A 72,089-nucleotide genomic window follows, 5' to 3' on the forward strand; every position below is an offset into this window, starting at 1 on the left:
GTTAGAACAAAGTATCAGGAAGGTGGCAGAAATATATCTGTCTTACATCACTTTTTAAATAATTCCATTGAAGGGACCTCTATCACTTTGCTCCTTCAATTCTTCACTTGCCATAGGAGATTACCGTGTTGGATTTCACACCGTAACACCAGATTGCTGTTTTTTTTTGCTCACATTTGCCATGTTTTCATTCCCATGACCCAATCTACTCCTAAATTGCCATATTTAATTATTGGCTCTTATTTCTGTATTTTACAAATGGTCGCTCACCTACAATAGGTTGAATAGACTGGGACCACGAGTAGGTCACGGAAGTCCCTAAATACAATCTCTACGTTCCCGTCAATGCTCTCCTGTAGTGTAGAGTGCCTCCTCTCGATGAGCCAGATACCAAGACAAGATAAAACACAGACAGACGCAGGGATGGCGTGATGAGAAACACAAGTGCAGCCTCGTTTAATGAAGAAGAAGATAGCCCAGATGTTTTTGGCTATTGCCATTTTTAAGGGCGCAAGCTAGATCTGAATGAATAAATACACGTATAAGTGCACATATCTAAAAATGGAAAATTTGCGTGTGAAAATGAGATAAGCAGTCAGGCTATTTTCACATCTCTCTGCGATTTTTCTCCTCCCGATGCCTTTAATGGGATGAGAAGCACAGTAATCTCTTTGTGGCTAATATTTACATTACAAATCAAATTGTCATTTTGGTAATCATGACGTTTTGTGGTCATTGTTAAGAGGAGCTTGCTGTCAATAAGTGATAATTGAGTTTTATAATGCATGTGCACCTAACACAATAGGGACTAAGACTTATTTGACCCCTAATGGACCTTTCCTTTCCTCTACGCCCTATATTCAGCTGTGGACAAGGACGTTTTGTGACCACTCTGTACATTGAGTGACAGACACATGCATATATTCTGGATGTCCCTGCTTACACACAGGTGGTTCAGCTCAATTATCTGAAACTGACACACTGGTCTTCATGCAAAGTTTTGGAGAACACCAGGTATGAGTGTAGGCCAGGAGTCTTAGAAACGAGCACCTTTGCACTGGGATTATTTCTAAATAGATACACTGAGATAGAGATATCCAATGTGATAATCCTTGGGTAACGTAGAGAGATTTATGGTAAATCTGTACTTGTTACCATAGGCCTATCATGGCCGGAATAGTCAACTGGACTGTGGAAGTTGGCCGAGCATCGGAAAATATGAATTACTAGGTTATTGTGAGCAATCCTGGCATACTTTGACTTATAAAAAAATAATAATCTTTTATGGTATTTTATCCCAACAACTCATCATATTGCTTATATACAGACATTCTAAGCACCACAACCACTACAGCCTGCTGCAGCTGTTACAGGAGTACATAACTGCCAACATTAGGAGGTACGGCATCAGGGAGGGACCCAGGAAGCGTTGGCAGTTACTCAACATTCATCATTGATGATGACCATAATGGATAGGTACGTTCCAAACCCAGGCTGAGTTGGAACAGCTGGTACATTTTGCCCCCGTTCTATATCAAACAGTTTTCATGTGATTTGACAAAAAAGCTCCAACAGATACCTGCAGCCTGGCTCTTGCCCACCACATGGCCAATTTGTAAGTTATACTTCTGGATAAAAGTTATCTACATTCAGAGACATCACGGTTGCCAGAGCCATTCCAGGATGGATCAATATGCTTTCAAGTAGTGTGTTTATTTTCTGGACTGAGAAATGTCTTGCATTGCAAATTTTAGATCCCCCAAAAAAGTGAAACTGGAATTATTTTCCTACTAGGCTGCTTTCCAGCATCACTATGGAAGCCAAAATGTGCAATCTTTTATCAATTCTCCACAACTCCGTTTTTTTTCAGTAAATAACCGTGTAGGTGTTAATATCACTCACTCACCCCCTAAAATAATTCCTGTCTGTTTCATGGAAAATCTAGTGTTTAGTTGTGTGTGGGTTGAATGGTTAGGTTTTCATTGTGTTGCTCACTCTTCTGGCTTGTAAGGAGTTAAAAGAGCTGACACTTTTGGGGTTATTGGAACGTTAGGAAGAAAGGTTCTGACCGGCAAGCTGGGATATTGGAAAGTAAAAATGAGATGTTGGATGTGACTAGCAGAGTGTGTAATGTGCCGTGTTCTAAGCAGAAGCAGTGAGACAGATTGTGGGGTGGGCGATGTGCACTTAACAAGGATAGTATCAATTTCCTATCACTATACTAAGATAGTAAAATTCTGCATATTCAGAGTGCTTTCATTTCTATCGCAGTATACTGTTACATACCCAACATATGGATCGTAAATAAAAATCAAGGCCAGACAATCACTGTTTAGCTTAAAACAGGCTGAAAAACCTCTAAACAGGTCCTGTCCTGGGGAATTCAAATTAACAAAAAATAAGATTAAATAACATAGCTGAATGGCAACATTACTGGCCTCAGGATTCCAGCCTCCCCCTAAATATAAAAAGTAAAGGTCGATACTGTGCATTGCTTGCATAGCACAGAGCACACAGAATAAATAGCCGGCAGCCATATTGCAATGTAACGGGCTCTGCCTCCCGTGACATCATCCGACACTCGAACAAATGGCCAATCCAACGCTTCTCATAGAAGAACATAGGAAATGGATACGCATGCATGACGAAATCCACATACTCATTCGTTGTAAAGAAAGCGCCTCTAGTGGCAGTCAGGAAGACAGCCACTAGAGGTGGCGTTAACCCTGCAATATAATGTTTTACATTTCTGGGTTAAAAGGACAGGTCCAGGGCTACCAGACCACTTCATTGAGATTCTACTTTGAGATGAGGTGGTCTGGGTGACTGCTGCACGTTTAATATTATTATTTCCACTTATTTCGCTACAGCACCGCTGTCAAAGTCACATCCAGTGCAGCCTTCTTATCATTTGCCTATAAATAAATTACCCTTATTGAGATTATAACCACTGAGATGCTTCAGGTTGGGATCTTAATATTTTATCTTTGCCCAGATTTCACATCATGGATACAAAGCACGCAGATACGTTTTCAAGGTGAATTTTTTTTGTCCTTTCCTCTTTACCATTCAAAGCAACACCCGAAGAGCCTTTTAGTTTTCTATTTTATTACGGCGCTGGTAGGGGTTAGAATAAATTCTGTATTCATTGTGGTGTTCTGGCCGGAACACGCAAGTCGCCGGTGATATTAAACGCAAACCAAGATTCTAATTCTTTCATAGCAATCCCTCACGCCCTCCTCAGAGAAAGGAATCTCCTGTCGCTGCACAGAGGCTAATAGTCTAGCACAGTACTTCATCTTAATGACATAGAAAATGACTCATTTTAGTTATAAATCAGCCAAATTAAGGAGGTGGTTAATTACACACTATTCCAATTTTTTAATGAGAACCATCTGAATGACTGCCAACTCGGTATGAGGAATTAGCTAGAGAACAAAAAAATATATTAATATATAATATTTACTTGTTAAAAAACCTTGTGATTCAGAATATTCGGGTTTAAAGTGAAAACGAATCTGTTGAAAATAATGTCTGGATCAGCTGATACAGGGTTTGTCTTTGTGTAGCCGGCCTTTCTCTGCATTGCAGTGTGGTTTTTCATCATTTGTTGTTTTAATGTTTATTGTTACCAGGGGTCTCTGTGTGATTCTCCGATAGATGACATAGAATCCCTGACTGCGTGTTTTTACACGACTCGTCACTCATGCTTAATCCAGAGTTTGTAAGCTATCAGAAGGTAAACTCGTTGGGTCGTTCATTGTACCATATTATGACAGTGTTTCTATAAGACATGGTGCTGCTGTATCCAGAAATACATAGAATAGTCCAAGCTTTTGTTCTCCATACAGTGAAATTATTTTTTTTTTAATTTCATGCAATCATTCTGTCTAATCATTAAAATGACAAACTGTGCGGGTGGGACCAGTCCAAAATGGAAATGGAATAGGTACTCTGTAACGGCAATAGATACTCTCGGTAACGGCAATAGATACTCTCGGTAACAGCAATAGATACTCTCTGTAACGGCAATAGTTACTCTCAGTAACGGCAATAGTTACTCTCAGTAACGGCAATAGATACTCTCAGTAACGGCAATAGATACTCTCAGTAACGGCAATAGTTACTCTCAGTAACGGCAATAGATACTCTCAGTAACGGCAATAGACACTCTCTGTAACGGCAATAGATACTCTCTGTAACGGCAATAGATACTCTCGGTAACGGCAATAGATACTCTCGGTAACGGCAATAGATACTCTCAGTAACGGCAATAGATACTCTCGGTATCGGCAATAGATACTCTCGGTAACGGCAATAGATACTCTCAGTAACGGCAATAGACACTCTCTGTAACGGCAATAGATACTCTCGGTAACGGCAATAGTTACTCTCGGTAACAACAATAGATACTCTCTGTAACGGCAATAGACACTCTCTGTAACGGCAATAGACACTCTCTGTAACGGCAATAGACACTCTCTGTAACAGCAATAGACACTCTCTGTAACAGCATTAGATACTCTCTGTAACGGCAATAGACACTCTCTGTAACGGCAATAGTTACTCTCTGTAACGGCAAAAAGTACTCCCGGTAACAGCAATCGATATTCTCTTTAACGGCAATATGTACTCTGTCACGACTGCTTGTGTGGTCCAGCACGCAGAAACTATGTAAACATATACATAAAAAAGGAAAGGAAATAAAAGGACAGAGTGTAAACCAGACCTTAGAATGGCCGGACTAATACGCTAGAGACAGAGAATGGTCAAAGGGAAAGCCGAGGTCAAGGAAGCCAGAAATACACAATACCGTTTAAACAAGCCAAGTCAGGGAAATCAGAATTTGGAATAACCAGGGAAAAGCCAAGATCAATATACCAGGAAATCAGATTCACAAAGATAAATGCACTCTCAGGAAACCAGGAACAGGAAACCACGACAGGGCAAGGTACTGGGGTGAATTAGGGATTTAAATATCCCTCTCTATGCTCTGATTGGTCAGAGGGTGACCTCTGACCCCAGAACGTGCGCGTGCGTTGACGTCGTGACGTCACGCACACGTTAGTATAATTTTGGGGGGCGGAGTTTGAGATGGACGCGACCACGTGGTCAGCGCCATCTTTGATTTGGGCACGACGCCCAGAAGACGTGGAGGAGCGGTTCCCGGCTCGCCAACGAGCCAGTAAGCGTGTGATGTCGGCGAGGCCGTGCCGGTCGGGCACGGCTGTGCCATGCGACGGCCCGGTGACCGCAACATACTCTCTGTAATGGACAAATATGCTTTTATGTCAGGTTAATGATATTTCTAATTGTACGTGATATTTAACTGTCTTAATAACATGGTTTAGCAGAAAATATGTGACATATGGTGTTGCTGACTTTTTTATTATTATTATTATTATCATTATTATTATTTATTTTTTAGTAGATGACTTGGAGATTTGTCTTTGTGTCAGCGAATTTTCCCCACCCTAAAGAAATCAATATTAAAGTAAAGTTTTTCTTCATCCGCGCTTTATATCACAATTAGAAAAATAATCATACTAAATGCACACATTTATATACACAAAGCTATTTTTATAGGTTGTAAAAAGTATGCCAATAAAAAAGCAAAAAGCATCTTTTATCCAGAGGTAACTAGATCCTATAGCAAGTGCAAAAAACTGTACATCATAATTTTCAGGACACAGATGAAATTTTTGAACTGAGAGGTCAAATGCAAATTTGCTCCACTCAATCAAAGCTTGACCTCATAAATTAAGGCCTGCTTGCCACGGCAAGTTCCCATCAATGGCTTCACTCATAAGTCAAGTGTTGGTCAGTACGCTTTAAGTCTGCCGAATGGTGTATGCACCTTAAAAAGAAATCTTGTCCGGGCTCTACCATTCAATGCGAGTTTAATGGATTGTTAAACAATTCATCATATACTGTTTCCCCAAGTAACCCATCCACCATGTGTTAGATCATTCAAGATAAGAGTCATTAAATTAATCACTGCTGTCTATAGTGATAAATTATCCACATTTGTGTTATTTCCCTAAAAAAAAATTTTTCATGTGTGGAATGTAACAAAAATAAATGGCTAAACGTTAAACTGTTCTTTGCCAAGTACAAAAAAAAAAGGGAATAAAACCAAAGAAATAACCTTTTATAGACTCCAATCAATCAATATATTTATAGATTGATTCTTTTTTACTCTCTCTCTTTGCCCTACCTTGCGATGTCTGCCCTATTCAAATCCCCGACTCAGAGCTGTGGTTACCATTCGGTTCCATTTTTGTAAAATTCTTATATAGATAATATTTCGTAATGAACACACGGCCCTCAGTGTGAGCTTGAAGAATGTTTTCTGCACTTCGTTTTACTTTGTTATTTTGAAACATTTTCAATACAATTTAGAATTCTAAAAACAATCTAAAAAAAACTTGTTGGAACCCAGTTGTCTTGATGTCTTGCCAGTAATTTGTATTATATTTCGTTGAACATGTGGTGCTAACTAAAAATAATTAACTGTAACCATAAGCCAGCCATTCCTAACCCAGGTATTTAATGTTAGTTACTATGTGTAAGTTATGCCCTCGGATCATTTCTCAACGCCCACCACCAGTCTGGGATTTAGGTATTTTCCATTTAATACCATGAAGATATAGATAAAACCTAGGCCATCGGTGTGCCTAGGTTTTATCTATATCTTCATGGTATTAAATGGAAAATACCTAAATCCCAGACTGGTGGTGGGCGTTGAGAAATGATCCGAGGGCATAACTTACACATTGTAACTAGCATGAAATACTTCAACTCATGGGTAATGCTGAGGGTGGACTTTCTGGGGCTGAAGTCCCAAATGTCGGGCCCTTTAGCTCAGAAGCTCTACAGTTGATGGAGGGGGCTGGAAGATATGTGTTTTTTTATTTTCAACCTAGGAAGGAAATTTAGTCTAAGTCAAAGAAAAGGTTTTTTTTTACTGGAAGAACAATAAGGATGTGGAATTCTCTGCCTGAAAAAGTGGTTTTATCAGAGTCCATACAGATGTTTAAACAGCAAGGGATAAATACTTGTAAAAACACAATATCCAGGGATATCATTTTTAAATAGTGGGGTAATAGCCTCTTGATCCAAGGAGATATCTGGCTGCAATTCTGGGGTCAATAACGGATTTATTCATAGTTTGTTGTACAATTGGAAATACTTAAAACTATGTTTTTTTTCCCTTCTTTGGATCAACATCAAAAAACATGTGACAAAGCCTGAACTTGGATACATGTCTCTCTTCAGCTATGTAGCTATGTAACACACAGAAAGCTTGATAGTATTGTGCTCTGCCAGGCTAGCTAGGGGGGCAGGCGGGTACCCCGCAGTTGACTGTGGGGAAGGGGTGCTGGAGAACAAAAAATTGCTGCATTCCTCTGTATAAGTCAGTTTAAGCTCAAGACCCCACGTTTCTCAAATACTGTATCAACTCTTTTTATTTTCAATGCTCTTTATTCCTTTTAGATTGTAATCTCAAAGCCCATCTTGCCAAAATACATGTATGAGAGGGCTACAAATGCATTTTATTTTGCATTTCCCCTCCAAGCCTGTTTATCTAATTATATAGTGTCTCTCACCCCTCACTGGACCATAATGGCTTATCTTTATACAACTCCCCGGTGAAAGGCCCTGTATAAGAAATGCAAAATAAACACATAAAAACGTGCTAATTGATGACTGTATAACATTGATGGCCAGCCTTGGCATCACAGATGTTTGTGAGCTTCATTTCCTGTGACTATCACTCAGCGTTAAATTGCATTTCCCAAACATCTGGAGTGTCACACTTAGCCGCCTCTGCTACAGAGTCATCAATTAGCACAATTTTTTTGTAATGTAAATTTGTATTCGTTAACATTTATAAACAATTCCTGTGGAGACATTAACGCTGGAAACGTGGTTTTGTATGCTATATTTTTGTTGTATATAGTTTGTTATAATAACAGATTCATTCAGCTACTAATAACCCAAGAATAAGATCAAATAACAGCACATTTTTAAATGTTTATTTGCCGCTCTTGTGCTGGGAACTGACCAAAGATTAGTAATTAAGCTCAATAGAGGAGTACATTTATAATCAGCACTTCAATATCTGGAATTTCGCACATAACCACCACTGCCCTATAAATGCAAAGCTCTAATAAGGGTTAAATAGTTACAAAGTAATTTTGGTTAAAAAGACCCAAACCCATCAGGTTTACCATTTCACACATCTTTGGTCATGTTACAGTGGTGTTATAACAAATGTTAAATGAACCACAAAATGTCCATTTTCATTAGCAAAATATCTCTGAAATTATATTGTCTAAAGTTTTTAAACTGTTTTCTTCATCAGATTCTGTAGCGCTGTGCAATCATCTCACATACTTTCTGGAAAAGGTTTCATTATAAGGAGAGTACAAATTCCGCTTACAATCTCCATTAATTCCGCCATCTCATGTGATATGCCAATATCAACTGCTTCTGGGAGTGAAACAGCAACTATTTGTAAGGAAAACCATGACATGCATGTTCCTGAGCTATCCTTCTATTTTTCCTTAATTGGTCACCTAATCTGTGAATAAAATCAAAATGTTGTGGCTGTTCACTGACCAATCATCTTTTTTTCCATCAATCAGCTCTTTTTTTGTGATACATGCGGAATTTGGACAACCGCCCGATCACTCCAGATTTGTTTGTTTGTGATACATGCATTTACAGAACTTCGAAGTTATGGAATTTGGACAACCCTCCCCCCCCCCCGATTGCTCAAAATATGGACAAATGGTCCAATGACTGTTTAAATTAATAATATGGACAAATGACAGTTCGATTGAAACAGAACACCCACGTCTATTATAAAACATTAGTTGCCCGGGACAAATTGGACATGCCTTGTGTATGCAATAGTGTATATATATATTCAGTGAAGGAACAGACAGTGCCTCGTTTCAGCTGTTTCAGTACAGATATCTTTATAATCACAGTAATGAGTATTATACCTGGAATGAATTGTACAGAGTATTGCTTTTAGCAAGGTAGATTTATAGCGTGCATATCTTTACTAATTGACCATTGTCACTGTACGCCCAATTCTATGAGAGTTTTATCCAAACTCCCAAACCCAACAAAATAGGCAATTCCATTGAACAAACAATAGCATTAGAAAGAGTCCTCTAATTATATTTATGTTTTGTAGTGGAAAAACAATCAGCAATAACCACCCGTAAGAGCAAAGTTTAGGACTGCAAAGTTTGAATTCTCCTGCAAGCAAACAGGAGTCTAGTGATTTAGTCAGACAATGGAATGCTTTGCTTATTCAGTAGTCCAGAGTTTCAGACACAGCAACCACTGTGGAATTCCAACTCTCAAAAAAACTGCGTGTTCTACTTTGCCAGAAAAAAATGCAGTAATGTGGACGTGTAATTTCAGCATTTTAAATTGGACTTTAGAGGGAGCAAGCTGAGGTTGCTGGGGAGAGCTTTTTGCCAGAAAATATGTCTTGACATTTAAAAAAAAAAATAATTAAGTAGCCACATTACTTAAAAAGTAACATTCTAAAAATAAAATGCCATTATTATATTATCGACATTACAATGTTTATAAAGCCTAAACATATTCTGCTTTTTAATACAAGTGAACATAATTATACAATGATAATATAAATGGTGCAGAAGACATTTAGCTCAGAAGAGCTTACACTCCAGCTATATTGTATCTGATATATGACTTCTAACATATCAGATAGTGTTTTATATTTGTATTAACTCCTGTCTTACTAATTAGCAATGTTTAGACACACTGTGAACGTTACCTATGTATAGTCTGTAGAAATGTGTGCAAAATGCATTCATACGAAAACTTACAATACACAAGCTGTAGGTACTGTATTCACATGAATGACAAATTTCCATTAATAGATATTCAAAATGTACCATATGGTTTATGGTCTATTAGCAAAACATGCAAAGTCATCTTCCAGAAGGGAATGTCATTGAGATAAACTCGAAATTGCAAAATTGTTACTGTAAGATGTGTAAATGTGTTTATACAATTATGAAATGTAACAGACTATTCGTTATTAGCTTGTCTCGAAATGACTAAGATTTCCTAGACTTGCGCGTAGTGACTAACCACCAACACTCCATACATTATCTCTTCTACTCCACCTCCCTTATGGTAAAGAGGTTTATATAAACATAGATGAAAATGACTTTTTTTTTTATTACCAGTATGTTTCCTGAGATTTTCATCAGTTACAAAACAGTCGTAACCATTGCGTGCAATCACATTGCTGGTGTAAACTGATACATGGAATAATGTATATGAAATAGGAAGGAGATACCTTAGAGGAGATAGCATTATCCAGAATAGACTATATAGCTCCCTGGTTGTATTAAATAATTTCAAGACTGCCCCTAAATTTGGAAATATAGCCAAAGGTATCATATCAAAAACATGGTATCATCTAACTTGTGGGACATTCATTCCCATGTGTGGTAAGTATAATTAGTAGACTTGCGCATTGGCGAGAAAACTCCGCTCGGCCGAACCATTTTTCCCCATGAAAAGTAGAAAATTTTTCAGGGCACCCCAATTTTGGCCAAATGTCAGCTCAACTCAGAAGAATTTTGGAACCGAGATTCCGATTAAGGAACCAAATCAGAAGAACAAAAATGGCATGAAAATGGGCAATCAATGTGCTGCAAAATATATACCTAATATAATATGATGTATCTATTTTGCAGTACACCAATTGGAGTATTTCCCTGCCATTTGGTTCACAGATCAATTGATAAAAAGTAACCATTAGAGGAAAAAACAGGAGAAGCATTGGAAAAAATCGATATTTATATATTTATCGATTATATAGTGTATTTATTAAATATAAATCTAATAAATATAGATTTTATTTTATTTTTTACTGCACCTCCTTTTGTCCACTCTATTGGTCACTTCTCACTTGATCTGTGAATAAAATCAGCATTGAGTTACTGTCTCCTGCCTATCAAGAATCCTTTTTTCCTATCAATCATTTCTTTTTCTGCCTCCATGTTCGGCATTGCGTGTTTTAGGTGGTCCGTCATTCGACTACATCTCGGCTCAGAACAGTAACCGAACAGCCCTAATTTGGCCCTAATTTGGCCGAATGACCGTTCGACCACAAACTAATAACAGTTTTCTTATTATAGGTTACTTCTTAGCAAAAAAATTGTAACAACGTCATTTTTTTTTTATTCACAGAGAAAATATGAAAATAATATAATTTGGTCTCTTTTAAATGGTAGCAGAAAAAGCTTCATATGGATGGAAGCCATTTTGTATAATTATAAAATGGCGTCAGTAAGGAGATATATATGTACTGTGCTACCAATCTGTTGCACAACATCTGTGTTTGTAGTTCTTTATGTTGAAGTACTGATACAATAGTGACCTCAATTCATTGACCTAATGGAGGAGGGGGGAAAGCGATATAGAAATTACATTTCTGAAGCCTCTTGGTTACAATTTGTAACTGGATTTTCAAAGGTTGATAGACGCAAAGTCTCTTTTTTCAAATGATGTAGTCACTGAGGGATCATAAAAAAACAACTGGAGTCTTGTAGACTTTTTAAACAATGTGTATTCCATTTATTAGGACAAAATCCTGAAAGTTTAATGCTAGTATCTCAGGTCATAATTAATTACTTGAGTTTTACAACTCCTCTCGTTTTTAACAAGACTATTTATTAAAACTTTACCATGTCGTAAAATGTGAGTAAACAGGGCTGTAAGTGGAGAGTCGTTCTGTTAATTTGTAAGTAATATCTTTTGCGAGTACTTTAAAGTATCACCCCTTCTTTTTATGTCATAAAAGACATTTTAAACGTTGTTTGGATGATAAACTAAACTCATGCATGGCGCAGTTGTGATTTATATGATTAAAATTTTATGTAACCTGTAATTCAGCATTTTATTTTAGGCAACTTAAAAATGTTGATGTTAAAATTTTACTGCAAAACAGTGGGTATCTTCGTAAATAAAGTTTCTGTCTTTAAAGATTACAGATACACTATAGAACCATTTACACTATTTATAATTTATAAAACAAAACAAAACACAAAACTTAGAACAAGTCGGTCAGCAGTGTCTTAACTCACATAAGTAATTGCAGCCTACAATGATACGATAAGCCTCAAATGATGAACCTTGGTCTGTTGCAAGTGTATATCTGACATGGGTCAATACAATGTATAAAGCAGAAGAAAGTACCGGAAAATTCCATGGATGGATGGCAATATTCACAATATTCCAAATTAGATTTTATTCATTTTAGAGTTATTAATTATGAAAATGACATGTAATGTGAATCTATCTTTGATTAATTTAATATCTTGAAATGTTCCTGCATGAATGTGTAATGATAGTAGCTGCATAGCTACCTGACTCAACATAATTCATTTTCCATCTGAAGCTAAAATTCTCAAGGAGGCTTTCAGGGTACATTTAAAAGGAGGAAATCATTCTCCAAATCTTGACAATTATTTAAAGTGACGCTCCAATAAAAGAGACCTTAGTTGCCAAAACATGAAGTGGCTTTCTACTAATCCGTGAACCCCCAAACCTAGACTTATCATATATATTGAAATAAAAACCAGATGGGAATGACCCTTCCTTCTAAACTATTATTTAAAATTTTATTCCATGCAAGCAACACAATCTGGTTCCCAAAAACTAAATACAATCACCAATAGTCATATATATCTAGCACTGACAGCACCCAAGCACCATGACTGCACCCAAGCACTACTTCAAGCACCATGACCACTCCAGTGATTTGAAGTGCTCATGGTGAGTTCAAGAGAACAAGAGTTACAGGTGTCTAATATCAATTCTGTGCATATTGGATGTCTGTCGTTAAGATATACAGCATGCTGGTGACAGGCATCCAGTGATGGGGTGCCCCTCCATCCATGCCACCCATGTCCACCCCTACATTCCTCCACGGCAGCTAGGAGCAGTGACTTCAGTGGAGGAGGACCAGTCGGAGGGGAGAATTAGGCCTCAGTGCTAAAACAGAAGTAAGTTTTTTTTTAGCTTTATTATATTTTTCCTTTTTTTTTTTAGTTTTGGGGGAAGGGATAGAAAGGGTTACTCAAAGCAAAACCAGTGTTTTCTTGAAACACTGCTTTTTGGTTGGAGTAAACCTTTAATAGATTACTAATACCTTATTTTCTTGGAATAATTCCATAAAAACCAGCTTGTTACACCATACATGGTCACTGGTCACAGATGTCAGGGTTTGACCAAATCTTGGTGATTTCAGCTTATTCCTCTGACTATAAACACATGTTCCTGGAATCCTTCCTCGTTGTGGATTCAAACAATTCGTTGATGTTGATATGAAAATTTTTGAGAAAATCAAAACACTTCTGTCATCAACAATATAAATGTGGGAGAATCTAAACGTACTTTCCCCATATTCCATTCGTACTGAAAAACACTGACAAAAAGAAAATCAAATATTGTTCAATTGCTGCTGTTTTTCTTAGTCGTTAATAGAAATACAATGACAATAACAGAATGCTATCTCTCTGTGGTTTAGACAGTGAAGTCATAAGTCATCATGGTTGAATGAAACACATCTAAGCAATGGATGAGTGACTAATGTCTTCTCTTAAGAACTCGTCATTTGATCTGAACAGAAAAATGCATGAAAAATTTAGGAAACGTACAGGTTTTTCAAAGGATTTCTTCACTCCAACAGATAAACTGATTATTATTTTCCTTGAATAAGACATGTTTTTGGCTTACGTCCAGGTACAGTAATGTGTCAGGGTTATTAAGATCGGTTACGACGTCCCATCTTTTTGATCTGAAAATGACAAACATTGAATTTTGTATTTGAAATGGGAGAATGCCCGAAAGAGTTTCAGCAGTACACCCTTGATATCATGACAATGAGTGCATGTATCAGGCCGATTGTGTTTTCTCTCTCTGGTTACATTAGTGTAAAAAAAAAAAATGAAAAATGTGTTTGTAGTTTTTTTTAAGCTAGAGAGTCGTGCAATGTCTTTATTTTTCCGACTGTTGAAAGGTTAACGCAGATCACGCGAATGACTATATAATATAAACATAAACAGAATTATGAAAATTCTTCTACTCAAATATAAATCCATAATAATGTAATGACACCCCTCAAATAAAATCTCAGAATTGTGTTTCGGTTGTTAACAGTAATTTGTTTACTATATACTTGTGCTGATCACATGCAATTAAAACTTCATAACAGGGAAAGGGTATTCAGAGTATAGAATAAAGGTAATGGTGGGTGCTCTGGGCATTTGTTGCCTCTTGAGTTAAGCACCACTGAGCTAACCAAACCAGGAAGTAACAGGTCCGTCTCTCTGATTGACAGCCAGGGGGGGTGTAACAAGGTTAATTTCTAAAAGTGCCAATTTTTATTGAAATCTGCACTTTTTGTAAAATAAAATAAAAAGAGGACACACTCTTCACAAATACAGCACTGACGCTGAGTATAAAGACTTTAAAAAAAATCTAAGGTCTTCAATGACCCCTTTGACCCCTTTTATCACCAGTTTGAATGCAGATACATGATTGTTGCTAAATGTTTTACAATGCCAGAGAAAAGGTACAGGGTTGATGCTTCAAAACCACTTCATTAAAATGAAGTGGTGTTGATGCTTAGGGTGTCTATTTAATATAGAGGTTTATGGAGGTGTATTTTCAAAATTAAAAACAATATAAAATAATAATGTGTCCGGCTTTGCTACTTTGATCTAAAATTTGCGATTTCCTTGTCCATAAACCAATAGAATTAAAAGTCAGCATTGAGAAACTAATCCCAATAGAGCGTATTGGAAGCCAGTTAGTTACAAACACACAGAGTAACAAACAGATTTTTCCTAGCAAGGTATTTACCCTCTAGAAATGACTAAACTGTCTCATACACCATGAAATTTAAACAGATGTGGGTTGCTTTTCCATAAAGTGCGTTTAATCCTCTGGTTATCCTTCTTTCCTGGTTCGATTGATATACTGATCCATCTTCTCCCAATGGTATCGATGAATGGTTGATGTAACAGCTGTGCAGATGAAAAAAAAAACTACTATATAAGACAATCGCCAACTGTGGCACTTAGAGAGAAGGCTGGATAATGTTACAATGCCATTCTGCTTGTCTAATGTGTAACATTTGGAAATCTGTACTGATCATTGTTTTTGCTGTTGTGACCGGCAGATTTTGTTTTGCTTTTTATCCTGAACCATATGGGCTGTTACGGGATAGGGCATCGAAGAGAGCTCAGGGCCAAATGTTGCTAATGATGCCCGTTCTCTGTATACGCAGGCCAATCATTTTCAGAGTTCTCTGAGGTTGTAGTGGACAGCAGATCAACTATGTCTGTATGTTGGTATATCTACTGCTCAATTAAACTAACGGAGAGCTTTAAACATGGTTTCAGATTGTAAGCTTGGTGACCTAATGGATTGATTTGTCTTTGTATTCTGAATGATGTCAAGACACTTGAAGAATATGCAAATAGGTCATAATAGACTGTGATAGAGATATAAGAATGGACAAAAGACTTAATAGCACGTCCTTTGTTACTTTACACAAGGGTCTCAGCAAGTTTTATCTCATGTATGTCATTGCAATGTTAATTTATACCTATTGTATGTCAGTCAGATTCCCCCCAACACGGAGCTCCAGAATCAAACTAGCAGACAGGTCTCTAAGTTAGAGATACAGCCACCTAGTTTATACGTTCTATCTCCGTGCTCATCTTGCTTGAGTAGTGTGCTATGAGATATGCCTGGCCGCTATCTTGCTATCAATTTGTTCAACTTCCAGAACAGAACTGGTGCCATGTTGATGTGACCCATGAGGTTGAAACTGCAATCCATTGCTGGTCTCTGTTCATTAGTTCTTTTTGGATGAAGTCTAAAATACAATGCCTGTCTGTGCTCATTTGCACGTTAAGCTTGGAACTCTGGGATAGTTGGGGAATCATACTTTCTCGAGTTTCTGTACCGGCGGAGGATTTTTCAAAGTCAATCTTGAGATAATCAGGTGATGCATAACAGTATTTTCCAATTGTTGGAAGCTATATTGTGTTTGGTCTGAACACAATCTTTTTTGTACCTTTTTTGCACTTTTGGATAAGACCCAGTCAGACCAGGTTACCCATAGTAACAGAGCAAGCATTAGTTACCTGTAAGAATGGTATGGTAGACTTAAACTACAAAAATAATCACTTTGCACTGATCTTTCGGTGTACTATACCACCTATCGCCAAGCTTAATAGTAGGTTAAAATTATTTACTGTCTTTACCAAACTTGGAATGGGAAGGGGGTGCTCTCTAGTTAGAATTATGGAGGGACACGAGGGACAATCAGCCTTTAGCACTTATATCTCAATTCAAGCAAGCTGTATTCTCTATGTGGATACTTTAGCGCAAATAACTAAGAAGGGAAAATACAGCAGTGATAACAATTTGCATTATATGAGTGGAAGTGGGAGCACACGTCATTGTCTAAAGATAAACGGGCGCTCAGCATTGTCTAATGATAAACGGGCGCTCAGCATTGTCTAATGATAAACGGGTGCTCAGCATTGTCTAAAGATAAACAGGCGTTCCGCATTGTCTAATGATAAACGGGCGCTCAGCATTGTCTAATGATAAATGGGCGCTCAGCATTGTCTAATGATAAATGGGCGCTCAGCATTGTCTAATGATAAACGGGCGCTCAGCATTGTCTAATGATAAACGGGCGCTCAGCATTGTCTAAAGATAAACGGGCGTTCCGCATTGTCTAATGATAAACGGGCGCTCAGCATTGTCTAATGATAAACGGGCGCTCAGCATTGTCTAATGATAAATGGGCGCTCAGCATTGTCTAATGATAAATGGGCGCTCAGCATTGTCTAATGATAAACTGGCACTCAGCATTGTCTAATGATAAATGGGCGCTCAGCATTGTCTAATGATAAACGGGCACTCAGCATTGTCTAAAGATAAATGGGCGCTCAGCATTGTCTAATGATATACGGGTGCTCAGCATTGTCTAAAGATAAAGATAAACGGGCGCTCAGCATTGTCTAATGATATACGGGCGCTCAGCATTGTCTAAAGATAAACGGGTGCTCAGCATTGTCTAATGATAAACGGGCGCTCAGCATTGTCTAAAGATAAAGATAAACAGGCGCTCAGCATTGTCTAATGATAAACGGGCGCTCAGCATTGTCTAAAGATAAAGATAAACGGGCGCTCAGCATTGTCTAATGATATACGGGCGCTCAGCATTGTCTAATGTTAAAGGGGCGCTCAGCATTGTCTAAAGATAAAGATAAACGGGCGCTCAGCATTGTCTAATGATAAACGGGCGCTCAGCATTGTCTAAAGATAAAGATAAACGGGCGCTCAGCATTGTCTAATGATAAACGGGCGCTCAGCATTGTCTAAAGATAAAGATCAACGGGCGCTCAGCATTGTCTAATGATATACGGGCGCTCAGCATTGTCTAATGATATACGGGCGCTCTGCATTGTCTAATGATAAATGGGCGCTCAGCATTGTCTAAAGATAAAGATAAACGGGCGCTCAGCATTGTCTAATGATAAACGGGCGCTCAGCATTGTCTAATGATAAACGGGCGCTCAGCATGGTCTGAAGTGAGCACTCTTCACTAAGAGTGATGCGATATGTAGGTACACACCTAGAACACTTACACTGCTAGTTTTCTCACCTATTTCTATGAATTAACTTAGTGTTAGAAGGAGGGTTCCGGGGTAATTTCAACTCAATTCTTGTCCATCCAGACAATTTTATTATTTTAGTGAAATGTTATTTTAGTAGACAATCTATAGATCTGTCCTGCGGACATTTTTGAGGAATATTCCTATAACCTACCGGCATGAATCAGGATTATTGTTTGATCCATGAAAGTAAAAATAAATACAATAAGGTAGGTCTGAGTGTTCCTTTAATGTCTGTACAATAGCTTCTTATAGCAGGTGGACACTCTCTTTAACAATTACAGGCTACGTATAACTGGATTCTGTTTGGCCCCGGGGCACCTTCCTACTCTTTCATTATTAACCACACCCGTCATTTTGTACAATTCTCTTTTTAAGGGTTATTTAACAGTGAGGGATTTAGGATCTCTCTAATTTCCACATAATTACCCAATTAATTGTTACTCTATCCTTCCATATACTTGTGAGTAAGTACGGCCATAAACACTCTTGCACTGGAGCCGCCTCGATTGAAATTAGGGGGCTGGGGGCATGTTGACAGATCAGTTATGGCAACCAATATTGTGAGTCCAACACAGCTATGGAGCATGTGAATTATGGATGCATGTAAACTTGGACTCATTTTGTCCTAATTGCTTTTGTCCAAATCTGAGAAAATGAATCAATATACTGTATAACCAAACTGAGCAAAGTAAAAAATGCATGATGACTGAAATGCAATTAGTTTTTCATAGATCAGTCAACGTACCCATGGGGGGCAGGCAAGCCATTAAAAATCAAAGAGAAAAATTGGTCAAATCTCACCAACTCCATCTTTTTAAATCCTGTGCTCTGGGATGAGACAATTTATTAAATGGGGGGCGGGGGTTTGCCAAGTAGCCTCTTGCACCTCTTTCCCATAGTTGATGGGCGAGGGGTTAAAAACTGGAGCGTGTAAGCACACACTGCATACCCACTCCTCTCTCCCCTGGAGATTGTGTTAAAATAGTTCAATGTAGGGCCACTGTCAATGTGTCCTAATTAAGCCTCCCACCCATGGCTGGTCAATAATCTGAGCAGGTGTGTTACCCTCGTCTCTCATAGTGGGCTGTTGGGCGTTAAAATCAAGATGGGTCGGCAGCTGTATTGTCAATCAGTTCCCCAAGACATGGTCAGTGATGGGTTAAAATTTGGGGTAAGTAGCCAGCTTCACAGCTCAGAGTCCCCCTTACTTTAGGCTATGTAATGGATGGCTAAATACCAAATTATCTTCAATGCCCTTCACCCATGAATGTATTATTTATTTATTTATTCATTACTGGCATTTATAAAGCGCCAACAGATTCCGCAGCGCTGTACAATTAGGGGAGAACGTACAATATACACAAACAAATACAAAAGGCAGAGAGAGCCCTGCCCGTAAGCTGAGAAATAGCCATTGAAGCTCTTTTATACATATGAATGGTGACTGAAGGGTTAACATTTGGTATGCTGATAGTGTTGCCTATCTCCCAGCAGTGCATAGTGTCTAAACCCACCTCCCCCTTCGATTATACTGGTGTTTCCCCCTGGCAGTATGGTAACATGTTCTGCTCGTACACAGTCAGTAGGAATTGGCAATGAAGATCCTTTCTACATGACGCCTTGGTGGGACCGCTCTCTCTAAAAAAAAAACAAATCAGTTTAGTAGCATTTTTTTAAAAAATTCTAAATGTTAATGCTTTTGTCATCTTTTTGCAATAATATTTGCAGCAGGCGTTCGTAGTAACACGCACTTTTTCGGTTGGATACTGTTGCGCTGTGATTCTATGGCAGATTTATTCGGGAATGATTGAGGGTAGAAATTAGCAGAGCCACAACAGAGACAAACATGTTTGACATGTTATAGGAGTATCGTTGTTCACATTAACACTGAATTTGCAAACCGCGGTGTTTTCCTGCAAACCCAGTCACGCCACTATACCTAACCCTTCCCTTGCTGGAGGGGGGACGTTGGGTGGTGGTTGCTGTAAAATACGTAGAATACTGAAGATCAGCTCGAAGAGGGCAGTAAAAACATGCTGGGGCCTGACTCTGGTCTTACTTTCAGCTGTAAAATCTACACATGATTTAATGAGGGTGATGGTGGGGTATTTTGTTACTGTGGTCAGTAAAACAAAATAGAACAAGCTCGTAAATCATAGGGTCCCACCCCACCAACCATTTTAAAATAAGGATGAAATGTGTTATACATGAAAATAATACCAATATGTTTGTATGTGTGAATCCACTCTATAGAAAACTATAAAAAAGAAAAAAAAATCCCAAAAACTGTAAATCTAACATCTCACAGGTACGGTGTAGTAGGCTGAAAAGAAATATAATGTATATTGATTGTTTTACTTTAAATGATACTCTACAGTGTGTTCTATTTAAATGGGAAGATATGCTTTGCAAAAACAAAAATACTATTTTAATTAAAGTCGAAATTACATTGCACACGTACATCACAATAATTCTAAATGACATATTATTACAGGGTTTTTGTCCCAGTTTTGACTCAGTTTGTGACTCAGTCACTCACGGCAACTTATATATTATATGAAATGAATGGAGGGTCAACTAACTTCTATGGCGCCATTAGGGAGGGGAATGGTTCCCAGGTATTACCAATCGTGAGGCGGAGGAGGTATGAGGTAACGGGACTGAGTAGATATAGTGCTGAAGAGGTGGTTAATATTTTCTAAAGCAATAAAATACATCACAAGTTATGTATTCTTGTTGAGCGTATGTTAGCATTTAAAGGGACACTATAGTCACCAAAACAACTTTAGCTTAATGAAACAGTTTTGGTGTATAGATCATGCCCCTGCAGTCTCACTGCTCAATTCTCTGCCATTTAGGAGTTAAATCGCTTTGTTTATGAACCCTAGTCACACCTCCCTGCGTGTGACTTGCACAGTCTCCCTAAACACTTCCTGTAAAGAGTCATCTAATGTAGGTAAGTACAAACTATTGTAAATACATAACGGCAAATGTATACTAATAATTCATAACCTAGCCCTTTGGGGTTAGAATGGTCAGATGAAGGCGAGTTATGATAATTCAGCCAGCTGACGGACTATTTCAGGAGTCACAGCGCGCATGCTGAGTGCCAAACGTTGCATATTCTTCTGATCTTGAATAATTTTCTTTACTTTGCAAATTCCTTCTTTGAGTCACATCCTAGAACCTTTCAGCACCACGTATTAATTAACCAATCATATTTCTTCGTTGTCAGGCAAGAAAAGAATGTAAAGTATAAACATTTGGTGCTAGATTTAGGTGTGTGATGATGATCATTATTTTCCCTCCCTGGTCAATGGCTCCTGATAAAAGCATGATGCAGCTATCTGGGGCTAAATAGGACTAACTTGTAAGACGAATGTAGATTTCAAAAAAGGATGTACTGATTTTAAGATGATGAATGAGATTATGGTTTCATGACTCTATATTTATAGAACTCGGTTCACAAAAATATTTATAGATAAACGCACTAAATCTGCTGAATATCAATCAGTGAATGGGTGGTTTGAGGTGAAATCCCTGGTTATCAAGTAGCAGGTCAGCATTTGAAATCATAGGCAGGTGTCCACGGTTTTCTTGGATAGAGGCAGAGAGCGAGGGCATTGCTAGATTCAACAAATATTGGGGCTTCAGTGTAAAACAACATTTGATGATCTCCTCAAAGCAGGGGTGTTTTTGTGTGTGGTGTGTGTTTGGGGATGACGAGGTGTTGTGTGTGTGAATGTAGTGTTATATATGCATGGAATGTCTGTGTGTGAATGCAGGGTAAGTTTGTGGGTGTGCAGTGGGTAAAATGGGAGACATTTGTGTGGATGCAAACGGTATTAGTGTGGGGTGCCTCCGTGCCTGAGTATGTTGTAAGTGTATGAAAGAGTCTGAATGCATTTTTTTCTTTTAGTGTTCCTGGTCTCCCCAGACCCTCTACAGTTGTGTATCTCCATATACCCCAATTATGCCTCTCTGCTAACCCCTAACGACTTACACCTCTTCTCTCATCATTTTCCGCCCTCCTACCAATCTCTGTTAACACAAAGACACCAGCAGTGATAACTGGAAGCCTTCCAAGGACATCTGACTGTCCTCATCCTGAAGGAACTTCATCTCCACATCTTCTTCAGCCACATCTCCACTTCTATTCTCTGCACTCCCATTCCATTTACCTAAATATTACTGAAAAAAGTGCCCGGCTTTTTGACCTTCAATGATCCCTATGTCAACCCAGGTCCACAGCAAGCAGTGAGAGATTAAACTACAATGTTATGTGTGCTATGTGTGAATCAAGCCAGTGTCAGGTCAATACATTGCCCAGATACATATAGATCTATGTGTGTTTCAACACAAATACTTGGTCACATATCAATAAAGTGTTCTAAATGAGTGGCTGCAGGAAAAGAGGAACCCCAGATGAAAGGTAGTGATATAAAAAAAGTTGTCATAAAATAATGGTTTTTGGAACTCCAAGTATATGTGGCCAATCTTGTAGATCATTGATGTAAAGAGAATCCAACATCCAGAAATCACGAGGATGAAGACTTCACCTACAGGAAAATATATGTCATGTTAGGTACAGATTTAACTTTTTGTATAGTTAAGTTTGGATACTTCAGCTTCAGTTCCTTATTAGTAAGCCAAAATATTTCCCAAAATGGGTACTTTGGGAACATACACACATAATTGATTTTGGAAGATGTCTTTTGGTCCAGAACCTCAAAGGAGATGGGTAACTTTTGGCTCACTGCTGTCTGCAGTGTCTAGACTAGTGCATAGCAGAAATGTTGTGCACAGGGCAACACAGCATTTCCTCACTGTCAGCATATAATTGCATGTTAGACAGGGGGCACAGGATATGACATCACATCTCAGAAGCCAATCCGATGTCTATCTCAATGATGTTATGTGGTCAGCAGAATTACTGACAGTAACTCCTCCCACTGCGAATCTCATGTTCCAGTTCATAGTTGGTGGCAGTCAGTGGTCCTGGAGCTGATACCCCTTTGTCCTAATTAACGTGGACACTGGAGCAACACTCTGGCATACAAACAGATATTCTTAGAATTAATACTTAATTCTTCAACCAAAATTATAATATTAATACTAGCCATAATAATTATAATATTCGTGTTATTAAAGCACCACAGACACAATTTTGACAAAGTGGCAACTTGAGGCTTAACAGAGCTGTCTTCTTTACACCCTCTCTAAAAGCATCCTTGTTTGGCCGAGTTTATTTTGATAGGTCATGTTATAGCAATGTGGGTAATTACTATAATTAGCTCTGTGAGAGATGGATGAGGGTGAAATAATGTATAGCTATAAGCTACGTGTGAAGCTGATATGTTTTGAATCCTGTTCATGCGGGAATTTTAAAAACAGTTTGAATGCCTATGAATTCTTTTGTCAAATACAGGTTACGGAAATCTCCTGATTTTATTGCACAACCTTACATACCACAGACTACAAATGGAAACCGATGAGTGTGGCCATCAAACTATGATTTATTAGAACGAGAAAGCTGAGTTTAAAAACTCATGACAAGTTGGAGATTTTTCCCAAACCATCTTTTTGAAATACATCCCCCAGTGATATACATCCCCCAGTGATATACATCCCCCAGTAATTTGCAAATGGTGAAAAGCAAAAGCCTACTATCAAAGCAAATATAAAAAAAAATGGTAAATTATTTGGTGCAAAGCCTGTTTTCAAAGCAAATATGAAAAAAATGGTAAATTATTTGGTGCAAAGCCTGTTTTCAAAGCAAATATAAAAAAAATATTTTAGCTACATATTTTTCTGCACATCTCTCTCATCAATAGGATTTTTGTTGGTTGACCGGGAACTGTGGAGAATTGACAAGGGAACACATTTTTGAAATTTAACTCAAAACTCAAAGCTCAACTCAAAAAATTCCATCTCCAAATTATTGGTTAAAAATGCGCAATTCTTTTCTAAACTCGTCCTTTGTTAAGTACTATATTAGAACTGTGTGAGTTGTATGTACACAAAACTGGTAATGCCGTTATGTGTTGATTGATTCAGAAAATTGACTTGTACAAAATCAATATCCACAGTTTCATTCTCCAGCCAAAGATAATGTGTTTCCCTTTAAGGTTTGCTGAGGGTCTTGACGTGCTGTTGAAAAGCGTCACAGGTGCAGTGCAATGAATACTCTATGCTGTGCTGGTTGTGTAATGGGCATAAAGACATTTCCCTTACTGAAGTGTTTTTTTGCCGTTTGATCTGCTTTGACACAGGCATCATTAGACCCACTTATTCATTTCAAATATTTTCTGAAATGTTGTTTAATTTATCATACTAATGACACAACAAACCAAGCATGTGCAGGGACATCTGTCCGAGGAACGGATGGAATTTTTGGATCGAATTTAGATTCCGTTCAAATCTTTAGTGGAATCTGCCCTAAAAACAAACAAAATACAAAAAAAAAAAGCTTATTAACTTGAGACCAAAATTGGAAAATTGAAGCAAAAAGGTCCTGGTTCAATATTATTAGATAAGCTTTTTAAGTTATTTCATATTTTTTGCTAAACTTTTACAATTATTTAATATTTTTTTTTTTTTTTAAATATATTTTTCATATTTTATTATATAATGATATTCTTTTTTATATTTTAATATTTTGAAAAACATTTTTGGAAAAGTTTAGCCCAAAATATTAAATCAAGGCCAAAATGATGATTTGTACAAATTCTCCAAGTCAAAACTTGACAATTTTAGGATACATGTTGCAACTGAGTTTTCAGACCAAAACAAGACTCTCCACCAAGCCCACCATTTACATTTTTTCAAGTGGTATTATTTATCATTGTTTCTCTTTAATGTAGAATATATAGTCTGTCAGTTAATTCTTTAGATGTTGTTCTAACTAGTCTTGTTTATGTAACATATTGACTACTTTTTGCATAAGCTTTTAATGGTGTCACGTATCAGCAAACAAGGTTGGGAGTCATTCTCCTGGCTTCATCTAGGTCAGATACAGGGGATATGGTTCCTTGTTTATAGCACTGGCTCAGCATGTTGTCTAGAATGTCAAAATCCACAGGAGCTGTCAAGAGCGGACCTCCATGCATGTGCCTCCTTATTGGTGATACCGAGGGAGGCTGTCAGCACCCAGGAGTTATGAGATATGGGTAGCTTGTGTAGATGTCTGCTTTAAAGGTTCCCCACTGTTTGGTCAGGGTAGGCTCCAAAGATGTCCATGTAAGTCTGCTAGGTAGGTCCTTCATCAACATATTTTATCCATTTGTGATCTAACAACAAACTTCAAATTAATCTTTGAATTAGTGCCTTGGTTGACGCTATTTGTCAGTGATTCCATACCTTCCTTCTAAGTGATGATACCAGGATACCAATGAAGAAAGTTTATTTTGTGACCTACACAATAAATCGTGGTAAGAGCACACAGTAGATAAAATGTTACCACAAATGAAACATACAGTGGATGTATCTAAAAACAAAAACATACACATAGGGTAATAGAGTAAAAACTGTCAATTAAATTTGCAAAGAGCAGCATATAACGTCCTCTTTCCTTATCGCGCAAGAGAACTTAAAAATATTGGTCAGAATATGTTTACCATTGCATCAATGTCTCTACAAAATAATGTTAACTTGATTTTCCTGTATTTGTCAATATACTGTCTCTGTAGTCTCCTACCAAGTGACTACTACTTGACCTAGAGCAGAATACATCGTTAAATTCTGGTACATACAAGCTAACGAAGGGGACACAACAGGTTACATAAATATCTGCAGGGAGTCTGGGGTTCATGGCCACTATTTTTAGGTAACAGTTGTTAACGGCTGAGGAGAGCTGATTTGCTTATAGTTTTATGTGTCACGAATACTTCTTTCTTAATGATGATATCTTATTTTCTCTATAAAGAAATGCATAAAAAAAAAAGCTTTTGATTGCTGCTATATGAATCGGGCATCGAGATGTTGAGTTTCAAAATCTCTGAATATGTTTTTTTTTTTTTCAATTCTTTATTTTTGAGTGCAGAGTTAAGTATACGTTTCAGCATTTTTACATGGTTTTAACGAGAGGTCGACAGTGTTTCGCTTAGCATAGTCATGATGTGCTGCACTTTTTTTTTTTTTTAACAAGAATAATATCAAACAATTTAAAACAGGATTTATCACATGTTCTTTTGCATGCATAATAACAAAAAATATCTTCCATGTGTGCGTTTCTGAGAGGAGTTTTGTGTGTGTGGAGTGTCTCGAGGGGCTAGGCTCTCGGGTATGCTCTTGTGATGTGAGGGAGTGTCAACTGAGGTTCTGCATGGAGGGTTGCAGTGGCATCTCTTGTGTATGCCTGTGGTGTTTTATAGGAGTCCCCGGTGTATGGGGTGGCAGTTGCCTAGTGGCTGAGATGTTGGAGCGTGTGGCTGGGTATCGTATGGGGCTCTGCCAGGGCGTCTGGGTGGAGATGTATGTCCTCCTTTTTATGTGTACCCCTAACCGTAGGGGGGGGGGAGGGGTAGTGTGTCATTGTGCCCCAAGATTCCAGACTCTGCGGGTCACTAATAAAGTGGTGGTCTGAGGCGTGTAAGAGAGAGCTAGCATGAAGAGAAGTCAGGAATGAAAGAACACAAAAAAAAACAACAAATATACAGTTGCAACTTTAAATTAAGACAAGTGTAAATTAAAACAAGTATAACGACTCATATTGAGTTTCAGCCCAGTCGCGTTTGTTCAGGTGCCGCGGCCATAAGTATTGACCCAGTCCTCATTCGTCCTCATGTATCATTTGCCTGTGAGCTTCCAGCTCTCGGGATGAAGGAGGTGACTTGAGCAGGGTCCCATGTCCCCCTTGGGGTGGTCGACTGTGGGTCCTGATGGCTGCTTGTTAGGCCCAATGCCTGGAGGAAGGCCGGTGCTCCTTCTACTGACATGAGTGTGTGGTTAGTTCCGTTGCGGGTTACTACAAGAGTTCCTGGGGCCCCCCAACGGTAGGGTATGGCTGCAGTTCTTAGTTGAGAGGTAACTGCGCTCAGTGATTTCCGCCAGATTAGAGTATTTTTGGTAAGGTCTTGAAAGAATGTTAGCGTGGAGTCTTCGAAGGTCAGGGGAGTTTTGTTCTTCAGCGCCATCATGACCTGGTTTCTATCTTGTGAGGTTAGGCAGCGAAGAATGACGTCTCGTGACGCTCCAGTTGGAGTTGGGCTTTGAGGAGTGCCTGTAACACGAAACACTCCATCCACAGCCATCTTTTTGGAGGCTGTGTGTGGTAGGATGAATGCAAGTAATCTGCGTGTGTAATGAGGGAGTTCTTCTGCAGTCACTGCAGCAGGGATGCCACGGATTTTTATGTTGTTCCTGCGTTGTTTGTCCTCCAGGGCTGATATTTGGTATGTCAGTGTGACTTGGGTGTTTTGCATGTGTTGTACTGTCTCTTTAAGGGTTGAGATGTCTGTTTTGGCAGCTAGTATGTCCTTTTCAGAGGTGTGTACTCTTTCATTTATGGCCTGTATGTCAGTTCTCAGTGCTCTGAGGTCAGCTGTCCATACTTGCTGAATGTCGTGCAGCAGGAGTTTTAAGTCCTGTTTTGTTGTGGGAGCAGTCCCATCTGGGATGTCAGTTGGATGGAGTGGACTTGCCTGAATGGGTGTTGTAGCCCTCTGTACGTCCTGTGCCTGGTTCTCCTCGTTCTGGTCCCCGGCAGGAGTCTGCTTAGGCTGTGCAGGCTGTCTCCACATGTCCCCTATGTCTCTGCCTTCAGCCACTGCAGTGGGTTTTTGGGAGCGCCTCCCCATTGCCTTCCGATGTTCCGGTTGTGGGAGAGAGGTTAGTGGCTCCGATCCCAGCGGGGGGAGTATGGTGTTGCCGCAGAGGAGGGCCTCCAGTCCCAGGCTTAGGGGAGTGCAGTAGGCCGCGGTTTTTCGCCGCGGTTTGGAGTGCCTCGGGTTGTGAAAAAAAGGCATCTATCGATGCGGTTCGGTTCTGGGGACCCAGCTGAAGTGGTATGAGGGTCGGATGGGCTTTAGTTGCAAAGATATTTAGGTGGATGGAGTCAAGAGTGTGGGAGCTCTTAGAGATGGCGTCCGCTCGTTAGGCTTGCAGGCTCCGCCCCGTCCATAGTCGCTTTTGTTTTTTTTCCCAGCACTGCACGGGTCTCCTCACGGCTGGCTCCTTCCACTCTCTGGAGAGCTGGCGTGGACTTGTCCCTGGGGTCCAGTGGGGCTAAAGCGTGGCGGGCGGCTGTGGTGCCTGATACACGCGGCGAGGGAGCTGCTGGCCTGTCTCCATCTCTGAATATGTTTAAGAACAAAATTAACATCAACTATTTATGACTTCAAAATATATGTTCCTTAATTGTTTTCCCAAGGAGTATATGCATGTTGAATATTCAAATGATGTCGAACTTTAGGGACGGAGGACATATCATCCTCCCCCTTTTATATAAAAGTATTGTTTTCATGTAGATGAAGATGAGAGTTGGATTCAAAGCTGATGTGACCTTCTCACTGGGAGGTCTTTCCTCTGAATGCTTGACATTTGTATACTGATAATGGTGAAAGCTGAAGTCTCATGTAGCCAAGTTATTAATAACATAGAACTGCACTTTAATTATTTTCCAATATATTGTCTTGTATGGTACATTATTTGTAAATCCTAATTTAATAAAACATGTTTTATTCTTTGTTTTCAGATAGCACACAAGACAAAACAAGTTTAATTTAATATAACTAGGGTCACCCTAAATCGAAAAAGCAATCCAGTTAACAAATGCAAGAATTCACAGTCCAAATAATGCTTAACGTGATGTTTATTCAGCCATAAAGTTGACCTGACAACATTTTGACCTCTGGGATGTCTTTGTCCAGCTTGGCAAAACTCTAATTTCAGCACAATTTGGACTAAGGATTCCGCAATTTGTTTTCTGCAATTTGGGGACCTAAAGGTTGAGGCTAATGAAAGTATTTAGAAAACTGGGCAGACTAGATGGGCCGAATGGTTCTTATCTGCCGTCACATTCTATGTTTCTATGTTTCTTTCTCCTGAGAGTCCAAAAGGGTAATTCAGATGTGGACCTCCTCCTGAGATTCCAAAAGGGCAATCCAGACGTGGACCTTTTTTCTCACTGTGTGTCAAGTTGTATCAGTTCTACCTCACTCATAAGGCCCAACGAAGAAGAGAGTCAGACAAGCTACCAACACTTTGCTTGTGGAGGAATAGGTTCCCTCTGTGAAGACACAAGTTAACTTAAACTTGTTTGTGACATGAGAGGGGACTAACGGAAAGACGAGTTATTTGAGTTTTTGTCCATCCTCACTGTTCTATAACAGTTTTAGGTTTGTTGCAAGAAAAAAATAATAATGAAGATAAAATATGAACTAATTTAAAAGGACTCTCCACACACCATAAACACTAAAATTTATCATAGTAGTCATGGCACAATAAAGGTTTGGGTGCAGTCTATCTGGTTTTTCTCAAACCGATTTCCAGAGATTTGGTAAAACCAAAACATTCCCTGACACCCAAAGTGTTCCAATCCTGCTTAGCACATCCTAGCAAGGAGGTTAATTTTCCCATTATCTGTCCAGAATATTTCTACTCTACAAGTACACATTAAATACTCGTGCTGTGCAAGGAATTGCTTTGAGCAGTGAGGAATAGAAGGAGTTCACTTGATCGAATCACTGCATTCCTTCCTGTGCATCCACATCACTCGTTCTACAATTAAACCAGGTCATTATGTGCTCATGTCATACAAATATTACGAAGGATCATAAAGAAATGAACATCTTTGGTAATGTCCCAAGCCAGGGTTGGTTGGCTTTGAGAGACCCATATTTTATTGTGAAAGTTTCTGAAATTTTTAGACCTAAATTGGTTGGATTATCTGGTGTAACCGGCACATAGACAGTCAGTGTGTGGGTAGAGCATACCAAAACTAATTAAGTAAAATAAAGAAATTAAAAATATCTCAATAACATAAAACACAGAGAAAAACATAGCAAATATTCAGTGAACTCATCCTTGAGCTCCTTAAAGAACAAAAAATGGTGTATCTCACCATAACTAATACTCGTTTACGGGAAGCTGGACATTCTGCATGGTCATCTTCTAGTAGCTCATGGACTTTCTTGCCTAGAAACTTGCCAGATGCTGAAGCTCACAGAGCAAGTTCTACTCTTCTTTTATTGGTGTGTTGATTTATATATCCCCATATACCATAATAAATAATTATAACAATAGATGATCTTATTATCCTTCGAGTAACAAAAGTAAGATGGATGTTTGACCTGGACATCTGTGCAACATTCTCATAAAATGTCGATGGAGCTTTAACACAATGAATAAAATAAATCCATGCATATAGTCACTGCAAAGTGTAATAATTTGAAGATTTCTATGATATCTTATCATCTTAAACATGATGGGATATGACAGTGTAATCACAAATCAATATTTTAAGTAAAAGTTTAGAAAATGACGGGATTTCATCTGAAGACACTATTGTCATGCTGTGTGTATTAAATGACATGTTTTTAGGAAGATTTCCATTAACAGAACAACATTGTAAAGTTGTAACTGGTCATTAAAACTGATGGAATCTATTCTCCCAGAGGTTTATTGAGATTAAAAGTCCTTGAGACTAAGTATCAGGCTGTCTAGTAACAGGGGGCATTGAGTTTCTAATTGAAGAAACAGCTGCACTATAAATTATCTTGATATGAGTGATCCTCTTTGGGGGGGAGGAGGGGTGTCTTGTTTATTTTCCGCTGTAAGGTTCTACACTTGGTGCTATTAATCATCATGAATTATATTATCAATTAATAATCCACTACATGTGAATTAATTCGTTTTTTTCATTATAAAAGAAACTGTCTAAAGCTATGGAGAATTGACAAGGGAAGTGTAAATATTGGACACAATTATCTCAGACTGGAAAAAACTTTTCCAATTTGTGAATTTTCTACAATTTACATTTTAGTAAATCAATATTTATTGATCCAGCATTTTAGTATTTGTTGACATTGTAGAAATAAATTAAAATAATCTATGTGACGTTTTAAAAGATATTCCGGTCATTAAGTCTCCCGTATTACAGCCAAGTGGTTTACAGCTTTCTGCTGAATGTATCAAACATGACTTAAGATATTTGTACATGATACCATTAGCTGTAGTGCTGTTTCTATTGAGCTATATTGAGCTGTTTCTTTTAGCTAGGCCTGTAGCTCAATTCATGATTTATAATGAATAAAGTTTATTGAGGCTCAGCATGTGTATTGTGGCTGGATAAGCTCTCTGATAGAAAATTATGGTTGGGATGAATTAATGAAATTTGGAGAGGAGGAAAATATTAGACCTGGAAATTTGTTGAACTCGAATTCAGCTGAACATGGGCTGACCGGTATTCGGCTAAATTCTCAGCCGAAATGTACCTGAATTATGGAACCACCTAGTCACGCAATACCAAACATGTTCAGTTTGGAGTCATGATTCTGGATTCCACCAAAAAACAGATGATTGATGGGAAAGAAAAATGATTGATGGCCAGGGGACAGTCAAAAACTTTGATTTTCTTCACAGAGCAAGTGAGAAGTGACCAATAGCCAGGAAACAGAGCAGGAAAAAACACTATATTTATGTATCATATATAAAGAACAAATGATGATGTATTTCATCATAACTGCCACTCCTTTTATTATTATTATTATTATTATTATTATTATTATTATTATTATATAAATAAAAGAATGGTAGATGGTTCTAACTGTCAACAATCTTCTGAACAATGAGAGTTTTTTTTTCTGTTAAATATAACTAATGAGCCAATAGCTAGCACACCTGTTTTTATGTGACACACTCATACTTGACCTCTGTCCCATACAATAATCTCAAGTGATTGATAACTAGTTAAGACAGGTGCTGAGCAGGTCACAATGTCACGTATCGCGCCCGATGGGACTATTTTTAAAAAAAAAAACATTGCTTACTCCCTCCCACCAAAAACAAACAATAAAACAGTGCTATTATCAAATTTGCAAATTGTCATCACTTGGCTAAGATAGGCTTCTATTTACCAAGCATGATCTTATTTATTTTGTTTTATTTAATTTTAAAGTTATATTTATGAAAATTTACTAATTTAAGAAATTCAACAATTATTCTAGATTTCTAGATTTTTTTATTGTATTCTAAGAATTTTTTCAACATTGAAAAGTAAAATGTGAGCATCGGGAGTTACTGAATATCTTGATCTAGGAACTATGATTATTCTGTTACTGGGTGCACTGAAGGCCATCTCTGAATTGTTTGTGTAGTGAGCACCACTGTTGGTCCCCTTAGATAATATTGGTACATGTTTTTTTCCCCCCTTGCTAGAAGAGTCTTGCCCTGGGTGTCCATAACGATGACTATCATAGAACAGGTCCCAGGGTGTTTATTGTGATCTCCTTGCTACCCAACTGCCTGTGTGAAGACTTTGTACGCATAAAATTACCATCATATACATTATTTTTCCATAACATATGTAAATACCATTTTCCAATAATGCATGATAACATATTACTCTGGACACTACTGGCCATGAATGGCCAAAATTATGATATGTATATTTTTTTCTTTCTCGGCTCTTTGAGCTCAAGATGTACAACTCGAATAATCCGTTTTGGCAAAAGAGATATTATGTGACTTAGTGGAAAGTGTTCTGTTAATCTCAAAATGAAGCACCATTTATTTCTGTAGAATGCTTCAAATGAATTCCCGAATGTTACATTCTATTAATTAAGGTTGTATAGGTACCAATCAGTTAATATCTCCTATCATTCATAGGAGATTCTTAGTGACATGGTTTAATAATTAACCCCAGAGGAGATATAAAACAAGCTATGAAACACACCAAACAATAACTAACTGTTTTACAGCACAAGTGAGTTCCTTATCTTTTGTATGTTTCCAGACAACCAGAGACCTCTGTTGATCTGACAGCTGGGTTGGCTGGTGGGATTGTACCCAAACAAAATACGTGTATTCACATCTTCAAATGGGCGAAGAGGGAAAAAAAAGAATTGATGTAAGTCAAAAGGAATATGGCCAAAAGGTCTATTAGCACGACTCTTTGAAGAGGCTGTTGTCTTTGTCAGCAAACTGTAACCTTTTCTGGGCAGAACATGGACCCTCATTTGTAGAGCCATTATTTAAATTGATGTTTTCTAAAACAACGTGTAAGAGTCTTGATGAGAATTTATTCCAAGGTTTTAACTTCTTTTCCTCTCTCCTGTATGATTGTAAAAAAAAAATTACGGACATTTTTTTACTAATTCACTTTAGCTTAACCACCACTCTAACACAGTGGTTTATTTATATGTGTATACATTTCTTTTGTGTGTGTGTACATACATATACACAACACATACACATAAATACACATTTACTTAGCCATTCACGTCTAACATTGATAAATTTATTATAAACGTTAGTTTTTGAAAATTAAGAAATTTTATAAAAGTGATTTCATTAATATAGTTGCTTGTTGTGATCCTCTATGTTTTACAAACATCCAGTTGCTTGAAAATAAATTTTGTGATATCAATATCGAAATACATATTAGGAAAAAGATAGACCTGTTTGTTGAAACATTTTACAAGACGTTAACTTTTAAACTACAGAGATTGGACGGTTCTACGTAGATGTCTGTATTTTTCTTTGTGGACTCCACTTTTGTGTTATATGATTTTATGTTTATTTAATTTTTCTGTTGTGTGTCTGGTCCCGTCGAAATGTACACCCCGTCCCTTGCATCAAATTGTTGGCTATACTTGCTGGGATAGTGAACACACAATACAAAAAAATAAAGGCAAGGTGATTTAAACATTACTGGGATAAGAAACAAATGAGGATTATAAACGAAAAAAAAAACTGAAAACAGGACATTAAAATTACAAAGTTCTAGAAGACCATAGTGTCAACTAACCAAAGAGTCATACAGACAATTGATATAGGCGGTACAATTAATTCAAGCATATGCAGCCACTATAGCTCCACCTTCTGTTGGAGTCAGTCAAGTATAAAATATAGTTATGGACTAGTTTGTTGATGCTCAGGACCATCCTACTCCGGGGAGATCTATCCCCTGGGTGCATTGGTTTAGCCATTTCTATAGAAGATGCACTGACTATATCCATAATGCTGACACTTATTGACACTTATACAATGAACTCCTCTGACAACTATTATACTGCTGATAATAAATGTTGCTAATGGTATCCAATATAACCTTTCTAATGCACTTATCACTAATAGCCTGTATGAATAAACCTAGAATTACGGGATATTTGATAAAAGCATGACAGTATACATAAATCAATATACTACAGTGAGTTAGAAGCATAGATGGTATCGGGTTTAGCAACGGAAAGCCCAGGCGAGTGATTATTAAATCAATGTAAATTGACTGCCGGATCTAGCCATTCACGTGTTTTCAAAGCCAAGTAATGTATAATTTATATGCTGCTCAGATACAAAATGCCTCGTTAACTGTTTAAGTGTCAGTGTGGTGTTTATTGCTTATTTCTTCACCACGTAAAAGGTTGAATTATCTTCTTGCATACCACCCTTCTCCTGGGCACAGCACGTATATCAGTAATCATAATATTTGTATTGCTAAATACAGATACGCATTAGTTGAGCAAAGGGCTTTTAAAATGATCAGATTATTGCAATTGCAGTGTTTCTATTGGTCCGTATCCAGTTAATGTTGATTTTGAGGTCGAAGGTAGTTGTATCTACAGTTGGATTGTTCCTTTTGACTGGATATACAGAAATAGACATTCTATAAACCTGCATGAATCCTTGGGGCAATAGAAGATAGACTCCATCTTCAAGGATTTTCTATCCTCAAATAGATTTACCATCCAAACTTGCTTCTACAGAACCCATCACGTTAAATGCACCTAAACAAGGATTTTTATAGCTAAGGACAGAATAAAAAATGGGGAGACTTGGGTTGGAGAGAACAAGATATAGAGACTTAGGGTTGGAGAGAACAAGGTGGGGAGACTTAGGGTTGGAGAGAACAAGATGGGGAGATTTAAGGTTGGAGAGAACAAGATGGGGAGATTTAGGGGTGGTAAAATATATATAGGATTTCATAATTATTTTATTGGTTAATTACTGTTCTATCGGCTAATTGGAAGAGCTACCAATACGTGATGCTGCCATGATGAACCGGGAAATAATTTTTATTAAATAGATTTGCTCTGTATGCTCAATTATAACAAATTTTGCCGAAATAATCAATACACTGTTTATGTTATAGGTCCTTTAACCCCTTAAGGACACATGACATGTGTGACATGTCATGATTCCCTTTTATTCCAGAAGTTTGCTCCATAAGGGGTTAAACATTGAAGAGACCACCAAAGAATGTTTATAAAATTAAATATAAAATATTGTGTAGCATTAAGAGCACACGGCAGCTGAGATTTTCCAATATATTGTTACACTATGTCAAGAGGTCTCGCTAATTTCGTGCTACTCTTAATATTACAGCTGCTTTTAACTCAGCCCTGACCGTGTTATATTGGGAATTTGTTTAACATTCCTGTCTCTGTAAGGGAATGAGAACCTAATTAGTCCATCAGTGGAAGAGTTAAATGCATTACTATTCTGATGCAGGTCTGTCCCTAGGGGGTGACAAACAGGGGCGACCTTTGTGAACCTAGCACTTTGGGGGGCATTGTCTTAGAAAATGTCTGCACTTGCAGATTTGGGTCAAGCCTATTAAGCACTTTAGGTTAACATCAGCTGTCTATCACCCTCCACCGACAGATATTTGAGAATTTATGTAAACCTTTCTTCACCAAGTATTACAGTGCTTTCCAAATGACTAAAACCAAAATACTAAATTTCAAAGGACTGAAGCATTAGACTTTATTGTGTGCCACTTAAGCATACCCTTTTCCAATTCTCTGTAGTTTTAAGCATGTTATTAAATTACTCATTTGGGTGAATTAATGAGCAAGTGGATGAACAAATGCATGGTAGAAGTTACCACTCGTTATCCATAATTTACATAGTTTGTTTTCACATTAGCTAAATTGCAGGCGGGGATTGATTAAAATTCTAAGACGGCATAAATGAGAAAAACGAGTAGTCATGGATCGTCTGCGACAAAAATCCCCTCCTTTCATATACACCAAACAAATACAAACCCCTAAATTATCACTGGGATCCGGAGCAGGGAAGAGCTGACAGGGGCACAATTAATAACAAAATCCTCAGTTTCCCAATTTCTAGGAAACAAGAGAGATTTCACAAAGTAAAAAAAAACAAAAAGTCAAATTAAAAAACAAAAAGGTTGAAGAATAAAGGAGGCCCAAACTGGCAACTTCCCTAGGGCCCTGTGTGATCTTAATCCATCTCTTTGGAATCATTCTCTCACTCCCAACATGGAAATAGAATCCTGTATAACACACAGAAAGTGTCACATAACATAAATAATTAATATAAAGAAGGGAATAAATCACCAAATGTCAGAAAACAAGTAAACACTATAAATAAATCAAACAAGTAGCATCACAATCTGTCTGCTTGGGTAAAGAAGGAATGGGAAGGGGGGAAAGAGAGGAGGCCAGCCACCATTTAATTAGACTGTGTCCAGACCCTTACCCTCATGGACCAGTAGGGGTTATCCTGATCCAATCAGTAGATGTACATTTTGTCCTCTGGTATCCCATGACCTTAGCGTCATCTTCACATATATGACTTTGCAGCCAAGGTATCTGAAAGATTTGACACAGGTATTAACTCTAGCTTGAGCAAACTTCAGCCTTCTGCAAGAGCCTGAACAATCCCGTAGAGCAATTTTGGGTTGTGCTGGAGGGGCATGTCTGCAGTAGATTTGTGCAAAAGTTAAATTGAAGTGATTTGTCCAAACTTAGTTTTTGGTAATCGATTTCAAATCAGTCACACTTGTAGGCACCACAGGTAAAACTACAGATAAAATTATTCAAAATTGATTAATTTGACAATTAACAGGAATTTTATTCTTAGAAAATTGTGCACATGTCTAGCTGACAGCATAACACTAATATTCATATCAAATTAGTTGATTCAAAGCCTGGCCCCCTGCCTCCCTGTAGTCCCCAGACCTCCCCCGGCAAAATTTTAGACCTTGGGACTGGTGAAAATGACCTTTACCAGCGTTGTATCTTTCCCACTGAGTATTTTCTCAGAGCGACGCGACCTTGTTGTTCCTAAGATGGTGGCCCCAGCAATTCCACGTTCTGCCGTTTCTTGGCCGTTCTGTCCTTCCTTACCCTTCTTTGGACCTCTGTAGACTCTCACGATAGCACAAAAGTCAATACAGACAGTCAGTGACGCACCATTCCTGGAAGTGATGCAACAATGAATGAGTGTGAGTATGTCAATGACAGAGTTGGCAAAGGCCATGGAGTGTGACTAAAGTGCCACTCTTTGTCAACTTTGTCAACCTGACGTTATGCATAAGGTAAGAGGTATAACTTTAAATACAAGCTTTGGGCTTTCTTTTTCATTTTCTTTTTTTTTAAAAGGGCAGCAGAGGGGAAATTTAGGACATGCCTAAAGGGTAAAAAGTGAAAGAGTGAAAAAGTCATTTTAAGTATGACTGGAAGTATTGACGTTAAACCATTAAGGGTTCTTCCACTTTCCAGCACATTGAAAAGTAGTCTACATAAACAAGCAATAAGTTACATAAACTAGCAATAATCTACATAAACAAGCAATAATCTACATAAATTAGTGCCATTTCTCAGTGATGGCTGACTAAGCATCACAAAGATTGAAAGTTCTCCTACAGTACAGTATTTAAGAAGAGTAAGTATCACAGGCAATAAATTCTCTAAAAATAATCCATGTTTTTTCTAAACAATCTTGTAACAGGAAGGTAAAACATAAGCCTGCAGCTATAGTATTGTGCAGATAGTAATTCCAGGGTGCATGCCATATTAAGGCCCCACGTTCATTTGAAAACTTTGATATGTTAACCACGCATATTTCAGATCTAATCACTTCCACATTTCTACTTTAGTTATAAAACCCGCAAACCTACTACCAATTCTGTTATAAATGATTCCTCTCGTTTCCTTCAAGCCTGTCAATCTTCAGGTTCAAAGCTTGACCTCTTCTCCAGGAAACATTTTAACAAGTAGGCTGCTTAAAAAAAACTAAGCGCAGCTGTCAACTTGAGATCTTTTTAGGGCAGTTTTGTGTGCTCGCGAAGGTTCCTCTTTAGAAAGCGATGATCCCTTAAGATATTCTCTGATACCTGAACATCTAAAAATATGTAATCTCAAAACCCTATATGCAAAGGAATGACAAGCATTCACGCCTGAAGGAGATGCACTTAAGTGTGGACAGACGTCACTGAATCCATATTTATAGACAGTTTTTGTTATGCAGTTACCCTTCTATCCCAACACGGCTGTTATACCAAAGGCCTGTTGGTTCAGTGCAACCCGAGCCAGTCCCCAGCTACTGAAAGAATGAACGTGGCTGAATATATCCTATTTTTCCATAAATTCCTTCTGGGACTGATTAAGTAAAAACACACCTTCTAAAATGCTTTGCTGGAGTGGGGGCTGGGAAGGGTTGTGCCTCTGTACATTGCAAGGAGGTTAAAACGACTGATCTTTCTTTTCAAATAATTCACAATGGCTCTGTTTTTGGACTGAAACAGAAGTGAGAGTATTGGTGTTTTAGTCTGCGTGTAGATCACCTGGAAAAACAGAGGACCCTTTAATCTCTGCACCGTGCCCTGTGGACTTAACTCAAGAGCTTGTCCCTGCTAGCTTTTGCTGACAATCCTTCTTGTTACCACACTCTTTAAAGAGAAGAGACACTTTGGCAATATGTGTCAAGGAAACAGCGAAGAGCAGATGTTTTCTAATTTATTTTTCCCTTCCGTTTTCTTTTTTTGTGACAGTTAACACACTAATAATAATAATAACGATAATGCATTTAAAAAAAAAAATAATTATAAAATTCTACAGTTTAGAATGTATTTACTTGCCTTTTAAGAATATATTTCCCCCAAACCTATTAAATTATTTAGGGAGGTTTATTTTGTAAGTTTATAGCCTAGTCGCAAGTTTTATTCTTGTGTTATCTTTTTAACTTGGTTGCTTTGGTATACACGCCTGTCTGTGCACCTCAGATTGCTGTTTAGCAATAAACCCCTTAATGAGTATTTTAGTGAAGCAGTGATTTTTTTTTTCCCCACTAAAATATGTTTTCATTTTTAATTTGGTTATTTTTGGTTAAATGGTACACTTCAGTAAGCTCCGCTCACGGTTTAGAAATTAAACTCACTGACACACATTACTCTGACAACTTGTGTTTTTTTGCCCCAATAATATACACACTTTTACTTTAAGAAACGAGATCCATTTTGTTTCTTGCTGATGTAAGAAATGATGAATACTGTAACAATGTATCTTTTTGTCCCGGGCTATATTAAATTCCCAGTCTACCAATACAGAAATTATGTCTGTGCTGATTGAAAAAAGTTGAAAAAATGGATTGTTGTCGACCTATTTTTCCTGCAGTCCCAGATATGTCCACAAGGCCAGTATTATTAGTTGCTTATTTAAGGCACCATGAATTCGGCATCCTGTACCAGGAATTTTTGTATCAGATATGATTCTACTCACCCGCTCACAGTTTAAGGGTGACATTTACCAGCCATTCTCTGTTCCAGACGTATGGTGAATTAGTGACTTTTGCTACGATCCAGATCAAGGAAATGCCCTGAAGACATATACTAAAAGTCAAATACGCTTTCCATTGTGGAGAAAACAGCTGGTATCCCACAAATTAGAGGTCATGTAACCTCCTATCTACCTCCCGTATCCCCATAGCTTGTGGTTTGTACCTCGCACAGACCAAAAAACAGGAGTGTGCTTTTTTTTTGTCTTTAAGATATGCAAATCCGAGACATAAACACTATCAACTTAATCCTTTAGGGTATATTTCAATGTTACCATCTGTGACAGGCAAGTGTTGTAAATACGAAACAGATTGACAAATCGAGTGGCATGTCCGATTTCTCAGATAAGGTGAGTTTAGAGCATTGAACCTGGTAATCCCATGTTGATATTTTAAAAGCTTGGACGGTTAAAGAACCATTTGCCTGTCATCCTTTTGAGGTCACTAAAATGAATTCCATAATGAGTTAGTCAACAACAATTTCTGCTACATCAGCTGCCCTTCCAATGAAGTCAGAGAGTATACTCCAAGTGCATTGAGTCCCATTGGGAAGAAAACTCTCTATATAATTGGTTTATTTATAGTACATTCCACTATTCCAAGTAAAATAGCAGAAATTGGTAAATAGATTAATTTTCGATTATTACAGTAGTGTTAACATACTCTGCACTCCTTTATTTTAATTAATTATTTTTGTGGGAGTAGTTTATAAAGCGAATCATTGATTTGCTTCACATCTTTAGTTTTTTCCAATTTTATTGGAGAGATCTTATACAAGGTTCCTCCAGACATCAGTGACCAACTCTCAAGCTATGTAAACAAGTTGTAATAGAGTATACATAGAGAGTGTCATATATAACATATTCGATAGAATGAAAAACATGTATTTTATTATCATGCATTTATTCATTTGGAGAAAAAAAAATCTATTTTATGTAATCAAAACAAAGAAATAATATAAATGTTAATAGTATATCAATCCAACATCATATCCAGTCTTTGTCACTCTGGCTATCCTCACATGGGTTCAGAAGGTGTCATTTATGGATGGCACAGTCTTCAGAACCATCTAAAAGGTACATTTCTGGAACCCCGAACGATATGTCAACGTTATCTTTATAAAACCTATGGAGGTCTTGCTCTGTCTATTTACACTGGACCCCAGAAGATCAAGTCTATTTTTGATAGAACCTGTTTTCTACATTTTTTTTTTTTTTTATCATCTTTCCCCTCACTTTCTTTATCATTCCATAATTTTAAGGAAAATGGAAGGTCCATCTACCAAGTATTTTGCTTTCTGAGCTTTGAATCTTGGCAAGAACATGGCTTTGAATTTGTGAATATCTATTTGATTTTGACTAACAAATGTTATACAACCTCCTCCTCCACTTTGCTCTTCTTTCATCCTTGAGCTCATTTTGTTCTTTATTTTTTATCCTTAAACATCAAAATGAAACAGTCATCGCACATGGAGGGCAATCAGCACGTTTGTGTGTCCCTTCTTCTGTTTTCCTTACTAGTTGATCTTTGATAGTTTCTCCCATCTATAGAAAAAAATACATTTTGATGAAACAGTTGTCTCTTTACCATGTTCCACCATCGTCAGCTATGTTAGTTACTATTTTTTTGTTTAGGAAGGTTTTTGTTAGAATTAATCTAGCAAGAAATGATAATTTTACAGGCTTTCTTAGCTGAATCAGGGTTTGTTTTTTTCTTGAAAAGGACATTAAAAGCCCCAATAAAAAATGATATTTCCACTAAGCTGTTTCTAAAACCTAGAAAATGTGAAATGGTTACAGTAGCAGTATGGTGTCTGTTTATCACAGCTCCATATCGTAAAGCTCACTGGGAATTTCAGTCACGTTAATGAACACGGAACATGTGATATATGAACTGATGTGAGACAACACCATTCTATAAATGTAACAAAAAGAAAACATTTGTCAAATAAACTGGAATTGGCTACATAAAAGGACAGGATACGCAGTGATGCCTGATGTGAATTAATCGAGAGATACAATCTCACATTGTAGAGAAAATAAACCAGCATAGTAGAGATTGATTTTTTTTACAGAATATTATAAAAAAATATAAAAAGACATATACTTTTCTGTAAAATGGATTTACTATTAAAAAAAACAGTTTAAACAGTATTTTTTTTTATCATTCTTTGTAACATCTACCTTTTTCATTTTTTTTCTTTGTTTGTTTAGTTTCCTTGTTTCGTTCCTCCTTTATATCTATGTTCCTAATTTTTTTTCCCCACATCATTGATTGTATCCTCGAAATCTTGTTTATACCAATTAAATATCAACTTTTATTCTCTACATCAGCTCATCTTCTCTAGAGTATCCAACCAATCCATGGGGAGTGGTACCCATCAGACCTCAGGTAAGAGATCAAACTGTTCTAAAAATGATTTGATTAATTACAATGAGTGGTGGTGCCAGGTCACTCCTGGTACCATAACCTCTAAAGCTGTTTGATGTTTGGAGAGTTCCTTAAATACTAAGTTGGCCCTATTTAGCCTCTATCCTCCTATAATCATCTCATTAGCTGTACGTCTCTTTGTTGAGAGTCTTTTCCTGTACCATTGTGTACCACAAGGAATCACCCCTTTTTCTTTGCCCTACAAAATCTTTAAATGGCCCTCAGAACTTATCTCTTCAAATTGGTTTATTAATTATTCCCATCACATCCCATTACTCGGGGTTCCATTTTATGCACAGACTAGCTAACACATTTCTCCTGGATTAATTTACACTTCCTCATACATACTCTGAACTCCCACAATCTACTCTTTTTTTCTGTCAACAGTTCTAAAGTCTTGTGGCCCCACAACTCACTGAAAGCCAACTAACATCATGGATTTCCTATCTGGTAATTCAGCTATTGCATTGTACTTAGTCGTGTAATGATACGTTTATTCACTGAAGGTGATAATGGTATGATGTAATATAGAAGAAACACAGAAAAACGTCTATGTTGAAGTATGTCTCTAAAACAGAATATGTACAAGCACTCACATTTCACTGAGCCTTCCAAAAGCTCAAAGTAAAAATCAAAGTAACATAGAAACAGAGTAAAGTTATTGACAATTGCATCAATGGGCCCTTCCCCAATTAATATCTCTATTTTTAATTTGCAAAGGTTGTCAGCCAGTTCTTGCCCATAGTAAATTAAAATGAGACCACATCCACCTAGAGTAGCATGGTAGACTGCTAAATATATTTTATCAGCCAAACATGTCAGATTTTAGTTAATAGAATGTTCTAATTTAGCCTAGAAGCAGATACAGTTGAGTAAAGCAATCTGGGGAATTTCACAGTACTCTCAAATGTGCCTGTTATGTGGGCTAAGTTTGTTTTACCAAACAGTTAATTTCAGGTTCTGGTTATACTTTTCAACCAAATGGAGAATGGGACACAGAGTGATTCCCCATTGACCTCATCACATCTTTCTAATTCAGTTTGTGTAACCAAAACAACAACTTCTTTATAGCGCTGAATGTTTGGGGAGGTCATATACTGTTGGCCAACTCTTTTGTAACTGACAGAAAATAGTTTTGTCAAAACGTAACATTACAGACATTTTCATTCAAATTGTTTTTGGGGTTTTTTCTGACAATCTTTGTTTTCAAGTTTGAACACAGATTAGAAAACAAAGTTGTATCAGTGTTGAGAGAAGTGCATAGATGAGCAAGGTACCAATAATTCAAGAGTTAAGTATGCTCCAACTGGCGTACACTTAATAACAGTACGATAGCACATAGGTCTAGTGAGTACAGCTACGACTGTGCATAGAACGTTCAATGTACCTTTGTGAGATACTACACCTTGAGACATTCCATGTGTTGGGACCATAGTAGAGGGGCGAAAGGCACCATAGGTTCGTGCTATAGCCTAGGTAAGTAGTATGCAGGAAAGTTCTCGTGTTGTGTTGAAGTAAAGAATAATATCAGGAGACAAAGAAAGAAGAAAAATATTTTAAGAGATAAGCTGTAGAACGTATTATAGCTGACTAGACCTAAAATTTTGCGATATTGGCCTGTAAAACTAAAGCTTCTATGAAGTTCTCCCAAAATGATACCCTGTTCTTACAATTTGTCTTACACCCCCATTGGTATGTACTTTTTCTTCGACTCCTTCACCTCTGAATTTTTTGGTGGTTTGATTGGTTGACCAGCCTGTACAACCATTATTATATTGTGTTGCTATTATTATCCACCATACTATTTTTTGGATACCTTTTCTGACCTTGAAAATTCAATAACATTTATCTAGCTTAAAAAAGCATTATAACAAAAAAAAACACAGACCTTCGCTAGACTCAGAACTGCAAATCGTAAACTGGAAATTGGCTTTATGGCATTTTGTAAGTATTAGTTCTATTCTCGTCACAACTAGGTAGAAAATATAATTATTATAATTTTAATGATTAATTATCTATATATTTATAGAGCACAGTATAATTTGTGTAAACTCTGGTAGAAAAATACAGACATATGGGAGTAAATATATTTAAATAAAATTCTGGTCAAATGAGCAAGTCTTTATTGACATAAAGTAAAAGTATTTCCTTTAAAAAAAAAAAATCACGTTATTAAACCAGCCAAAAAGAATGTTATTTTTTTTTTTTTTTAATATCACTTCCTTCTTGCATATAACACATAATAAATTTCAGCCGACTGTCATTTAAATATGTGGAATTTCAATGCATATTATATAGTAATAGATGTATTATACATATTTAACACCGATTTTAACACAAAAAAATGTCAGTAGATTATTTTAGAAACTCTACTCATATCACCCGTTAATGGAATTAAACGATTTTCATTTAGACTAAAGTTGAAAGAAGAAACATACACTTGCGTGATGCATTTCAAGTCTGTGCCACATATATTTTTACACACACACAACTTTCTCTATGACTTCCTTTACCACAATTCCCATGGGACACATTCCAATCGCCTCTGATAAAAAGTCATGGCAAATGAGGGGGAAAAAAGCTCTTTGCATGAATGTATGGATCAGATAGATCAGACTATTGCATACTAAAATGTATATTTAATTCTGAATTAAATAAGTTCCTTATATCTCAGATACATTACGGCAAGACACAGCAACATATTATTTAGTGGATGCATGAATTTTTTTTTTTAAATGCCTTAAAAATACCTTACATAAGTGGTGAAGTAAAATACTAATATTTCAGTGTTTACTTAATTCGCAGAAGTTGTGCCAAAGGAAATAAATGCAAGCTCTTGATGGTAGTTGATTCAGTATCAAAACCTGAAAGAAATAAACATAGTGCAATACTTCCAATACTTGCAATATTAATATCTGAACTTATAACATATACATTCACATTTATTAGAGTACACTGAGCTTTAGTATGATGCCTATGTATTTATTCACTGAAGGTGATAATGGTATGATGTAATATGAAACAGAAGAAACACAGAAAAACGTCCATGCTGAAGTATGTCTCCAAAACGGAATATGTATAAGCACTCACATTTCATTGAGCCTTGTAAAAGCTCAAAGTAAACATCAAAGTAACGTAAAAACAGAGTAAAGTAAACTGAGTGGAACTGCTTAGCCTCTTATTAAGCAATAAGGTGGCCATGTAAAATAAACAAATACAGAATAAAACCAATGCAAAATGTATTAAAATAAAATATAAAAGAGCACTATATTTTCACACTAATATGTTTTGCCATTTGTGGTAGTGACAAAGTGGGGATCTACTGATGGAGTTGCAGAGTGATGAAATGTGTTGGGAGCCAGCAGAGTAATACAGAGATTAATTCCCTTATGGACTGGTGAAAGGTGAAGCATTTATTCTTAGTTTTTACATATCAAGAACGTGTTAATGCGGTTTTAAGAGGAAAGTTTAATCTGTTTTAAGTAAATACATTTCATGTTAAACAGTATCACACTATATATATTTCTTATTTCATCTTATACCATATGATGCTTGCATCGTTGCAAAGTACTAAAACTCAATGTTGCTCATTTTTAGGGTGTTTCGTTGGCCTCCAAACTCCTTAGATCTCAATCCCATTGAGCATCTGTGGGATGTGCTGGAACAACAAATCCGATTTATGGAGGCCCCCCTCACAGCTTGCTGGACTTAAAGCATCGGCTGCTAATGTCTTGGTGCCAGGGAACACAGGACACGTTCAGAGGTTTTGTGGAGTCCTTCCTTCGATGCATCAGAGCTGTTTTGGCAGGACAAGGGGGACCTACATGATATTAGGCAGGTGATTTTAGTCTAGTGTCTGATCAGTGTGTGCCAGTTTGTTCTACAGTCTCCTGCAGGTTTATACTATGTTTGTATTCTTTTTTTCCCCTGGTTTTCATGTCCAATCTCTCCGTTCATGTCACAGCCTTTCCCCTATGTTCCTTTTGTAATCTCAGCTCCCCTTTGGGGTATTTCCCTCTGCTTATTTCCCTGTGGTGTCATTCCTTTCTGATTGTGTGGCAATCCATGGTCCCTTTGTTCGTCGTAGCCACTCTCCTCTTTTTGCCCTATACTTACCCCCTCTGTCCCTTTGTGTGATCACATTACTAATGGTATTAATCGTTACCTCTTTTTCTTGTGAACCCTCTTCCTTTTTCACAACTCCTTGTCCATTTTTTCTTTTTTATTCCCATTTTATACATGCGATAATAAAAACCAGCTGATATTTATTCCATTGTAAATATTCATTTTGCTCTCTTGGGAATAAAGCAATTAAATTGTTCAATTTATATATAACGTCTTTGAAGTTTCTAAAGTGTGTTCCAACAAAATATATTTTTAATGTGAAGCGGATGATTTGGAATTATAAAAAGGAACTACACTTGCCAATAGCGACAGTATGCAGAATGCCCTGGTCCAAATCCAAAATATATAAAAAGCATGTCTATTGTCCAAATTAAACTTAAAATCTGATGTTAAAAAATGGCATAAATACTCGTATGTATTTGTTTCAACAATAATAAACCACCACAAGGTAAACAAGGATATATGACGCAAATACAATTATTGTAAAAATAATGAAAAAATCTCGCTTCCATCAGGCTCAAACTTTCACACATATCTTTTCCACAAATTACTTCAAGTAATTTGGCCCAATAGCAAATATCATCTAAATATGGTAAAATATAAAGTTAAATAGATCTTAAAGAACAGAAAGGAAAAATATTTAAAGAGGACGAGGAGATGATGGCTCCATCATCTGATCAGATTCTAATGTACCTTCCGTAATAATAAAAAACAGACGTATATAATAACAATGAGTTTTCACTGATTTGTATCAGCATTCAGTAAGAATTTTAAAAACAATACACATTCTCTTGAATATGTAGCTTTATTATTGCAAAATGGGTGAATAATTTAGATCTGCTTACTTTCAATTAAGGTGATTTTCATGGGGCCATTTTAAACTAATTATGTGTCTTGTTGTGTCTGTCTGTTCATTGTGTCCTTTCATTGGTTCTTTATGCAAAGGGGGTATGAGAGATTCCCAATTTAAAGCATTGTCGACTTCTGGGCATCCTTCTGTTCAATACGTGCTCAGGTCAATAGTTCATTTAGCTAGAGAGATACCTGCATTAAGAGTTGGCTTGTATAATAATTGGTAGACACGTTAATGTACATTTTTTAGCCAGCGTGAATTCTTATCTAATTGGTAGTTATATAGACTACTAGGTAAAAGAGAAAAATCTTACTAAATGATATGTCTGCATCGTTATATCTGTAGTAGCCATCAGTCCGTGACTCCAGGGATTTGTCAAATTCTGGTTTAATGGTTAATGCACACATGACATGTGAGAAATTGACCTAGAACCAACTACTGGGAGATAATACTTGTGTATTTTCCTAAACAGCAGTTTAAAGATTAAGTCATTTTTTTTTGTCAATCTTTTTTTTATTGAGGCAGATTTACAGACATTTAGGTTTCACAGAATAAGTTGAGATAAAACACAAATGTGTAACATTGACAGCTGTGAGCATTCAACATTAGCATGCCTCTTTTACTTTTTTTTGTGTGTGTATCAGTTGGGGTTGTGCGGTATGATTAGTGACTCTTGTTCGTGTTAGATGTAGGTACGTAGTCTTTGCTGGAGCAAGGCTGTGGTTTCTGGAATCTGCATCCCATGGTGTCTATGTGCTGTAAAGGGTTGTCAGGCAGCCAAGGGGAGCTTTAGAGTTCTGCAAACCCGGTCTTAAGAGTTCGTGTGGCTGAATACTCTAGGTAGGCCCCTGATTTGCGGCAAGCCGCCTTCTTGCCCGATTTCGGGTACAAGAAAGGCATGGGTCTGTTGCTCACCCCTTCCTGATTATGTTGAGTGCAGGTAAGTGCTCCGATGGCTGCGGGGTACCCCAGATTTTGTCAGATTATTAGATTAGTGCCCAGAGCTATGGGTAAAGGCGTCCGTTCGGCTCAGGCACTAAGCTCCGCCCCAAGATTAAGTCATTTTAACATAAAATAAATTAGCATATGTTATATTCCACATTTAGTATGAACTGGCTTTCTACTATTTATTGTAGTTTTTATTTAATTAAACTCTGAACATTGATAATCACATGCTCTTTGTAACTTGTGCTAGAGTTCCCTCCAAAAATATCAGGACCAAAACTATGACATAATACAAGTCATCTATATCAACTCATAACAATCCAGGGGTCATTTCATTAGCAGAGCAGGCAGTGTAAGTGTACAATAATGACCCGTAAGACAATTTTAGAGTTAATTTCTAAACTTAAGGCACAGAGGCACAAAAATAAATTTACATCAAGTGATGCTCATGTCGGGAATTGAAAATCTGGACCTGTGGTGTTGTCATGTTCGACGAGAGAAACCGTTTGTATTGTTCAGGTGGAAAATGTCTTGTGCACTTGCATCATTTTGGCATGCGCAGGTAAGTCGTGATGCTCAACTGGCCCTTGCTACCACCAGAGCTTGGAGTTAAAATGATGTCCGTAGGACATGTGGCCATGCATTGCGATGCAACCATGACTGTTGTACACCAGCTTATTATATTTCTAAGATGAACAATTATCATGGAAGCAAGACGAAAATGACTTTGGCTTCCAAGTGGCTAAGCTATGAGAAAATTTAAAGTTCTCCTGCCATTAATTTCTACAGATCCAAGCCCAAAAAGTCTAAAGCTTTGCGGAGAGCAATGTGGAATCTAAATAATGCAACCAAGCTATTATCTGGCAGTTCCCTAATGATGTGATCCAATAAGGCAGACTGTTGCTGTGAAGATGTCCTCATTGTAAAGCCTACAATGTTCCGTAGGCTATAAAAGGGTCACTTAACACATGAAAGGTACCTCTTGTGAGGAAATGAAAAGTATGGCACATTTCAACAGGGCAGACATGAAGCTTCTGTCACGTGGTGATTTACGAGCCACTAAGGTCAAAAGTTCTGCTTTACAATCAGAAAGAATAGAGCAGGGGAAATAATGAAGACTTGATTTGTGGCCATTTTTCTCACTTGTCAGAATCATAGATGGCTCTACTTTTTTTTTCTCTTTTTCTTTTGCTCGGAGTAGTTTTTCTTTTCAATGCGTGTGTTGTTGAAAAATGTGACTTTTTTTCTCCTTATATATTCTAGCATTTACTTATTTCAATCTTTGATGGCTCTAGTAATTTTTTTTTATTCTTCCACTAGGAATCCCCAACCTCAAAAATAAATAAAACGTACCTATTTAGGGGAAGAGGGATGGGAAGGATTAAGTAACATTTTATCTCTGTGATCAAAAATGTTTGTCTGGTGGATGGATGTTACAGAATTACTTCGAAAGAGATCTCAACTCCATAAGGGTGTCAGAGTTTCGCAAGAACTTTTGGTCTTCAGTTTTGTTTTCTCAATTTGTTAGCTTTTTATACCCCAGAAGTCTGGTACTTTTGAGCATTCGGGGAGGGGGGGGGAAGGAGGCTACCATTGGTTAATTATAATAGATGGATATTTGATTAGTGACAAGGAGTTGAATTTCAGCTCTATTCTGATTGGCCAGGTTAGAATTTAGGATTGATTTGATATGGGTAATTTAGTATTTTTCTTATGTATCTCCTTTCAGTAATATGAGGGTATCAAGCAGCAATATAATGGATAACGTTAACGTTTAATGTTTGTTTGTTTGTTTGTGTGCTTTGTCATGTAAAAACTATTTATTTTCAGTTATCATTGACCAGCGTTATACCTATCACACAGCAAAGTGTTACTACATAACAACAAGTAATAAAATATTATCAGCTCTCTGTAATCGCCAGATCCGTTAAACCCAGTACATTTTGCCATGAGGTCAACACTGTATAATGCAAATAGTGAAATCATTCTGATCAGACAGAAACATATGGTTACTGAGATCAGTAAAATCACAACTTCACAAGTTCCTTTGAAATCTCTGTCCCTTTCAAAAGTATGTTGTAGATAATTGAACAAATTTAAACCAACCTTCAACGATTACAGCCAGATTGGTTCTGTGTTTATATTAAGAGCTTTTAACTAGTGTCTTAATGTAGTTGAATTAACCTTCTACTGCTCATCTAAACAATTGCTTTGGGCTTTACATAAATCAACTGCGTTCTAGGGTACGTGACTGGTGTTTATTGTTCCTACTGGCAGAGGTATTCAAAACATTTACTGGACGAATGTATTCTCCTGCCAGGAATCTCCATCAATATATAGGATAGAAAACTGGGTGAATGTTCTTTTGATGCGTTACACATGGGAAAATAGAATATATATTAGCAGAAATGTCAATAAATAAGAGTCCATATGGGAAAAATGGTAAATGGTAGCTGATAAAATATTAAAATATGTTATAGGAAGTAAATGTTTCCATGTGCAACTAATTACCCAATTAATGCCATATTTAATTGAGCTTATAAATCATTACCAGCTTAGTGCCTTACGTTCATATTTCTTTTTATTTAGGGACTTTATAATAATTAAACAGTCTCCAGGTGTAAAATATTTAGATTCACATATAACAGAAAGACAAGACATTGTTATTAGTTTAGCCATGAAAAGGTATTTGTTCTCATCCTGAATTCCTGTATTTTTGCATAATTGTCAGTGTGAATGGTTTTAGATTTTCAAACAAGATGTATTATATGATGAAACATCTTTAAAAGCTACCCAGAAGTCATTTTTTTAGACTCTGGAACTCCAGCGAACCACATTGAGAGCCATAATCTCCAAGTGGAGATAACTTGAGCCAGTGTTGAATCTTCCCAGCAGTGGCCGGCCTACCAAAATTCCTTCCAGGGTACAGAGACAACGACAGGAAGTCACAAAAATACAAAGGAGGATTTCTAAGGAACGGCAAATTTCTCTAACTGGGGCAAGAGAAGTTTGCTGTTCCTCAGATATCACTCTTTGTGTTTTTGTGACTTCCTGTCATTAGTGTTTATGATTAGACAATAATGGAAGAGACTGGGAATATATAGGAGAAATTGAATTCCAAGGTACAAACCACTGTTATGTAAGAGAAACATCAGTTTGTGTTTCTCATTTGCAATAAAGCACATTGATGAACTCAATGTTCTGTGGAAAGATGAGTCAAATGTGGAACTTTTGGGAAGACACAGGTCCATATACATCTGTCATAAAGGAAAAACTGCATTTCATTCTAAGCTAGACAATCTGTAGGATGGAGGGTAGTTGAGTCATACAGCAGAAAAATGATTCAAAGTCTGCCTCAGAATGCATTATAGGAAACAAAATGTAGGTTTTAGAAGACTTTCTTACTTGAACACCTGCTAGGGCAGGACCTTAAAATTTAGGCAATGCTTGAATTCCCTCCAAATTTGTTAAATTACACTAATTCAGCAAAGAGCATAGAAACATAGAATGTGACGGCAGATAAGAACCATTCGGCCCATCTAATCTGCCCAGTGCAGGACAACATGTATCCATTGTAATGTTAAACCTGACTGAATCTCCACCTTTGGTTGCATTTTGTCAACTTGAAGACTATATATTAGGGAAATAATTTCCAACTTTTCCTTATACATAACTTAAAAAAATGTAAACTAGACTTGAGAAAATATGACCATATGTTATGACCAAAGCCCTGTATTTTCCCTTACGGTAGGCATTTATAGGATGTGAAACTATATACTATGTATGTTCGTTGAACCAGTCCTAGACTTGGGCATGGATTTAATGGGTCAATTAACAAAGTCCCTCATCTTCTTTTAGTCTCTAATTCAAATCTCAATAATCTTTATGTTTAGAGAAGTAATATGAGAGCTGTATCTCGAGTACTGAATTACCACAGTTGCATGTTTTACTTATTTTTATGAGAGAATTCCCACACAACCACGTATGGACTTTCCCGCATACTTTGAACATTTTGGTACTTTCAGTGATATCAAAATAGTGAGAACCATTACATCTTTTAATGCTTAAAAAAAGAATATATTTCATGTATACACAAATATTCTCTTTAAAAAATAATAATAATTAAGAGGCAATTAAAAATAACATTAATATAAAATCCCAAATGACTGAACTTGTTCTGGGTGTTTTTCATTTTATTTTATTTTATATATCCCTTTTTTCTAATAGTTTTACATTTATTAAGACTGTTGGTTATTCGTGTGTCACAATTACTAGAGGAGACAGAGATTGTATATTTTCTTGGTATCATTTTTCTGCTCCTTACAGATTAGGTACCGTTTTCTTGTTGACTGATTAACCTGAAAATCCCCACAAAGGTTACTTTGAGTCAGTCATTTTTCAGGACACCTGAATTTGAGTTAAATGTTGGTTCGGCTTGGCAGAATTTTGGAAACAAATCAGAAGAAGAAAAAAAGGCATAACAGTGGGCCAATCCCCATATTCCTTACTCACCAGACCAAAGGAGGAGGGCGGACTGGGTCTGCCCGACATGGAAACCTACCATAAGGCTAACCTGCTCGCCGGTGGTCAGAGTCCCCATTTCCACCTGTGACAGAACCAACTGCCTGTGAAATACTTTTATTGTTCCCTCATTCGTCTGTTTGTTTGGCTATTTCCCTGTCCGTACAGCCCCCATGCTTGTTTCTTTTATACCGAACAATTCACCAAACGGCCGGCCACCCAGCATGGAAGTGTGCTGCTGGTTAACCTCGTGGCCTCATTAGAACATTGTGGTTAACCGCAGACACTTTCTAATTGTCGAATGCCGACTGGGTGGTCGGCGTTCGTATTCCGACTACGAGGCAGTGGCCATCTTGGACATACGAATGCTCAGCGGTGTTCGTCAATGATTTCATGGAACTAAAAACGGACACTGTTTTTCACGAACACCGCTGAAGCCGTCCGACCTCCCTACTTCTATTTTTCCAGCATACAAACACCGGTCCGTTCGGAAGTTTCTTCTCACGAATAGACTTATCCCAGATAGCTGTGCCCTGGAGCCCATTTGTATAATGAAAGACTATGTGAAAGACTTTGGCTCCATAGCGATTGAACTGTGTGTATAGGATCTGAGCGCCATTCGGTAATAATGTGTGCTCAGATTCAAGCTATCTGGGGAATGTTTCTATTGTGTTCGGTAGTTTTTGTATTATGTATTTTTATGTATTTTCATTACTCTGTATAAAATGGAGTTTAGCTTCTGTCTTCGGAGATAATTGGGTTACTTCCCAATTATCTCCAGGGCAGAGAGGAGGGTCCTATATAACAAAAGAGGAGTGTTTATGTCTTCAACCTTGTGATTGGCTAATGTACACATATTGTCACAGTCTTCCAGCAGGTCCCCTAGGGGAGTGTCCGCCTGGTGGAAGACCTGCATAAATACCGGGCAGGTAGCCCATAATAAACCAGATTCCTGCTGACCCTCAATACGGAGCTTTGTCTCGTACTTGGGGGGATTTATTCGTATGGTGATTCTCGTTTGGATGTTAGGAGGGTGTATGATTCGTATGGTTCCTGTTCAGCTGATTGGAGTGATCGGTAGTTGCCTTTGCATTCGGGAAAGGAGTCTCTAAACGGTTTTAACCCCTTTCATACCTGGGGTACCGTTACACCACCGTTCCCTGGCACAAATATGGGCAAGCCCTCTTGCACCACCTGGCACTCCCGACCATATCCCCAACATTGAGATATTGGGCCCATGTGCGAAACCACAAACAGATCTCGCCATTTCCATCGCCTTTATACCCGATAACGCACAATCCCCTATTCACACCAGGGGAAGATGGAAAGACATACCGAGATTACCGCACTACCCCTTACTTGACTTTGGGATCCCTTATAGATGAGTCTGGGGTGAAACAACTGCAAGTTCTCATTCCCACCGAAAGGCACTCTGCTTTGCGGAAATTTCAATACAACCAACTATTACACTTTTTAAGGACAGGACCTGTGACACAGGGGAGACCCCGAGCACACATGACTTTTGAGCAAAATTGTGTCACTCACTCCATTAAAAGTAAATTGATCTCCTCCTTGTACGTTTTGATCACATCCACTCAACCTAAACACCTCCCGGTATTCACTACAAGCTGGAAAAGGAACTTAACTTATCCTTACCGCCGGATATATGGCGTCAACTATTTAAATTCATACACACATCCTCTCCCAAAATAGTGGCCCAAGAGAGTAATTACAAACGAATAGTCAGGTGGCACTATACCCCCGTGAAGCTTCTCACTCTGTTCCCACACTCATCTGCCCAATGCTGGAGATGTCACGACCAAGCTGGCAACGCAGCACACATATGGTGGACATGCCCTGAGATACAGAAGTATTGGTCACGCATATCTGGGTTAGCTCAAACCATTTTAGAGGTGACACTTCCTCTCGCACTGGAAACCTTCCTATTCCTCCTACTCCCAAGTAACCAACCCAAGGCCAAAACGTCATTATTCCTACAACTCGTAACAGCAGCAAACCAACTGATCACAGTATTTTGGAAAAATCCAAACCACCCCCACCTCCATACGAGACTGGATCCTAAAGGTAGAAACAATCAGACACTTAGAGGAAACATGCTACTCTATGTCCAAACAATATCACCATTACACCTCCACTTGGGACCCCTGGTGCAGATACCTCAAAATGAACGCAATCTGATCATATCCCCATAACCCCAGTTAATATCCCCAGCACCTTCCCCACAGGACACAAATCTGTGTCAGCGCATAACCAGCGCTAGTGTCACACTAGGTAGAGGGAAGCCAAGGAGCCCCAAACCGATGATCTTGGTGGAACACCGCGGTATGTTTAATATTTTTATGTCAGAATAGTCTACCGACAAGCTAATAGGATGTAACAACTTGGAGAAGCCCCTCACAATATATCTTTGCTTACTTAGACAATGTTGCATCTTGGATTGTTACCCCACTGCTATTTTGCTCAAACTCAAACTCGCATTGTTATACTGCTTCTTCTTTTTCTTGTATACTATTGAATTGTTGTATTGTTTGACATTATATGTATGATTTACACAGCTTGTTAATCTTTCGTAAGAACAAGTAAAAGCTTTAAAAAAAAAAGTTACAAAAAAGTGGGCCTATTGGTATACTGCAAAATAAATACATAAAAATTTGGTTCACAGGACAAGTGAGAAAAAGTTAACATGTTGGAGCAGTAAAAAATATATATATTTATATATTATATCTTAATTAAATATATAATATGTAAACATATTAGTGCTCATTCATGTTTGTTTTCTATTGATCACTAATCAAATAAAATCAACATTTAGTGACTGTTCCAGATTATCTTTTATTATCATTAATCATCTTTTTTTTTTTGGTGCCTTTGGCAAAATCCAGAATCACGATCCGAGATGAACATGTTCGGCATTGCTCAGCTCAGGCGGTCTATCATTCGGGAACATTACGGCTCAAATGATCGGTCAAAATCCACCTGAATTGCAGTGCAGCCCGAAATGAATCTCCATGTCTAATGCTCAAAGACAATTAGGCAATTACCATGAAAATATTATCACAAATCAACCGTGGAGAATTGCGAAAAACAGGCCTTCCAAATAACCAAATATTTCTTAATTATTCAGGTAACTCTGATAAGTTTAGAAGTGGTGGTAGTTCCAAAATTGGGGAGGCTGATTTGTCTTCTGCTTGGTTGGTGGCATTTGTTATTTTCTTGCAGAGGTTTGTAATTTAATTTAGTCTCTTTTTATTTTTGAGGGTTGAGGTATTGCCAGAATTTGCTCAATCAGGATCTTTGCATGAAAACATTTTAAAAAAAAATAAAGTAAGTAAAATGAAGTTGTTATGAGCATAGTGTGAGCTGTCAACGGATAATAGACTGATCATGAGACAACATGTTTCTGGAGAGTTGCATCCTCAGTCTGTCTGCATCTAAGGAGCCCAGAGGTAGGTGATATGTACTCAACATATCAGAGTGGATTCTGAGCAGAGACGTTTCCTGAGGTTCTACTGAATACTTTCGCAATAAAATATCCAGGAACAATCATATTTTAGCATGCCACAAGGTGCTAATGTAACTCTGTAGCCTGAGGAAAGTGAATAATTTTAAAATTTTAACTCTGACAAGACATCAACAAGTATGCGTAAAAGAGTATATATATATATATCACTATATGTTTATGTTTTTAATGGTATGCATTATTTATATTTTATTTTTTCTTAGAAATATCATTTTTATGAAACAGATTTGCACAAAATGTAATTAAACTAATAATGGAAGCCAAGTTAAAAGCTAAGAGTATAGTGATTGTTTTACTAAATGTATCATGTATCACTAGTCTTGATGCTGTGACGTGTTTACACCAGCTGTCATGTCTGTGGTCTCGTCTTCCTCCAACTGCAAGAATGCCTGTTCGATTTGTTTCATCTATTTTGGCCACTCTTCAACATCTTAATTTAAGCAGTCTGGATTTTAACTATGGTTCTGACAAACTCATACTTAGACACGATCTCTCTGCCTGGGTCTTTATTGACCCGTTGCAGCTTCTCTGTCAGGACACAGATATAGTTCTAAAGTATATTCTTCGCCCCCTCTTCGCCCCCTCTTATTTGCAGGATCTGCTGGTTCCGCTCATTCCTCTTGCTGCACAAATCCTTGACACCTTCGAACATTTTATTGTTGTAGGCCTGTCGGACGGATCCCCGTTGGCTCATATTTAGCTTTCCTTCAGGACAATGTCTGGCAGTTCAGACTTTTCTTTTCATTTCTAACAAATTGTACTCATAAAAATGTTTATGTTCTAATTATTCTCCTTTGGCAATAAATAATAATAATAACTTCAATCCCTGGATTTTAATATGCATTCATTTATCACTCCCCCTTTTATCTCAGGGTAGTATGTGTGCAAAGTGTGTATATGCAAGACTTGATGTGGAGCATTTCCATTCCCATCTCATGGTGCATGTTTTCGGTACAATCTGTAAGAGGGAGAAAAAAAGGTTGTTTGGTGCATTTATATACAAAGAATTGGTCTTGCCATGAAAATACTAGATACATTATGATAGCTTTGAGGTCCTTGGAATACAGCGATGCTCTGTTACAAGTAAGTCCAACAGATTCTTCTTTGTTGTATTGATGGTTCCACCTACAGAAGTTCTCAGGAGGACCTTCTAGTTGAATGTTACTTTTAAACCGGTTGGGTCGAGGCAATATGGAGAGTGATGGAGACATAACAGTGCAGGTCTCGTTTGTAAGTCTTTTACGCATTACTGCATTAGTTTGGTTTGGTTTTTGTTTTGCACACACCAAATTTAAAGTTTACCATCATGCATTTTGCAATAGTTTAATGTTTTAATGTGTATGTCAATAATGTGAAGGTATTGCTGAATGTGCATGTATATCTGACAAAACCTACGAGGGGATTTTAATATGGATGTGAATAATACACAAGTGATAATGATAATGTGTATAGAACCCTACCAATGGTTTTGGTACCTGCCAGAGCGTTTTTACCCTGCTTCACTGTTGGATGCAGTTGGTCAGGAAGAAGGGGGGTGGGGGGGGGTGGGGGTGGAATACACACATACACACATACACACTCAAAAACAAAGAACAAGCAATCTGTCTTAGAGCTCCAGTCACTTAAGAAATAAATTGCTGCTTGGTATGCATTTTTTACGATATGCAACCCATGTGTTTTACGACTTTATATACAACTCCTTGGAAAAAGAAAGATTCCGTTGTTTTGTAGAATTCCTCCAGCGCACACACTCACCACGGTCTGAGCCAAACTGTTCCTGTGCAAATGTAATTACATCCATTTTAACAATGATTGTATTTGTTGGGGAGAGAGTGAGATTTTTTTTTAAGCCGTGGTACCGTTTACTTAGTTTGAAGTCTTCATTCTCAGCCATGGTGCCATTTAATGAGTTTGGGTTCTTCCAAAATTGGATTAGATTCTGAGTTAAAAGAATATTTATGACAAAATATATACTACCAACAGTCACTATTTCTTTGTATATATTTTCTTTTCAATTAATAAAATCAGTGCAAGCTTTTCAGAATGTCGAAAATTCTGATGTAGACTCCTTGGAGTGGCAATGGGATTTCATTATCTTTCATACTTTTCAACACGTATTAAATATCACCATTTATTTTCTACAATTGCCAATTTCTTAGCTGAGTTCCTTAATACACCAATTGTAAATGAAATTCAGACCTCATATAAGAAGGTTCTGTTCCCAGCAAGCTACACATATTCTTCATAAAATATGTGCTATTAAGTTAGGTAATTATAATATATATAAAGGCTAACATTGATGTACCATTCATGCTAAAAACAAACAAACAAACAAACAAACAGACAAACAAAAACTATACAATCATTTCTCTAAATGGTGAGATGTGCAATTATAGAACGCTCACAATCAACTTCCAAATTTCGTGTGTGCTAGCAATTGTCGGGGCTCAAACTTGAGAAAATAAGATAAGTAATTTTTGTTTATAGTGACTGAGTGTGTGTGTATTCAGTATATTGTGTTGTATTGTATGCACTGTATATGTGTATGAATTCAGGGGTGTATTTATACTCCCAGAGCAAAAAGGCCTCTGTTACACTTTTTAAAGAAGAAAGACGCACAGGCACTCCGAATTCAAGCCGCAGGCAGATTTATTGTAACAGAATGTAACGCAAAGTTTCGACCGTAAAGGTCTTTTTCAAGCGGTCGAAACATTGCGTTACATTCTGTTACAATAAATCTGCCTGCAGCTTGAATTCGGAGTGCCTGTGAGTCTTTCTTCTTTACCTATTATTCTGGGATTGCTGGTCCTGCTCTGGAGCACCCTTGGCCGCTGGGAATGAGTGTGGTTCCCACCATTAACTCTGTTACAGTTTTTGGCAAAGTGATGAGCGTTGGATCGTGTTTGCGAGCAATGATCTAGTGATGAGAATGGAAAAAAATGACCAGATCATGGAGGGTAAAAATATAAAGTGTCATGTGATGTAAGTTTATAGTCATATAAGTCATATATGTGCTGCGGGGAAATAAAAAAATTACAAAATGTATGAAGATGAAAGTTTCATAACTTCAAATGTGGATCCCAATCCTATTTCAGTGGCTGGATGAGGCACGCCATATTAATCAGCTCCCAGACAGCTTAACCAAAAAATCTGATTTCTGTATTGGCATTGGCTTCCCCAGTGTGAGTTCCCTCTGCAACGAGTAGAGTCTAATTAAAGTGTTCCGCAAAATGAATTGTAATTTTAGTTTTCATTCACTTGTAAAATGGGTCACTGAGCTAAGTTTACACTCAGGCAATAGGTCAACATACCAGTGTAATTTGAGTCCCTTTCAAAACAAATTAAAAAACTAAGTTTAAAAAGATAAGCTTACCACATGGTGACGATGATATTCCATGCATATAAAAACTGATCATATGCACTTTTGTCCTAAAATATAAAGATTAGCTACATACCACGGTCTCCCATACTTCTAGCATAATGCCTACCTCTCCCCGATCCCTCATCGACACTCTTTCTCAGAATATCTCTCTGATATCTTATTCTCCTTTATCATATTATTATTATTTTTAACCACCTTCATTATGGGCTTTCTCTGTTCTATGCTTTCTTTAAAAACAGAAATATGTTTGTATAAAAAAAAAAAAAAATCCAAAAACAATTATTGGTTCCAATTTGAGTTGATGAGCACGTTAGACGTGACTAGTAGTTTTTAACTTTAGGCATGTGATGTAGGCTTCTTTACAACCGTTCTTCATGTCTTTATTTACCAGTAGAGTGATGAAAGCCACCAGATTGACCCGAGCTACTTTATAAGAGGAGGCTCGTCTTAATTATTCAGAAAAGAGCCTTACATGTAAGGGTTACAGGTCAAAACAACCGTTAAAGAGATAGTCTTGCAATTTCAAAATCAGATGTGCCTCAGTGACAAATAGAAACATATTTTAAAACAGAAAACTTTAGAAAGCAGTAGTCCCATCTGTTTTCTATAAGCATTTTAGTTTAGATGGATTATAAAAGTTGTCATTGATTAAAAAAACTAGCTGCCATTTCCCATAACAACAACATATACAATGTTTCGGGAGACAGGCTCCATTATGATGAAGTCCATATGTGCTAAGGCTGCTAGAAAAGCATTCTGGACAGTAAAGATTCGGAATCCGCATGAAAAATGGTCAAACGCGACTGGACGAGAATCTCAAGAGGGCCCACAGTTAGGTTGTCAGTAAAACACAGAAGCTTCAGGTATCCTGTCATTTGGCAGCTCAAACATTAACTCGATCTAGTAGAACACTGGTGCTTTTTAAAAAAATTTGCCAAAGGGGTTTAGTGATAACAATTTGACAAGCAATGTATTTCTACAGCCTCTGGCTGCGCAGTCAGTGAACAAACCATGCATCTTAAGCTGTAACAAATGCTGGGCCTAACATACATTATTATTGTTATACTACGTTTATCTCGGAAAATGATTTCAAGAACAGCTTCGGTGCAGTTTGTGGCTTAATTCTCCCTGCGTTTGTGAGGATAGAAGTCTATATATATCATTATGATTAAGCCAAATAAACATTGTAATCTCGCTCCAATTGAAAATGCCAGCCTTGTAATTGGGGTTTCATGTTGTCACATTACCTCATTTGTAATCTGTAAGATAGTAAGCTCGTTTGTGCTAAATTAGTGAGCTTGTAATAACAAAACTATTGCGTCATGCTCACTGTAAAAGGCAATCATACATTTTGGAATGTTCTGCCAACTGTGGCCTCTTTGTTGAGATAAGGACATTGAATGAATACAATTGAGAATGTAGTGTGTCGTGAATTCCAAGATTATCTATACTTTATTTATTGCGGAATTTTGAAGGGACATTCGGGACTGATTTGATCTCTGCGCTTCACTATCTTAGTGCATTACCAGTACTGTTATCATTTATTTATTAAGAGAATCACATGAGTCAGTTTGGCAGAGAGAGATAAATACTATGCTACATGTTGCCTGGCATATCGAATGCTTTATCTATTCATAAATATTCAGAAAGTTACCAAAACAAAATTCCATTGACAATTAGTTTCAATCAGATTGATAAGAGAGTTATAACGGTAGCAAGTTACAAGAAATTATCGCAGTACCATCTACCATTATCATTAAACTCCAAAAACAATTACAATATAGAAATATAATTAAAAAAAGACATATAGACTTTTCTAAAAGCATCTGCAAATAGTTAATGAAAAAGATGGATTCAACTATCCCAAGGTCCCCCACTTAGCCCTGTTCGACGTGAATTAACGCAGCCAAGCTGCCGATAAATGCATTGATAGTGGAACAATCGATGGATCCACAGACAAGCTGGGGTCATAATTCCAAAGGCAGGTCAATTCTTCATCTCTTCTCAACCACGTATATGTATTGAGTTGTATAGTCCGTCCTTTTCACCGCTTTTCTACAATATTTGTTTCTTAATAATATTAAACGTGTAAATGTTGCATCACCGCAAAGTCCACACGTGGTCCCCTTTCAAAAGGCAATAAAAGCCAAAAATAAAGTCCAATGAACATTTCCTGATACACAACGACATATCTCACAAAGAGCTGAAACAAGTTTCCAGCCTTAACCTGAAATACATTTTAACCAAGACTGAAAATAATCCAAACAGACGATGGTGACGAATACATTGTAATGCAAACATGAATAGCAAACAGTTTTGCCATTCACCCTTGAACAAAATCGTATTCAGATTGGAGATGGCCAATGGATTGGAGATGGCCAATGTATACAACAGAGGTGACATGTATCATCTTATCCAACAAGTACTGGTGAGAAGTTTACCTCTGCCAAACAACTGTCTTTAAAGGATATCCAGAATAAAATAACTGTTGAGGAGTAGCTCAAAGCCCCGTATTGGGCACATGAGGGTGTTTGGTTGTAAAGCTTACGTCTTCATTCATTACTGTATACTTTGCCAAAGCCGGGACCCAAATCATACAATCCTTAAAAACTCAGAAAGAAAATTGTCAGCTGACCCAGGAAAAGACCCTGAACCCAAAGTGAAGTTAAAAGGGATTAAGAACAAACCTTTTAAGTGAAAAAAAATTACAAAACCCATCGAGCAAACAGTACCGTGACAATTAACTTCGGCATCTAAAGGAGCACCAACCGGAATATTGTCATATGGTACTAAAACAGCATAACACCCATCACTCTCAGGCCTTACTTCACAATCAACTCAGTGAAGACTGCATTTACCATCCTGCAGAAACACCCATCACTCTCAGGCCTCACTTCACAATCAACTCAGTGAAGACTGCATTTACCATCCTGCAGAAACACCCATCACTCTCAGGCCTTACTTCACAATCAACTCAGTGAAGACTGCATTTACCATCCTGCAGAAACACCCATCACTCTCAGGCCTTACTTCACAATCAACTCAGTGAAGACTGCATTTACCATCCTGCAGAAACACCCATCACTCTCAGGCCTTACTTCACAATCAACTCAGTGAAGACTGCATTTACCATCCTGCAGAAACACCCATCACTCTCAGGCCTTACTTCACAATCAACTCAGTGAAGACTGCATTTACCATCCTGCAGAAACACCCATCACTCTCAGGTACTGACTGAAGCTTGGAAGATACTCCACCCCCCGTATTACTGGATTGCTACAATATTCTCATATGTTACTATAGAGTTGTTACAATTTATACCTGTAGTTTGCCACTGTAATGTTATGTGCATGTTATGACCACTGTCATTTAATGATTCCGACCAATATTTCATGTAGACAGTTATTAATATTTTGGGTGATATAATTTGGTTGCTAAACTTTTCAATAGTCTATAACACATGCCTACTCTGCCCCCCCCCCCCCCCCCCCCCCCGTTAACTGTTAACTGCAGAAGAATGATTTAATAATAATAATATAATGCTGGGCTTGGACTAGAGAAGGGATATTGGAATGCATATGGACAGTAGAAGGAGCTGTAACAGACTTATATGTTTATTGCCGCATTCACCCTATGGTAGAAGGAAAAACAGTTAGTCATTGTTTTAATTTTGTTCTTCTGTTTTAATTAAATGTTCGTTCATACTCACAAACTGTAACGCTCTGCATGGCATTAAACTTTGCAGGCAATAAGGAACACCGGGGATTAGATCAGAATAACAGAAAGTAACAAACTGTCAGTTGGAACCAGGGAGTAAGTTAATCATATGGTCATGTTTAGACAGGGAAAACCAGTACTTCATTCTATACCCGTGTACTCTGGCAGCAGCTCCTCCTACTGCCCAGTGTGCAGAATACACTTATTGTATATGATAACTGATGTTGATGCTGTTTAAACAATTTTCGCTATGTAAAGGTACCCCTATAACTAAAAATAAAAAAATAATAGATAGAAATATTTATGATATATTGCTTTCATCTTTAAGTTTGACAGGTTGACATTAGCTCTAGGGTACTTTAAGACCTTTGCTAGGTTGTTGGAGCAGGGTAATAACTGCCAAGATAAGGAACCCCTGGACGTTTCTCAGTATTTTCTACAGTTTTAGTGTCATGTGAGCTTTACTCAGCCAAGTTTATAGTTGGATTCCTACTGGTTACTTCCTACTATAAATCATTACGAGGCAGCTGTACCTGGTTCAAGAAGATTGAAAAATATTTTCTGCTGTTATGTACATTAAGCCAGGCTCTAAAATCACCGTGAAACCTTGGGCTGGAAGAGCCATCATGGATCTTGGGTAAACAAAGCTCTCTGCTACAATGGGCAATTTATTTGTTCAAGCGCTCATTGACATGCCTTTAACAGATGCAAGAGATAAATGGATTTTCATCTTTGTTTGGACGTTGACTGTCATCACCGCAATTACCTTCTTCCAAGACAAGAGAAGCTAGTAAACTTTTACTTTACCCTAATTCTTCTACCATTCGCAATATGCATTAGATACAAGTCACAAAACACAACAAACTCAACAGGGATGTTCTCGCCTATACAAGTGAACAAACATCATCTAGTTAAATGGTTTAACAGCTTCATGTGTATATCATCTGAATTATTTTAACGGTTTCATTGAAATATTTAAATATACAAACAGAATTCATTTAACTTTAACCAGGAAGATAGCACTAAAAGATTTCGCTTTTTTTTTCTTCCAATTCTATACTCAATCGGAATTTACAACACAAGATCTCTTATTTAATTCTGCAAATTACTAAAACAACACCTAATGAAAATGATCTCTCTGTGATCAACTAAAGACATACCAAAACTATATAGAATCCTCGTGTTACAGTGAATTGCATAGCAGTTTAATGATGAGGGTGCACATTTTATCCAAGACAGATGGAAAATAAAAATATCATCTGCAAAAAAAAAAAAAAAAAACATTTTCTTCTATAAAAACATTTTTCCAGGGGCAGCTGTGCTTTTCGGGGCACTGAGCACAAACTTTAGAGAGACCTGCCTCTTCCATAAGTGATGGATTCTTTTTATTTTCTTAGACAGTATTTGAGCAGGAGTAATACATCGAGACTACCTGTTGTGTTTTGGCCAAAGCTCAGAAGGAGGGAGGTAAGAATTCACTCCGTAATCTCACTTTGTGTACGGTGTTGGGAGGAAAACAGGCGTTCTGAGATGCAGGTAGCAACCAGGGGGCTTATACTGGACGTAAAATCCCAATAATAAATTCCATAAGCAGAATAAGATCTGTTCTGGTTGCCAAGGCAGGCGGCCAGTATCGGCAATGAGAAACCGATAAAAGATTTAAGAACCTAGATAAGAGAAACTGTTTCAATTCAGTGTTACAGAATAAAGGAAGAAGCACGTCTGAATTATGACCTCACTTCACATCCATCATATTGTAAAGTTTATTTGAAAGATACACTATAACAACCATTGCACAGCGCTGCAGAATCTGATGGCGCTATATAAATAATAAAATAATAATAATAAAAACGCAATTTTTAGAATGTCATAAGTTCACAAAGGTTTCAATGGCACTCCTGCAAGACTGTGTAGGACGATAACCAATAGCCAGTGGAACCTTTTGAAAGATTGCAAGAATACTATCTCGTTTCTTCATTTTTATTTATTTTTTATAATAGAAACAGATATGTCAATTTCAAGGGCTCTGCAAAAAAACATCCCTTCAAATGACAGTACCACTTTGACCAGTTATTTGAGTTATTTAATTTCACGATGTGTTTATTTCACGTTGATTTTATAATCATCAGAAAAACATATTCAGTTGTTTTTCTTAATATTATTATTTTATTATTTATATAGCGCCATCAGATTGCGTAGCGCTGTACAATGTGCTTAGAAATATCCGCATGATGGGGGAGGTTTTGTAACATTTATTTTTTCTAAATGAATATAGAACTCAATAAACAAAACTTAGCTAATGCTTTAGTAGGAACCCAACATGGAAATACTAACCTACAAATGGTCTTAATTCTGACAACACATCTAAATTACACACAGTTGTTGGTTAGTTCGACTCGGGTATGTTTATAAACTTTTTGTGTCCGGTTGTTTTCTTATATACGGTGGAGCTCACATCATCTGCAATTAATGTTTTCATTCGTCATCACAAGCTTAGAGTCAAACCAGCTAATAAATTATTCTTAGAACACCTGTATAATTAGCATCAGGCTGGTTAGTTTCAAAGCCAATACTGTGACCTCGGAACATTGCGCTTTAGAAATACCGTCGGTACCCAGAGAGTATCGCAGCATAATTTGACCAAATGTTGCACCTAAGGGTTGAGTGTTACATTTATCGTCATTTCAGTTTGATCCCTAGGGATACAATGCCGTCATGGAAATATGTAACTAAATTAGCACTTTGGCAGCTCCGTGAAGCCATGTTGTTGTGATTGAAGTGAGTCATTCCATTTTGGAAATGGATTCTTAGCGATACATTGATGTGACAACTTAATAGGTAGGACATCCAGCACAGACCATCATTTGGCCTTAAAGAGTTAATTAAAATAATACTGAACTGTACAGGAACCAAATTTAAGACACTTATTATATGTGAAAGCTCTGAACAATGGGTAAACACGGTGTTGGAGTATTTTGTGACAAACATTTTTATTCACCAAGGAACAAAAAGTTGACTGCACAAAGCACTAGAGTAACTTGGCATTTGTAAATCAATGTAAGCCATATGTTGTACGTGCAATATTACCAGGTTAAAACTCCCTTCTCTTATATCATGGCTTCCATAACTGGAAGTAGTTGCAGGAAATGCAGCTGCCTCCCCCCAATATCTTGCTTGTAGTATACCCCAACATCACTCGGCATTGGGGAAAGTACCAAATCAATCCCACCCCAATTACTGCTAGTATAATTACTTTATGGAAGAAACGGTCATTCTTCTAAAGAGACCCATCAATAAGTCTCAGTGTTAGCTAAAATGTATTTGTTTTCTATGTTGAATAAAAGAGTATTTCGAGATATTTGCTCATTTTAGGAACCTATCTACTGAGTTACATTGTGTATCTTGTTATGGCTATCGTTGTAACTAAGATAAGCCTTGTGGCTATATGTGGTACTGCAAGTAAAGACATTCTCAATTTCAGATAAGCAGGGTTGTAAAATCAGGGTGAAAATATTTGATCACAATGTTGTTAACTTTGTTCTATGTTTTAACTGGTAAGCAAGGGTTAAGTTATCCTTTAAAATAAACATTTAAAAAAAATAAACCTTTATCAATTCCAGAAAGTAAAACTATTTAGATTTTGAAGAAAAGAACAAAGTCAGGGGTTTGGCAACAGTACACACGCCTTAATATTGCCTGCCTTTCCTGCGTTCTGACTGTTTCTGAATTCAGACCAGAAGGGTGTGTTAAAATGTAATGTGACCTGTGCATTGTATTAGATCGTGCGTTGGTGCTGTATGTAAACTTCATTTACAAATTGGCAGACTTTGTAAGGTGCTCTTTTTCTCTGAGAAACGAACAAAGAAATAGACAAAAACAACAGAAAATGTTCATGTTCTAAAAAAAGGGTAAAAAAAACCCCAACCTTTTTGTACCAATCATTTCAAACAATTTTTAAGTCAACGTGTAACCTCAGATGAATGCGTGGGGACGGGGATGTATAGGGGATAAAACCATCCTTGACCTTTTTTGATCCTAGAGAAAGAATTCTTAGCACGAGTCATTAAAATTCAGAGCAGATTTGGACATCTGGAGATTTCATTTTTATCAAGTCTTTTGGCTGGAGAACTATGGAACATACAAACCGTATAGGAAATGATTCCAGTTGGATGTAGTGAAACGTTTAATTCTTGTGGCACTATAAGCAATGCAAGGAAAAAAGGTTTTTTTTACACAGGTATATTCTCTGTATATTCTGCCTTTGTTTTGTTATTAACTTTTATATTGTTATTAATAGAGATCCTATATAATTCACAGCACTTTACAATGAATACACACAATAGATCAAGCAAATAGTATATACAGGTCAGAACAAAGCAGTAACAGGCACCCAATGAATCCCTAGATAAACTGTCTAACCACTCACTAATAGTTTGCCTACTTACTCTTGGAGGGTTCCAGTGCACCCCTGGTACCATAACCACTACAGTTGGTTTTAATGGTTATGGCACTCGAAGTGCTCCTTTAAATATGGCCGTAAACAACCCAAGAGTCAGTGTAAGAATTGGCAAAAGGGGGAGAAAAGTGCTACATAAGTAAAATCCTGCAGGCAGTAGTGTTCCATTTCAGCGCATCATTCCATTGGTGACTACCCCCCTTTTTAAATTTTTGAACCACCGATCAAAACTGAACATTTTAATAAATTTGTGTTTGTGGTATGCTTTTTATGTGGCTTGTGTGAGTGCTACAAGTGTCACAAAGAGAAACAAAGTTTAGTAGATCTTCCCCTTCCAGAGATACAGGCACAGCTACTGCAGAACACCAAACTCCCGAACTGGATACAAAATAGCACTCCAACTCCCGAACTGGAACCTCACGAATAACTGCTAGCAGACGAACAGGAAAGCAGACAATCAGCTTACACTCCTGGCAATCAGTCTCTAACAGCATACAGTAAATACCCCCAAGAACGAGACAAGGCTCCATGTTGAGGGTCAAGCAGTGGTCTGTTTTAATTAACACTCACAGACTGTTATGCAAGTCCCCATGCAAGGGGACATCCCACAGGGAGGGACAACATGTAACCAATCCCGTACAGTAAAACATAAAACACACCCAGCACAAACACATAAAATCCTCCCCTCTGCCTGTGATATAATTACTGAACACAATGGGTTAATGTAATTTATCACAGGCAGGAAAAATACAGTTTTTACAGCATAACTTCTAAAATATACATCACATTCACATAAAGGGGAACAACATATCAAAAAATGGCATGAATCAGACCAGGGGTTCAGAAGTTAGTAAAGTATCTTTTGGGGCCTGACTGGCAGCATGGCTATCTGGCCCAAACCGGTTTTACAGAGCCCTCTATCCTGGAGACAATGGGGAAAACAATCCAATTATATCCAGGGATAGAGGCAGAGTCCATTGAGCACATGTTACCAGTAAAACACAAAAGGACACAAAAATACATAACTCCTATCATACTGAATTGAACGGGCCAAATCTCCCAGGGTCCATAGTCACAGGGCAAGAGGCGGGCAACCAGGCTCCTCCAATGCAAGTGTGAAAACTAACCAAACAGGAGGATTCAGAAGGCTTTTGGGGACAATGCAATGAGTGCAGTGACTTGCCCCCCCCCCCCCCTCTACAGCCCAGATTTGGCACCCTAAAACTTCTTACTTTTCCCAAAACTAAAATCACATTTGAAAGGGAAGAGATTTTAGACCGTTGATGAGATTTATATGACGAAGCAGCTGATGGCGATTCCAACAAGTTCCAGAGTGTTTTGGACAGTGGAAGAGATACTGGGAGAACTGAGTGAGATCCCAAGGTGCTGACTTTGAAGAGGACTGAGGAGTCCTTATCCTATGTACAATATTTCTTGTATCTTAAATGTCGTTATTTTTCATATTATATGGCCGGTTACTTTCCATACAGACCTCGTATATTTATGGATATTTTTTCACTGCTTCTAATTTTGTTCCCTTTGTTGTTTACTACTCACTTAATCTGTGAATATAATCAAAATTCTGACTGTCCCCTGGCTATCAATTATCTCTTTTTTTGGAACTACAGACAGAATCCAGAAACACAAAGTGAAACGGACATGCCAGACCATTGCACGTTTGTCACAGATAAGTATATTAAACCAAGTACGTAGAGTATAACCCTAGTAAATATGTGTGTTAGCGGTCCATAGGGGTGGCCAGGCTTCATGTAAAACAGAATGACAGAAAAACAATTCAAAACAGTATAAATGTGCTATTGGGTTAAGGAGAAACCACAGCAGGGTACTGTGCACTTGGATAACCTCTGTTATGTAGGCTGGGGGTATTATTACAGTAACCAATCCCAAACAAAGTGACTATTACTAATATCATGATACTGGCATGTGTGTGCCGCGTCATAAAAAGGGACGTGGATACTGCAGCCGGCATTGGAGAGGCTAGAGGGCCAGCACAAACTTGGAAAGTAATCGTCGGACCAGCAAGGTAGCAAAGGGACTCGGTTTCAGTTGATTCGTGAAATCGTGTAAATTTCGGCTCAGAGTTCGACCGTCAACCCAATCAGCCCAAATTCACATTCACATTGAAATTCGGTTAATAATGAATCCCCAAGTCTACCGATTAATAATTTATTATTAAAATACTCTATTATAGGTGTGTAATATACTGGCAAAATAATTCCAGGAATGCCAGTAATAACTAAGGATAGAACGATCAATTGTAAACTATATGTTTACAGAATATAAAATCCACTGTTTATTTTTATATTTTACATAAGTGTTAATACTGTAGATAAGGCAGCTTGGTGCACCTTAAAGGTTTCCGTGCAGGTCCCTAATTATAACCTAGTGTTGTGATATTATTATAATTTATCGCACCTGATGTTCTATGTTCTTCCTACTCTGTAAGCACAGAAGGTGTCGTTGCTATGGAATTGCTGAGAATCTGCGGCCTAATGTGTAAAATCTAAGCTACAATCTTACAGTATCCATCCATCAAAATCAACATCTGTTCATTTTCTAACGCAGCACAGAGTAAGCAAGCTTTTCTTATCGGCACTCAACATATCATATAAAGCTGGGCATGAGGAAATGGGTGTTGGGTATCTTATTTTACCCTTGGAAGAAGGTCAGCCGACATCAGCAGAAAAGAAAATTAACCGCATCCATATATGGAATATTCTAAACATTCACAAAATATTCTTCACTATTACAGCAGCCGGTTTTAATTTACAATTGTGCAAATACTCTTTTTTTAATGCACATGATTTTATTATCAGTGTTTGTCAATGAAGTCTATAATTGATTTTAGCAAAATATATTATGGGTGTTGGAAATATTAATAAAAGAGAGGAGAGTCTGTAAATACTCTAAACCTGTGTTCTTTATAACCCAACACTGGTTTTAAAAAAAAACAAAAGACAATACAGACAATTTCAATATTCTATTATTGTTGTTTATGTTGTTTAAGGTTTCTTGTTATTTAAAATTCAGCTTTTCTGTTTCCCGACAAATACCAGACACGATGGTAACACAGACTCTTGATTTACATAAACAATTCCTGCATAAAGTGTAGAGAAAGTTGCACCTGGCATCGCACATTTAAATACGGCCTTTATTGTCAAACCTGTTTCTGCTATGCCAAATCAGTAATACATATAAAACGAATGTATTGCTAACCCAAAGTGCTTTCTTATAAATTCACATAAATAGTACACTTTATCGTTTAATCTTCGGTAGTACAGAGATGTTTACTACCCTGGCATTACCATTCCTGGTAAGTGGAACACAGTGACAGATGACGGAGATTAAGGTGATCTGATTTTAAAATACTATCGTCATTAACGCCTTTTTCCTCTTGCCTGCTGTTTTCCTAGGTAGAGCTGTTTACTTGTTGAATAATTGGGTTGGCCGGGAAAATCAGGTATCTGATCTGTAAAACCTCAGATGTGTTTTTTCAATCAGTCCCTGGTGGATTGTCACTGTGTATCTTGTGATATATACATTTACTGGCAAAATAAAATATACATATAGAATGATATCATTAACCTGAAAAAAAATATGATGGGATAAATAAATGGCAATTAATAAATCTAATGTGTATCTGAGGTATCCTCGATAGGTACAAATGTGTCTCAACTGGTAGGTGAGGTGTTCCTCAACGCAGCCTCCACCCAACTGACCCCATTCTACATTCTGGGATATTAATACGTGACTGATAACTGTTCACAAACAATCGTTTGGACGGGGGGAGCCAATTAAAGTGAATCTGTCACCACAATAAACTGTATCTAATCTGCTTCTACATAGCTCCCAGTGACTCTTTGGTAACTTAATAAGAAAAAATGTCCACGTCATCATTATAACTAAATGAAAAGTTCTGATCTATGATTGGTTGACTTCTCAATCGACCATAATTGTTTGGGTTGCCAGTCCAGCCATTCATAGTTTCATAGAGGGATTTAGTAACTAATCAATATCATTTGAATAATTGGTTATTTAATGTAAGTAAATATTTAATATTCAATTGTCTCTTGATTCTATTTACAGAGTTTGATATAAAGGGAAAATGACATAAGAGTCGATAACGGTGGAAGTTTGTCTCCAAGTCTTATGAAACCATATTGTATAATGTCTTCAGCCAATATTCTAATCCAGGGCTGGACAAAAGGTAGATTCTCAGATGTTGTAAAACTACAACTGCCATGATGCTTTGCTAGCCATCGTCACATTCTCATGGAAGTTGCAGCTCCCATTCCACCCCGAGGTCTAATCTAAATTGTAATAACTGCAAGAATTGAAGGAGGTTAAAATGAAGAAGTTTCAGAATGTTTCCTCGGGATGAAATTAGACTTTGCCGACCTTACCATTCAGAATATGGTGCCAGGGCAGAACTTTAACCATAGGATGGCAAACTCTGAAGCAAAAGTTCAAAACTAAGTAAAAGGTTTAGCACTCCAATATTTCCTTTTCAGTGATCAACCCTCAGGTTTAATTAGTAACAGCACACACAAGGGCAGCAAATCAACTCACACAGGGGTCTTTGT

This window comes from Pelobates fuscus, chromosome 13 (assembly GCF_036172605.1).
Source record: "Pelobates fuscus isolate aPelFus1 chromosome 13, aPelFus1.pri, whole genome shotgun sequence".
Lineage (NCBI taxonomy): Eukaryota > Metazoa > Chordata > Amphibia > Anura > Pelobatidae > Pelobates > Pelobates fuscus.